The sequence below is a fragment of the Eulemur rufifrons genome, chromosome 18, assembly GCF_041146395.1.
Source record: "Eulemur rufifrons isolate Redbay chromosome 18, OSU_ERuf_1, whole genome shotgun sequence".
Taxonomy (NCBI): Eukaryota; Metazoa; Chordata; class Mammalia; order Primates; family Lemuridae; genus Eulemur; species Eulemur rufifrons.
Window position 1 is genome coordinate 48,512,290 of NC_091000.1, and position 72,089 is coordinate 48,584,378.

Below are 72,089 nucleotides of genomic sequence, written 5' to 3' on the forward strand. Positions count from 1 at the left end.
ATGGAGGAAGGTTGCCAAGAGCCAAGGAAGGCAGGTGACCACTACAAGCTGGGAAAGACAAAGAAATGGATTTCCCTGTGGGAATTCTGGAGGGAACACAGCCCTGCCAACACCTTGATTTGGGCCTAAGGAAACCCCTTTTGGACTTCTGATCTCTAGAACTGTAAGGATGAATATGTGTTGTTTTAATCCACCAAAGTTGTGGTAATTTATTACAGCAGCAATAGAAAACTAACACGGAGACCAAGTAGTCTAGTTAAGGGGTTGAGTCAGCTAAGCCTACTCCAGTAGGTCTTTGGGGAAGTATGGTGAGACTAACTAGGATGGGAAGACTCCACTAGGGAAGTTTGAAGCTGATAAAGCCAGAGAGGGCAGGCCCCCACCTCATTTTATAAGAGGCAGGAGTCAAACTAGGAAGATCCAGTAGCAACCACAGTCCAAAACTTAAGAATCACAAATAGGACACAAATGGAAGAGGCAAGAGCAATTAGAAACTCGATTAGGAAGGACACAGATAAGAAACAGATAAGATGGGTACAGGATAGCTTCACGGGAAATTGTCAGAGTAGCCACAGCTCACATGTATTAGGCTGTGGACACCAAATGCTTAAGGAAAATCTAGCCGACTTCACAAAACTCCTTAACAGAAACACCTCATTTATTGAGGATCTAATGCCAGTTAGCATATATATTTAATTTGTCCAATAACCCCATGCATGAGAATTACTATCCTTGCTTCACTAATGCAGAAACCAATTCAAAGAGGTTAAGTGACTTGTCCAAGGTCACAGAAAATACTGGGAAGTGAAGGTGGGGTTGAACCCATCTCCAATTTTAGGAGCCCCACTGTTTCTTCCACATCATGCCACCTTACTTTCAGGAAAAGGCTTGTTGATTGAATAGTTGTATGCACAGATCAAAGCAGAAAAATCGGTGACATCTTTGAGATACTCACCCTATCTATCAGTGAGAACTTGAAAATGAAGTTAAAAATTAAGCCGCAAAGCCAAACCCAGGCTTTCTGCTCTGAGAATGTAGGACCAAACTTGGTGCTGTCTGACTGCCACGTGGCTATTTATCTCTGTGAAACTCAGCAGAATTATTTAAAAAGAAAAAAAGCGATGGAAACTCCCTCTTTCTTCAAGTTAGCCTTACAGTCCAGGGCTTAAAACACCGGTTTAATGGTGAAGGTAAGTGCTTTTCTTCTTTTTGAGTAGGTGATAATTATTAAGCTATCAGAAGTCCATTAAAGGGAGGGAACAGTTTTGGGGGAAGTCAGAGAAAAAGCATTAATCACAGCCTAAAGATCTCCATCTAGGAATATTGTCTAGCTCCAAAACAAACAAACTTTCTAAAAAAGGTAACTGATTCAATCAAAACCCTAGAGCGAGACTTGAGAGGCCACTGGTGCCAATGGACGCTGGGGATGATGGTCACTTCTCTGAGGACCTTGTCAGTATTAACTGTGATGCCCTGATGAGTTGGACTGGCTTTGGTGTGGAGTGAAATATTGGATCAGAACCGACCAGGTTTGGGTTTGGGACTGTGACTATTGAGTCTTGTCAGACTTCTCTATGTATTTGAAATTGCTTCTCAAGAAAAGGAGAACATGACTGAAGTTGTAAATAAGATTGAAGGCAAGAAAAATTGTGTGCACTTGTATGGATCACCTGGCTTGTTGCCTTCATTGTACAGCTAAGAAAAGGAACCCAGAGAGATTTTGGTGAGCAGCTGTTAGTGCTATGATGGGAAGCCAGAGGGGAAAAGCCTCAGTGAAGGTGCCATCTACCAACCTATCCAGAGAAAATCCCAATTCAAAGCACAGCTGGGCACACATTGGCCTAGAAGACAAAGCCTGAGGTTCTCGGGAGCAGGGAGGAATGGTGCAGGCACCCCTGCCTATCTCCTGAAGAGCTGTGAGCCGCCTGTAGGTAGTGCTCCAATTGCACCTTAGTTTTTGCATCACCCTGTCTTCTAGAATTGCCTGCCTTTGGTACTCAGTATGCTTGTTCTTTTTTCATGATTAAATACATAAATTAATTGACAGCATGACAGAAATGATATAGTGGAACAACCAATTTTATTTCAGAACTACCAGTTTCTCAGAAAGGTAGGCAGGGGATCAAAGGGGCCTCAGTTTTACTAGCGCGGAGGGAATTGCTTCTTACCCTGTTCTCTGATGTTTGTAGCAGGATGCATCCCCTCTCCACATGGCTTGTGGATTCCAGGCCAGAAGAATGCATCTCAAAAGGAAAAGCTTAAAAACAATTTAACAATCAATCAAAAGAGCTTTTATAGAAATATATCTTACTTGCTGTAAGCCTGTACTTACTCATGGCCTGCCAATATTGTGACTTTATTATCGCTGTTGTTAATATCAATAACATTATACAATGTATAATACTTTATAATTACAAGGCATGACTCGTACCTTTGTTTTCATTCCAGATAGCCCCGAGAAGTCATATTACCCCCATTTTCCCCATGAAACAATTAAAGTCCTGGGAGGTTATGAAACTTGCTCTGGTTTACTTAGATTGAGATTGGCAGAGTAGAATTCAGTCCCTAGATACCCTGCAGGTTCATGTTCTTTGAACTACATGTAACATTTACTCTGAGTAAACTCTAGGAGACTTGGCCAACAGAGATGATGCAAGACAGGTTGGATATTAGGGGAAACCTAAGAGTAATGGAAAGACCATTATAACAAAATAATGAGTTCTAGACTAAAACGAATAGGAAAAAACTGTTTTAGCTTATGCATAAACCATAATATCTATATTACTGATTTTAACTCAGATATAACCTATAGGGTATCATACAATTATTTTTTTAAATATAAAATCCTTTAACTTAATTTCAATTCATTTTTCTGTGGCTACTTACAACTCTGACACTAGAATTCACTTTTTAGAGGCGTAACCCCTAATGGGAAGGGTTTTGGACATTGTCACATGTTCTCAATTGTTTACAAGAAGGCTACGAATTATTTCACTATCTCTAAGTGAATGTCAATCATGCCAGTGCTCAGACTCCATAATTTCTAAGCTTCTATGGCTATTTTAGAAAAATAGTTTCCAATACTATGTCACAGAAAGACCCCAGTTTAGAATGGTTTGGAATGTTAACTCAATTTTTGTCTCATGCAAAGCAAAAATGGAAATTAACTACTGAAATAAACTCCCGAGACAAAATTCTAAGTAGCATTTGAAACCATAAAAGCTAAGTAGGGATTTTCATCTCTTCTCACTAGACAGCAACACAGAATGAGAAGGAAAACTGAAATGATAGATTTGTGATATAATTCTACAAACATAAAAAGCAAGAAAAAAATACTTTTCTGTGTATTTAATATTCAAAGCTTACCTTAAAGCATTTTTCATCATCAAATTTCCTTCTGGAATAAATGATTAAAACTTGATTTAAAATTGTATACATTGCTCTTTTAGAATGCCTCAATATGAAGCTACTCTATCATGTTTTCAGCTTGTGCTTAAATTATGAAAATAAAGGAGAAGTAATATTAACAGGTAGAAAAAGCAGCAGTCTGGGCTTTAGGAGACCTGGTGCTGGCTCTGTGACCTGTGTGGCTTCAGGCAGTTTTTCAAACTTTCTGCATACCAGTTTTCTCATCAGTAAAATGAATGGTTGGGCTAGAGAGGATCTCTGAGTCTCTTTCAGCTCCAGAGTTCAGTGTTTATAAGATCCATTGGAGAGGTTGGAAGGGAAGCTTTAAGTAGAGTATAAGTACTTGCAGCTGCTTGTACAGTTAAAAAGTTGCCTTCAGCCAAGCCATAGCATCTTGTATAACAAGTGAAATCAAATAGAAAATGGTCCAAACTCTGGATTTGGACTCAGATGTCTTCAGCCAGGATCTGAATGTAGGGCAGTGAGCTGAACTCCTGATATCCAGATGTTAGCAAGACTAGGAACCCTTCCAAAGCTGAGCAACAGCCAACATCTGTCCTGGTACTGACCTGCTCTTGTTGGCAATTGGGCTTCCATTTGTGTCTACTGTAATCAAAAAAGGAAATTTCAAAACTTAGGTGAGGAGACACTATTCCCAGAGTTCTAGGGACACATTTAGCAAGCAGAAAAACTACCTTCACCATGCTGATGAAGCCAAATTATTGTTCTTTTAAATACACTTTGCTGCTTCTGGGTATATAATGAGTATCTACTAATTATTAAAATAAAATCACTTGATAATGATAAAAATCATAAAGTGATCACCCTGTTCTGTAACCTAGATATAGCAACCACTGGCACTTGTGTGAATCTGTTTCTATTTCTGTATGTGGATGTGCACAACATATCCTGCTTTGTACACTAGAGAATAAGCATTTTCCTAATGTTATTCAATATGTTTGAAAACGCTATTTTAATAGAGTCCATCGTAAAAATCTATCAAAGTTGCCTTACCAAACCCTTATTGTTAGGTTAACTTATCTCTAATATTATGCTGTCATAAGTAATACTACAAAGGAATTTTTGAACAAAATTCTTCTTCTGTATCTTTCTTTATGATCTTCCATTCCAAAGTCATAGGTTATGAACATATTTTAGGGCGTGGATAAGTCTTTTTAAATTTAGGTGCAGAAAGAGTGCAAATCCTTGCATGATGAAATATAAATATGCTACATGCATTTTTAAAGTCACGGAAACTTCAATTTAGCAATGGATGATATCCATAGGATTAGGATTGTTTCTAAAAGAAACGAATGTATTTATCTCCAAAGAGAGTTTGATTGGTGTGTAAATATCAAATTAAACATGTCATATTTGGGGTCATGAATTCTCTTTGCCTGTCAAAACAGCTGGATTTATTCATAATTGTAGTAGAAAGTCTCCATTTTGCAGGTGACTTGAAGAACTTGTCAGTCCAATAAAGTGTCCAAATTGTATGTAGCTAAGATGAGAATAAGCATTTTAAATCTTTACATGTGATACATATAAGTTATGCAAAGACACACAGAACCTTGTTGTGGTTGTACATGGTCAGAATGAAAGAAAATACTGCTCTGGAACCTTCCTTTTCAGCTCTTGAGCTTAATTTAACTGTCTTGTCTTATGATCCTCTATAATGCAAGCAACAATCCTCCTTACCTTTGCATCGTTCTCTATGGTTTGATAAAGCACTTGCAATTTTTCTCATTTAATTCTTACAGAACCACTCAGAAAAGAGCCTTACTGTTACTGAACAAATGAGGAAATGGATGATTAGAGAATTTAAATGACTGACTCTAAGTCACATCACTGGGATTTAGAGCCAGCTCTCCTTACAACAATCCAGTCCTCCAAAAACACAGCTGCAGTGTACTGCAAAATGTAAATGATACAGCTGTGTTGGGTCAAAACTTTTACTGATGCTGAGAGGAGACAACATTAACAAGAGAAAATTATTTGTACGTCATGTTTTGGATTATGTTCTCCCCATAGATAAAAAAACCGTTGTGGTAAAAGAGATTCGGGGCACAGGGAAACTCCACCGCAAAGTGTGGTACCATTTCCTAGAGAAGCTAAATGGACGAGAAGCCTACCACCAGGAAAGGTAAAGCCAGCGGTCTTGTTTGCAGGCTACATTATGGAAGTGCTGAAGCTTATTCCCAGTGTTCTTTACCCATCCCTGCCCTCCTCGCCTCCATTCTCTACCATGCTTCCCCTTTGTAGAGATTCTCCTAGGTTAACATCAGAGCCAACTCTAACCCCTGCTCCTGTTACCTGTTGCTTTTTCCTTAGGGAAACTTACAGTGTTATTTATCAGAAATTGAGCCAAATGATTGACAAATCTTGGCCTCTAAGGAATGGAATAAATTTTGGAAAAGTCATGTTAAGCAAACCCCAAACCTATGTATAAGTCTCTGCTATTATTATCCTTGCTGGTGATTGGCTGTTTCTCCTGAGTTTGGAAACTTCCAATAATATGGAAATATTAATAACTTTTTTCACAGGCAAGCAATCCTATCCCTGAGCTTATTTGACCATTAAAAATTATTTCTTTCATTATATTTTTATCTATTTCTTCATAGGTTCTCTCTTTGTTTCCATTTAGTCCTTGTTCTCCAAATATGCAATCTAATCCATTATTCATATGGGAACTCTTTCAATATTGGTTTATTGTTTCACTTTGTGGATACTTAAAAGAAAAGAAAAGCGTTGTCCTTGCAATATATTGAATACTCCTCCAGTACCATATCATCTACAGACTTAGTAAAAATGATCCTACATGTTAATTTTTTAAAGAAAATACATTGAACATATGGGAAGGCAGGGCCTAGTGACACAGCAAAAATATGTCTAAGAGGACCTTACACCGAGGAGTTAGTGGAAATGCTCATTTAAAATACTATCTCTCAGATATTTTAAAAGCAAATCCTTGGATGTGCAATAGCATAATGCAAAGGTGGCTCTCTATGTATAAACTCTCAAACTTTGTGATAAATAAATGTGCATAACAGATGGGACCACTGACTTGCAGCCCAGAGACTTGGGTTTTGTGACTGGCTCTGCCACCTTCTTCCCCATTCACTCTACTTTGGAGCAATACAACATAAATGCCTTACATTTAGATTTTTCTCTATTTATCATCTATTTCCCCACACCTCTGAAAGAAGGTCATATTTGCTTTATTTGATTATAAGATTCCATATTCATTGTTTTAAAGCCAACCAAAGAATTTGACGAGGGAAGGTTGTAGTCCTGGTTATTTCGGTATTAATAGAAAAAGTGAGACTGCATGATATCATCCAAAGTTCTTTCAGATTTAGCAGCGGGAGAAATGAAAAGAAAAGGGTCTTAGCCAGGATGCTCACTGCATACTTCTGTGTTTTCAAGGTCCAAATTTCTGTTCCTTACGCTATGGGTTGGCTCTCATCATGCACTTCTCAAACTTCACCATGATAACCCAGCGTGTGAGTCTGAGCATTGCCATCATTGCCATGGTGAACAGCACTCAGCAGCATGGTCTATCGAATGCCTCCACTGAGGGGCCTCTTGCAGACAGCCTCAGTAACCTCAGCAGATCCATCAAAGAATTTAATCCAAGAGTAAGTGTGATGGAAAGCAAGGCTCTTTGTTGAGAGGTAGAAACTCAATTTTAAAGGAAGGCTTGGATCTTGATTCTGTGAAGTAAAGAAGTATAAATTTTCAATAACAAATTAAAAATAACTAGAATTATTTTTCTTTGAGACATTGCTTACCTCTATGATAAAAATAATATTTCTTTGAGATTATTATGATTACAAGGTGGGGGAACTCTAGGGAAAAATGTGAAAAATTAAAAAATGGAATAGATCATGGGGTGTCTTCAATGAAAAACTAGATATTGTCTAGGTGCATTCTTCCATGTTACCCAATTCTATTCAGGTCTCTGCATGTTTTATTGTTTTTGAGCAATTTTACAATCCTGTAAATTCTATATAACAAAAAGAAATGCAAATGATTCTTGTCCATAACTTTGCAAAGAAATTTTGCCCAGTGGAAAATCAATTGGGACTCTCCTTTACTCACCACCCAGTTGAATCAGCCAGTTTTTATCAACTATTTAAAATCTATTTCAGCATTGCTTCCTGAGTATGTATGTGTGGTTCTTTGAATTTGCCTTTGAACCAATTGTAATGTCTTACTGATTCTCTCATTAATCAACGAGTTAAATAAAATCTTTGTCACATGTTCATTTTATATTTGTATGAGAAACATGATTATACTCTATTGTAAAAACTATCCTTTGAACTATCATTTACTGTACATTTCTAATGTCATCCCTATAATTCATAATTCATGATTTAATTGCATTGGACCCAGCTTATTTATAATGAATAAATAAAAACATTACCTCCAGTATTTCTTCCATCATCAATTCTACACATTCATACTCCTGGGATCAGGAATCCAGGACACCTTCAAGTTGCTAAACATGCTGTGCTCTCTTAACATGCTGTACACCTCTGGAATCTGGTCCTACTTCTCAGCACACTCATATCTGCTATCAGTGGCCCAGGGAAAGTCTTTACTCTGAGCCAGTCAGAGTCCCTGTTAGTTTCTCATCATTTGGTATCATTCCAAATGTTCCAAGCCCGCTTTTGTTGTTTTCTCCAATGAGAATGGATTTTCCTTTTTCTCTTTATACAAATCATAGTTGTTCTTTGAAAGATAGTTGAAATATTTCTTCCTTCCAGGCACCTTCCCAAATTGTTCTTCCCTCTTTTCAAAGTCTCTATATTATTTATGTTCATTCTCAAATTTTAATTATCACATGAATCATACACCTTGCATTACTTAGAGTGTTTTTTAAGTGGATAAAATATTTCATATTTTATATTCTTTGGCTCTCTACATTAACTTATAGCATGATGCCAAATAGCTAGGGGAATTATAACATGATGTCTAAAAGTTATTTAATTTTAGGTAAATAATTACTTAGGTAATATAATTTACACAATTATTTCGGTATTTTAGGTAGTTATCTTCAAATAACTCAATCATTTATTGAGTATGTCAGAAGAAGAACATGATCTTATTCATTTGTAATATGTGTTTTAGGAAGTCAGCTCTTCTAGGGCAGATCATAATTCTCAAACTTGATTTTTCTTCTTAATTAGGGACTGATTTTTTGGTAAGAGTTCAGAAAAGTTGTGTTTTCCTTATTCTTTGATATGCAACAACATGTTACCCTACTTTTACTAGAAACAAAATAGTTGAAGGAAACTCTTTCACAGATGAAATATCTCTCAATGGCTTTTTCCATTTAATTCTTCCTATTATTCCATTTATATAATCATTTTCTTTATCTCTTTTCTTCTTCATTTCCTCTTTTTTTTTCTCTCCCTCTAATGGAATCAAATTAGGGATATCATTAGTCATTCATTTGGAAAAGGTAGAATGTTTAAGGTAGGTAAAAAATAGAGAAAAATCCCAGCCTGAGCAAGAGTGAGACCCCGTCTCTACTAAAAATAGAAAGAAATTATATGGACAACTAAAATATATATATACAAAAAATGAGCCGGGCATGGTGGCACATGCCTGTAGTCCCAGCTACTCGGGAGGCTGAGGCAGTAGGATCGCTTAAGCCCAGGAGTTTGAGGTTGCTGTGAGCTAGACTGACGCCACGGCACTCACTCTAGCCCGGGCAACAGAGTGAGACTCTGTCTCAAAAAAAAAAAAAAAAAAAAAGATAAAAATAGAGAAAAATGAAATAGGTATTTTATAGTAGGGTCTCACCAACATTAAGCAACTCTGACTGTAAAGCAGATTTTCATAAAAGGATTTCTTAGCAAAGAGTTTTCTTTTCATTTCTTCTTTTTTCTTTTTTCTAGGACTCTGTATATCAATGGAGCCCAGAGATTCAAGGTGTCATCTTTAGCTCCATCAACTATGGGATAATACTGACTCTGATCCCAAGTGGATATTTAGCAGGAATATTTGGAGCAAAACATATGCTTGGTGCTGGTTTGCTGATCTCTTCCCTTCTCACCCTCTTTACACCATTGGCTGCTGACTTTGGAGTGACTTTGGTCATTGTGGTTCGTACGGTTCAGGGTATGGCCCAGGTATCCCGATACTTTCTCATTCTAAGTGGGATCCAGATTCATGAATTTTATAAAAGAGCAAAGATCTTAATGATTTTCATTTCAGGGAATGGCATGGACAGGTCAGTTTACAATTTGGGCAAAATGGGCTCCTCCACTTGAACGAAGCAAGCTCACCACCATTGCAGGATCAGGTAAGGATGTATACATGGGTCACGGCTTTATTATCTGTTCCATCCTCCTGTGTCTTTCCTTCTATGAACTAGATGGTTTGAGGGAGAGGGAGAAAAGTACTACTGAAAAATCCAATATAAGACAATTACATAACAAATAAGAAAGATTCATTTGTGCTATAAAGACACTGAGGCTCAAAAGCAGGAAAGACAATGGGTGAGCTAGGGCAGTCAGAAAATCCTTGTAGGAAAAAGTTTAAAGCTTTAAGAATTGCTTGAATGGAAAAAGATCAAATAAACTATATAAACATCATTTTATCAAAGATGTTGAAGTGAGAATTAAGCCTACCAGAACTCAAAGTGTTAAGGAGAGAAATCAGGCTGAAAGTGTCTGTATTATTCTAAGCTCTTTACTATTCTGAGCTAATTAATTCTCACAACTACCCTCTCATTTAAGTACTATCTTACACTCTCATTTTACAGAGAGGGGAGTTAAGGAATGTAGAGATTAAGTAAATTGCCCAAATACCAATAGCCAGCAGGTGTTGGAACTGAGATTTGAACCCAAACAGTTTGGCCCCAGAGGCACACTCAGTCACCATGTTGGACTGTCACTCCACTGGTGTGTGATCCTACTACTAAGGCCACCACAGCTTTACCATTGCTGTTTTCCCAGTCTGGAGTGCTGAGAATATATACTTGAAAAACAAAACTGAGGCTCCATCAAGCTTCTCACTGCCAGGTCCAATATCCAGCTGCATCCTGTGGACTTTTACTTCGCAGCAACCCTCCTGCTGTCTTGCTTCCTTTCATTCATCACAGTTGCTACCACCTCCTCTATTTCCATATTCTGCTAGTCTGCCTTCCCTAGCTTGGTTTGTTCCAAACTTTTCTTCCCATCAAAGGCAAGTTATTTATCTAAAGTACAGATGGGGCATTTTTACTCACTTGCTTGAGAATCTTCAATGTGTTCGTTTATGTTTACAAAGTAAAGACTGACTTCCTTATTGCATCCATATAAAGGTGCTCGGTCATCTGGCTCCATCCTGCTTTCCACACAACACCCCTCTGCAAGCAAGGCTCTAATTGTACCCGATGTGTGCTGCTCTCCACATACATGTGCACTTCACTTCCCTCTGGCTCTGCTCCCACTGGCTCATATTCCTGGAAATTTCTCTGCTCCTGTTCCTCTTGCCAAAATTCCATCTATCTTACTGCTTAGCTCATGTAAACAATTCCTAAATTTTAAAATTGATATTAACTTATCCTCATGTATACTTCCACAGCACATTGTAGTTTTATTATATTTATATTCTACATCATTTTTTTTCAAATTTTTTTTTCAAAATAAAAGAGTGAATGAATCCAGTAATTAGAGGGAATTTAAAGAACATTAGTCCCCAGAATCTTTTAACATAGAATCTTCTCTAAATAACATAGAATCTTCTTCTTCAAATCATCATTTTTTTTCAAATTGCAGGTTGGAACCCTTTAGTAGGTCATAAAATCAATTTAGTGGGTCAAAATCAACATTTAAAAAAATGAAAGTGAATAGCGTAGAAAATGTTGGAGTGTATTCCACATGGTAAAATTAAATATCGATTCACAAAACTTTTGTTTGAGGCATGCAAGCGTGGTTGTGTGTACAAGTGTTTGTATATATTTGTGTGTGTTATGTTACCATGTAAAATGCATTTCTTACTGTGGGTCTCTGTGAATTATGTTGTTTTTTTTAATGTAGACTCCAGAGTCTACATGGTATTTCATATGTGACAGTTAATTTTTTTCACATTTTTCTTTCTCCAATTGGAGCAAAAGCTTCTTGAAGACAAGGACTGTATCTTATTGATTTTTGTAAGTCTGTCCTTTCCTGCTCCCAGCCTCATATTGCATCATGCAAGAATGTAACTATAGTTATCAGGAAATACTGAGGGCTGTGATTATGGAGAGTCTCTGATAAACTAAGGGATTTAGATTTGGTCACATTGGTGTTGAGGAGCCATTGAAAAGTTACATGGATGAATTGTATAGTAGTGAAATCAAGGATATTTTATTGATTTTAATTATATCACATGACTTTATTGGGGAAAATTTGTGAGCAGAAATAAATGCTTTTATCATCCAGTAATTCTAAGTTTGTCACCTCACTGTTGGGACAACGTTCAGGGAGGCCATGAAGCCTTAGCCTTTGCTATTTTCATAAGTGTTTTTCTCCCTCTTCTCTCCAGGAGTAGCATTCGGATCCTTCATCATACTCTGTGTAGGAGGATTAATCTCACAGGCCTTGGGCTGGCCTTTTATCTTCTACATCTTTGGTAAGTCACTGTCTCTTAAATCCAAACACCTCCGTTTTCTAAGAATTCATTTGATGCCTACATCATCCACATTCTTCCCATATGACAGAAAATGTCCTTTGTTAAATGGAAGATGAAAAATGTCAGGGATTGGAATCTCTCTGAATGAAGTCATACAACTTGATTTAACACCTTCCTGGTGGTTCTGGGAAGCCACATGCGCAGGGCAGAGGAGATGACTATACACTCGGTGCCGACTTCTAAGAACTCAGGAATGCAGCCTTGCCCTTCTACCTCAAGCATCTTCTGTAGAATCTGTACCACCACATCTGAAATGCCTCGTCTAGTCACCACGTGCAGTTAAGATGTCAAAGATGGTGAAATACATTTTCAGTGTGTCTTCATATTTCATTATAATCATTATTTCTGCCCAAGATGCCCTTAACCTGTTCTTTACCAGGTGAATCTTGCAAAGCTCAATTCAAATGCCCCTTCTCCATGGAACCTTCCTGAACTTATCCCATCCAATTGAGCCATTCTCTCCTCTGTGATCCTTGCTGCCGTTTCTTCTCTAGGTTATGTGGGTGTGTAATTATTTATTTTTCCTTATCTCCTCACTAGACTGTGAAATGCGTGAGGCAAGGAATCCATTCTATAATGTTTTTTTTATCATTTTGTTACCATCATAGTACCTGACTTTAAAATAAAAGAGTGAATGAATCCAGTAATTAGAGGGAACTTAAAGAACATTAGTCCCCAGAATCTTTTAACACAGAATCTTCTTTAAATAACATAGAATCTTCTTCAAATCCCAGTAATAAGACAACTTTCTACAGATTGCTTTGCTGTTATAGCCAAATGATGTCATTGAATATGGTTCTGGCTTGGATGGCTTTCTCATTAATGATGCTAATCCCAGATCATTTTGGTTCGTACATGTTAATCAGGTATTGTCAAGAAATATTTCTTCTGGAAATTCGTAATAGATGCCTGGTTTGAATACAAATAACACTGTCTCTTGTAAATATGCCGAAAATTTTTCCTTGCCACATTGAGTTCATAGCAGGTTGTTTCATAGTATGTATGACTAGTCTTCTTCAGTCGTGACTGTTCACATCTTCCAAAACAAGACAATAATGTGTGCATTAAGAAGTTGCTGCTAAAAACACATAACAGTATAACCATGGGAGCCTTTACAGTAATTAGTCAGCTATGCAATGTCACGTTATCTCCAAAGTGCTCTGACATTGACAAATGGTGACTCTAGAAGAAGGAGGTTTGTAGACGGATTGAAAGAAGAAATGGGAAAATTTAGGTCCTTATGGCAGGATAACTATGAATGGATAAGTGTGTGGTAGGGCGAGACATGCCACTTCAGAGGCAACTCCCTTCCCCCAGTACACAGATCTACCTGAAAACTAATTTCGTCCCACTTCTAGGTAGCACTGGCTGTGTGTGTTGTCTCCTGTGGTTCACGGTGATTTATGATGACCCCATGCATCACCCGTGCATAAGTGTCAGGGAAAAGGAACACATCGTATCCTCACTGGCTCAACAGGTACAGTGCACCTCTTGTACCTGTGGACCACACAGAGACCTCCAGGGCAGGGCGTGGGTCTCCTGGGAGAGGCACCCTTTGGCCTGTGCTAACACTCATGTTGATTAGCTATTTCCTTTCAGTCCAGTTCTCCTAGACGATCTGTCCCCATAAAGGCCATGGTCAGATGCCTTCCACTTTGGGCCATTTTCACGGGTTTTTTCAGCCATTTCTGGTTATGCACCATAATCATAACATACCTACCGACATACATCAGTACTGTGCTCCATGTTAACATAAGAGATGTGAGTATACTTCCTATACTTCTATTAAAATGATGATAATGGCAATAAGGAGAAATAATTCTATGCTACCTATTACATTCTGACCATTCATTTAACCTTCACAATGACATTAAGAGATTGTAATGATTCCCATCTCATAACTGTGGAAATGGGACATGTAGAAGTGAGATAACTTGCCCCAGGTTACACAATACTAAGTGTTAGAGCTGCTACAACATCTGTGCTCTTAACCACCGTGCTACGCTTCCATGGCAGCTGATTCTAAAGTTTCTCTTAGAAATTGATATTGCTTTTATCTGCAGCCCAGTGTGACGCAGCTGCTGGCCGTCTTACCTGAGACATGTTCTTCTAATGTGAAAAAGGATGCTAATTTCCCCCAAACAACTAAGAATGTTGGCGGGGGGAGGGGGGGTGGTAATCTAATGATTTGGTCTGTGTAACTGATAAATTTTGGTGCTATATGCACCTCTGTAACTACCCTGTATAAATTTCCTTTTTTTCAGAGTGGGGTTCTGTCCTCCCTGCCTTTTATTGCTGCCTCAAGCTGTACAATTCTAGGAGGTCAGTTGGCAGATTTCCTTCTGTCCAGGAATCTTCTCAGATTGATCACTGTGCGAAAACTCTTTTCATCCCTAGGTAAGGACAGGCGTGTGGGTTTGGTTAGCCAATCCCTTTTCTGTGAGCATGGTCTGAGAAGGAGCTTGACAGCATGTCTTCATTGCCCAGGGCTCCTCCTTCCATCACTATGTGCGGTGGTCCTGCCCTTTGTGGCTTCCAGTTACATGGCAACCATTATTTTGCTGATACTTATTCCTGGGACCAGCAACCTGTGTGACTCAGGGTTTATCATCAATACCTTAGATGTTGCCCCCAGGTAAGAGTTTTACCTGTTTTTTCCCCTCCTCCAGACCTGTCAAGAGGTGTTAGACCTCAGTCGCTGCCCGCATAACTCCTTCATGTCATTGACACGCACTAACTGATGGCAGAATGACAAATAACTAGAAATGTCAGTATGTGGCCATGACCTAATATAGCATTTTTAAAACAACAGTCCACAATCGTGCCTAGTAATCATGTAAATGAAAGGCTTCCCAAGCTTTCCTACCAGAGATTGGATTATGTACTCTGGGAAAAGGCCCACACCCTGGAAAAGTTTCCAGGGTATTGCTCATACAGGCTATCACGTATGTATGCATTCACCATGAGCCAATTCTTGCGCTAAAGGCTTGTCACTTATGAACACATCTGATCCTCACAGTAACAGTAGATAGGTCCTATCATTATCCCCATTTTACGGGGGGAGAAGACTGAGGAATAAGAAGGTTAACTGGTATGACTATGGTCACTCAAGGGCCCGGGCAGTTTGGACCCAGGCAGTTTGGCTCTGGAGTCTGTGCCCTGCCCATTGCACAGACTGCCTTCCTTGCTGAGCAGCCAGAGTGGAGAAACTTGGCTCCCAGGGAGACTATATTGTTTCCTGGTTAATGACTTAGGGGCCAGGTAATTTCAGAATTGCCCCAAATATCTTTAGGTGAATGAAAGTCTACTTTAGGCAAAACTACTTTGCTGTTAGAGCTGAGTTGCTCTAATGTTGAGTTGCTGTAGAGGCTGTAGGTGGCTTTCTATATAAAATCATTTATAAAATCATCTTCTCACAGATATGCAAGTTTCCTCATGGGAATTTCAAGGGGATTTGGACTTCTCGCAGGAATTGTCTCTTCTACTGCCACTGGATTCCTTATCAGTCAGGTTGGGCCAGTTTATTGAACATCTGCAAGTGGCAGGTATTGCTTTAGGTATTGGAAATACACACTCTGCTCTTAAAGTCTCATGATGGAAACAAGCATGGATGTCAACACAATTGCTCTATTCACGGGAGTCTCTAACTCAGACTCTGTTAGGTCAGTTTTCTCAGAGGAAGAAAAATATAAGCTGAATTTCTCAAAATGAATAGACGTTAGATTGGTAAAAATGAAGACAGACAGCATGTTTGACTTCCTAGAGGTAGACAAGCATGAAATAGTTCTTAGTTATGACCAGAGTGAATGATATATGTCAAGGAATAGCAAGAGATAAAGACAGAAGGGCAGAAGAGGAAGATGATGAAGAATCTATTCAGACTAATTTCAACTTTTAAGAAAAAAGTCACAAAAGGAAACACAAAAAGTGTTCCAAGGCTAGTTTAAAAAGAAGTTAAATGGATAAAAAGAGAATGGCTGTGAGATATTGCAGGGAGTGTGGGCGGTGAGGCCTGCTCAGTATTTGAAAGTGTGGGCTGGTGAGGAAGATGACAAGGCTGAACCAGGCTGAGATGGAAGGACTGATGAGTGTCCGTGTACACAGAGAAGTTTTGTTTTGTTTTTAACATCTCTATGTGATCTATTGGTAGTTTCGGGTTAATTTTTTACCCAATTGCTAGGAATCCACTGTGATCAAAATGCTTGAAATGAGCTATGACTTATTAGGGCTTAATGAAGAGGATCACACAGGCAGACCAAATAGAACTCGTGTTACACTGAGATAGGTTGTTGTGATTGATGGCAACAGCCAAAAACAAAACGAAACAGAGAAAGCACAAACATGAGATCTAACAGATGCCATTTTAAGCCTAATTTTAAGTGAGTAATACTATATTTTCGTGAATGTTGAAATCCAAATTTCCAGAAAAACATTAGTGTAGTTTAATTTATGTTTGTTTAAAAAATTATTCATGCCAACTCAGAAGGCAATATGCATTTTAGAGTCATCTTGTTTCCAACAGTTTCATAAACTTTTTTTGGTGACTTAAGATGTTAAGTGGCTACTGCCTATTGTTCCCTATATTCTTGGTGATCCATGTTGCAATACACAACATAGAGGACTACTAGAACTGGTGGAGAAGGAGCTTGTAACACTAATAATTATTCTGAGTTTTTTTTTTTGTGGCCAGGATTCTGAGTCTGGATGGAGGAATGTCTTTTTCCTGTCTGCTGGGGTCAACGTGTTTGGCCTGGTCTTCTACCTCATGTTTGGACAAGCAGAAATCCAGGACTGGGCCAAAGAGAGGACTCTCACCCGCTTCTGAGGATATAGAGTTGCAAATGTAAATGTAGTACTGAGTGTTAATTTTTTAACATTTTTTACTTACATTCTTTTTGTTTTTATATTCTTGACCATGGACTCAGCAATTTTTAACTCTGGCTATGTTTTAGACTTCCCTAGAAAGCTTCTAAAACATACTGATGCCTCGGACCCACTCTAGAGATCCCTAATGAATTGGTCTGGGGTGGAACCCAGAAACCACTAATTTTTAGATACTCCCCCAGGGGTTTCTAATGTGCAGCCAGGGTTGACAACTGCAGGACAAACTTGAAAAGTCAATTCTTGTTGCCTTTAAATTTACTTCTTTGGAAATTTAATTCAAGGTGATTAAAAATCTATGTGAAAATAATCACTGATAAATACCTTCATGGAGGTGGTTATTGGCTATAGAGAAGATCTACTGGGAATTGTAGCCACATGTTATAGAGTTCAGCACAGAACAGAATTTTGAAGCTGTAATCTACAGAATTAACATTTTCATTGTTTTTTATACATTGTAAAACATGGATGTTTATTTATATGGTTAAATTCTATTAAAATTACATGCTAAAATTAATAGACCATTTTCCAATTATTTAGATTAGGATAATTTCCATCAGATGAAACAGATACTTTCTTATTCTAGCCATTGCAGGAGATTAACGACTGGAAAATGAGTGAGGTTATCTAGAAATCAGGGAGAGTGAAGATAGAACTGGAAAGCTTCTACTGTGAGAAGAATAGATGTGAGGGGAGGCAATGTGGACACTTCTAGAAGGAACAGAGAGATAGTTTAGAGTGAGATATAATGAAAATTGGAAGGCGATGACGGAGGCACTTTCAAGTGAAATGGCAATTAATGTGGAGGAGAAAAATACAGAAGGTATAACAAGATGAAACAGTGCATAGCAAAGCATCACATATGAGAGATGTGATGCTTTCTACCTTTTGAGGGTAGAAAAAGATCATTTGACCTTCCTCATATTTCCCTTATTTTCTCAAGATACTCAAATAGGAATCATCAACCCTAGCAGAAATTAATTCTGGCTCCTACCACTTAAAACACATCTTTTATGTTGTCTCCATAGAGCTAATTCTGGCTTTGCAACTTTTCTAGAGAAGAAGTTTTTGCCATATTTAAAATCCCAATAGAACCACTAGGTCAAGAACCTTGGGCTAATTTAGCAAGTGAAGAGAATCTCCTAATGCAAATCAACAGGTATATTTGAGCAGGTGTTTTCAGGGAAACAGTGTCAGGCCCCTGAGAGTGACACTAAGATGAGAACGCTGGTCCTGCCTTGTGGCTATTGACAATACAGAGAGGAAGGGGACTTTGTAGAAAACTAAAAGAAGGAGAAAAAAAGAGAGATGTAGTATAATAGCAAATTATATTAATAATATATACAGACAAAAGAGAACCACCTCCCAAAAAAGGGTAGACAATCCAATAGAAAAATGGGCAAATGACTTGAATAGGAACTTCATAAATAGAGAAATTTTAAGTGGCCCAGCAGCATATAAAAAGATATTCAACTTCATTAGTCATTACAGAAATGAAAATGAAAACCACAATAAGATACTACTATATACTTAACAGAATAGCTAAAATGAAAGAAGATGGAAAACAAAATGTTGGCAAGAGTGTGGAGAAACTGGAACTTTCATACACTATAAATGTGAGTGCAAATTAGAACTTTGGAAAATCGCTTGGCAATGTCTCCTAAAGGTAAATGTACAATTCCAATGACTCAGACATTTCACTTAGAAATGCACACATACATTCATAAAAACATGTAGAACAATGTTCATAGGAGCACAAGCTATAATAGCCCAAACAGGAAACAAATAAATTGCCTGGTAAGTGAAGAATGAATGAGTAAATAAAATCATGATCTATTCATATAGCAATGAGAATGGACAGACTCCAATACACAACACCACAGATGAGTCTCATGAACACAAGACAGAGTGAAACAAGACAAAGAGTACATTCTTCTAAGGTTTATATAGAGTTTTTAAAAGCAGACAAAACTATCCTGTTAAATATCAAGTTAGTGATTTCCCTTGGGTGGAGGCGGGAGCCGTGACTGGATGGGGGTACTTAAGAAGGGCTCCTGGGGTACTGGCAATATTTTGTTTCTTGACTTCGGTGGGTGTGTTTGCTTTGTGAAAACTGTACATTTATGATTGTATACTTTTATGTATGTAAAACCTAAAATATTTACTTGAAACAAATCTAAAATTTCATCCATTTCAAAGCTTCTCTTCTCTCTTTGACTTAGGTCTAAACACTGGAGCAGTTGGGAAGGGGTCTTGGTCCTCTGCTTTCGTTCTTGGTCCTCTCCCCACTCCTCTTTTGCTGGATCCTCTAGCATCAGGGTAGGAGGGAAAGGAGTGGAACAATCTATCTTGGTAACTTTGGGATCAAAGTCTAAGTTCCCAAACAGCAAAATGAATGAGCTCAGGCTTCCAAGAAACATGACCCTGGAAGCATCAGTTGCCATGGGAGGTAAGAACAACAATGGCCCAGCATGTCTAGGTTTTTGGAGTTGCTGCTCTGACTGAATTCCTGACAGAAGGCATCTGTGTATCAGAGACTTTTAGAGTATCTTTTCCTATGTGATGGTTTGAGGAAGAGTTACCATTCACATTTCCTATTGGCTTCAGAATAGATGAACTCTCTCTAACCAATATTAATGGTCATGCAATTAATTCCTTTTCTCAAATAGATTATTGTCATCTACCTAATGATAAAATGATCTGCTTTTTCTCTTTGACTGTTAAATATTATTAATTATATTAACATATTGCTTAATGATGAGCTGTATCTTCCTTGAAAATTCTTTTTATATACAATAGGATTTGATTCACTAGTAGTTTATTTAGGACTTTAGCTGCTGTGTTGATATATGAGATTGGCTCTGTATGTGTATATGGGTTTTTTGTGTCTGGATATGAGGCTTAGGCCAATTTCAAAAAAAAGAAAAGGAAACTTTCCTTATTCTCCAATACTCTGAAAAAGATGAACCAGAATGGAATTTTTATAATTGCTATTTTTCTTCAAAGCCTTGATTTGTAAAGTTATGTAGGCTTAAATCTGTTTTGAGGAGAGTTGTTTGATAACTTTCTCAGTTTCCTTCAGTTATTGGTCTAAGGGGTTCTATATTTTCTTCAATCAATTTTGACAATTTATGTTATCTTGGATGATCGCCCATTTTATACACAATTTGAAATGTATTTGCAAAATATTCAAATACTTTACCAAATTATCTTTTTATAATAAATTCGTTGTATCTATATCTGAAGTTTTAGCTTTTTGTACTTCTGACATGATGCATCTGTGCTTTCTGCTTCATGAGACCACTTAATACTTTATTTAAGAATAGCTTGTCTTTTTTTTATTTTATATTCTATTAGCTTCATCTTTTGTCAGTCTTACCTCCTATATCTCTTTGCTTTACTTCTTATAACTTTTGTTTCAGATACTTAGTTCGTTCATTTTCATTCATGTTTATTTAATTAGGAAAGAGGTTAAGGCTTAGAGGAGGATTTCCCCTCCAAGTCCACTTTTATGGACAGATTACACTTTGTTGTGTTGTGCCTCCAAATTCATTGTTTGCATAATGCTTTATTTCTCAGGTTAATAACTTACAGAGTAAAAAGTAACTGTTGATTCCCTCCTTACATACAATGGGGAAACTGGCACACTGAGACATCCTAACACCTCACCCAAGTACAACCGCCTTGATTTTATTTCTGCTTTCTAAAAATTTTATTCTAGCCATTTGCAGTCAATGTATTTAGTTTTGCATTGAGTAATTTCCATTAAAGATTTACAGCATTTGTATTCATTCTATTCGGTACCATATTGTCACTGTTATTTGGATATAATTCCAGGGCTAGAACTAGGGTGAGGCAACTTAAGTGTCGAGGGAGAAATATTTAAGGAGGCACTGTTTCTCAGCCTCGTGCTAGCACAGAAATGGCACATGAGAGTGAGTGTCTCCTTAATTTTGTGCTCCAGACACCTCTTGTGCACCTTAGCCTAGCCCTAGCCAGTGATTTTTATTATTATTATTATTTTTTTATGACCAGGCCATCCCTGACCTTTCTTCTCAAAACATTTTAATTTTTTTTTTTTTTTTTAATGGGCAGCTGCCTCCCTGTCAGGGAATCATTCTCAAAACATTTTAATGGAGATTTTTTTTTGGAACCGTACTTGGATAATTCCCTCAGTTCCAGAGTAACTGAGAATTCCTTTCTTAGAACTCTATACTATCATTATGGAGACCTAATACACTAAAATACTAACTTAGCTGGGAACAGAATTATTGTTTCATGATTTTTTTTCTTCAAGACAAGATTGACTTCCTGCTAGTCTCTTCTGGTATATAATATAATATAAGGAAGTCTAGTCAGCCAGCTAATTTTTGTAGGAGAGGTACGTTTAGGCTGGGTGCTATAATATTTTATTTACCCTGAATTTCCATACTTTTACCAAGATATCCCAAGGTATTAATCACTTTCACTTGATGTTGCCTCAAATATTGTGAGTAACTTGTTTTTCAGCTAGAGTTTTCTTCAATTTTGTTTCATTTAGTGATTCTCCTCAATTTGTTGTGTTTTCTTTACTGAGCACTCCTCGTCTATTTATCTATGTGGTAGAACCTTATTGTCCATCTTCTAGCTTCTGCTGACTTCCATCCTTGGACCTTTTGTTTTACTTTCTCCATGGACTTCTCAGTGGTGGAGGCAGACAAATACTTTCCAAGGTCTTTCTCAACTTCAATCAGATTCAGCTTATTTCTTAAAATTTGACAAGAATGTACCTATGTCCACGATATCTCTCCCCCAACTTTAAAAAAGGAAAGGCAGCCATACCTTATTTTGCTGAAATGCCTGAAGTGTCAACACTTCCTGGTTGTCAACAAAGGGATAATTCCAAATATTTGCTTGGGGGAACCTGTTAATAATTAACACATTCACCTTGGCTCTTGGTTTACCTGCCTTTCCTTGCCTCTGTGTGTGTTTCTTTTTATCATAGGAGAATATTGGCCAGAGTGGAAATGTTCTGAATTTAGAACAACTGAAGCAGGACAGGATAGGGAACTGGTTCTTTCAAATGAAGCTGGAATATTTTCCCAGAGCGCCAAGTTTCAAGTTACCCTCAATAAATTTGGCATGAATTATACAATAAGTTGTTTAAAACTTGTATTAAAATTAAATGATGCTGTGAAATATTTATTCTATTATAGTCATTTCTCATCTTATTTCATCTTTAATATGTTTAATGTTTTCTTTTATTTATAAGAAAATTTATATTTTTGATGAAATTTTAGATGTCAAGTTAAAAATGTTCAAGATGTCCCTAAAGTTTTCAAAATTCTTTTACTTTGTACACAATCAAAAGACTTTGAAGACCACTTGTGTGTACAAATTGTTTGTTTTTAAGTATTCACTCTAACATTTATTATTTCTGGTCTTTAAAATTTTGCCATAGCATTATTTGTTAATTAAAAATTTTATTTAATATTACCAGTTCCCCTTTCCTCTCAGCCATTGTCATATTTTGATTTTTATAATTTACATTGTAGAATATATGTTTGTTTTGAGTCTTTTAACAAAGTTTTGGGAATTTTAGGAATTTACTTTCTTGAGGAAATTTCTTTAAAAATATGCCAATCTTTTATAGCCCATGATATTGATTTCCTTTTTTTATATAGAATTTTTTTTTAAAGTTTGTATCCATGAGGATTTTTGTACTGTACTTACAGAAACTGGGTTGGTTAAGCCATAAGTAGATTTATTCAAAGAAATTGAGGTGAGGGTTACTCCAAGGACCAAAGGGAAACCTTAAGAAACAGGCAGACTCAAAAGGTCTTATATGCAGAAGCTTGCTTCACGATATGTCACACAAAGTGGGCAAGAGATAGTTCCCCAAAATAAAGTTGTAATGCTGGTAAGAAGGGGAAAGAACTCTTGGAAATTGGTTTATATAAAATTTATTTTTTCTTTTTTAATTACTGTGGAATAAGACCAGTTCTACCTAAGCCAGATGTTTGCCAAAATAAAGTAAGGATAGCTTTTTTAGGGGACTCCTTCTTGTTCCAAGTGCCACTACAATTCTTAGGACCTAAGCTATACCCCAGGATGTCAGTTTATATGATCAATTAGTTCATTTAAATGACTCTAGTGTGCAGACGGAGCAGAGTCCATAGGTATTCCTCGCAGGATGAATCCAATAGCTTTCGTCAACTTGAACAGCTTTCAACTGTGTTGAAACCACTTTCAGGGTCCTGCCCCTTTCAATATGTGACTCTTCAGTTCCAGAAAGTGCTCCCTGGTCTTAAAGGTGAATTATCACTAGTGGTCCAGCATTATGGACCCACATCTAACCCTATCCCCTGGGAAGACTATCAAAGAAATTGGTGCCACGGACACAAGCGGAAGGTGCAGTGAAGCAGAAAGGCTGGCATCACGAAGATCAGTGAACAGCCACCTTTCTTACAACTCTGTAATTACCCAGGAGCTTGAAAATCCAGGCCTGTTTGACATTGAGAGCTCTGATTTTTGTTGGGGTTCTTGGAACCAATCCTGAAGCATAACTGTTTAGGCATTTTAGAGTCTGGTACAGATGGCTGCTGGCACACACAGGTTGAGTGTAAATGGGTCTTTGGACTCACATATGGATATAAGGAGGCGCTAAATAAAATGTGTCAAATAGGTTGGGAATGGTGGCCTACAATATTATTTACAACTAAGCTACAGTGAAATTGAGGAACTCTGTCTTCTTATGCAGATATTATTATTCACATATTTCTTTGAAGTTTATTTTTACTATTTTTTATATTGAGTTCTTTTCAACAGTTACTTCTCAAGTTTAGTCTTTAGTCTTAAGATTAATGCTCTCCATGTCTTTCCAGAAACAAGCATGTTGCTTTTGTTATAACCTGACCTTCAGATGGGATTATTCTGTTTTGCACTTCATTTACCCATGCTTTGAGGCACTTCTGTGTGGCTGTGGGTGAGGTGCTATAGGTACAATGACAAGTGATGCCTGCGTTGTTCTTATCACAGAAGTGAATACTCTAAATGGGGACTTATACTCCTACTCCAAATATATATATCACACACCTGCCATATGCCAGGCACCACTCTAGGTGCCAGGGATACAATAGTGAACAAACAAATGCTATCTTAGCCCATGTGAAAGGGAGTAAGACAATAAATAAGTAAAGTGCATATTGTGCAGAAGAGATAAATGCTAAGAAGAAAAATTAAGCATGGAACGGGGGCTCATTGAAAGGGTGATATTTGGGTAAAGTCCTATGTATATATGTCCTTTTGGTTCTGTTTCTCTGGAGAACACTGACTAATATACAATGATTTTGAGAAAGACATAAATTGACATGTTTATGGAAGTTATTAGTTTTTTATTTGTCATACTATTGAAGGTGCTGAGAGCCTTCTTAGTGTGCATTTAGTGTTTTAAGAGAGCTTGTGGAGAAATAGCAAACAGTTAGGAGAAAATTTGTCCAAACTTAAGCCTTGCTTTAGTTCAAAGGGCTCCACTTACAAGTTAGGAGGTTAATACCTGGCATTTGAATCCAAATGAAGGCTAATAAGACTAATTAATTAAAAGCTTCCAAAAACACAGCTGTGCACTGAATAAACAGAGCTGCCATGCTCTCCAAGTATGCATGAGTGGTGTGCATAGGAGACAACATGAAGTTAACTCCCACTTATCTTGCAGGTTGCCCCATTTTTCTCCTAAAATCAATAAGACACCAGCTGAGCAGCTTTTCAAGAGTCCTAGTTAAACACAGCAGCCGCATTTGGAAGGGGTTGCTCTCAGTTGGCAGTGCCTGACTACACTGTGAGTTGAACAGGCCCTGTACCTGGATCCATCATGCCTAGTTCTCCTGCTTCCCCAGTGATCCTGATGCCTGGAAAGGAACCCCCCATATGCTAGAAATCTGGGTGGGTTCTACTGTCTGCTTTACTGCTGAAAACCTTCATTGGATCTGGGCTTTTCTCTATTTCTATTTGATTTGTTCTCTATTACATAATTTGGCACTGAATCTGTCACTGCTGCTAACTCAGCAATTCCAAGGTCATTGTCCCATTGCCTCATGGAAAGGATTTCATAGCTTGTGCCATCCTCCCTCCTTCTTTATACTTTGATTTTAGCATTGCCATTTTTCTTCTCAGTCATTGCAGCTCTCTCTCTTCTCCCCATGTCTTGTTGGCGTCCCACTAACTCCTCCTTTCCTTAGACTTGTTTCTTCCTTGCTGTCATCATCCCACGTGTCCAGAAACAACTGCCATCTTAATTCTTTGTAGGCATCAAACCTTTTCTCTAGTCATGATATGTAATCCCTGATTTCCAAGTCTGCACAGTCTTCATGTATACTTTCTATTGTGCATGCTTTCTGCTGTAGTTTGGATATGGGTTGTTTGTTCCCACCAAATCTCATGTTGAAATTTGATCCCCAATGTTAGAGGTGGGGCCTAATGGGAGGTGTTTGGGACGTGGGGGCAGATTCCTACTTAATAGATTAATGTCCTCCCTGAAGGAAGGTGAGTGAGTTCACATTCTATTAGTTCCTGTGAGAGCTGGTTGTTAAAAAGAACCTGAAACAACCTCCTCCTCTCTCTTGCTTCCTCTTGCCATGTGATCTCTGCATGTGTCAGCTCCCTTTCGCCTTCCACCATGAGTGGAAGCAGGTGGAGGCCCTCACCAGAAGCAGATGCTGGTGCCATGCTTTTTGTACAGCCTGCAGAGCCTCTTTTCTGTATGAATTGCCCAGTCTCAGATACATCTTTACATATACAAATGGACTAAGACACTTTCCCACCTGGAAAACGCATGCAAAGACTTCCTTTCCTAGGAAGCCTTTTAAAACGTTCCCAGACAGAATCAGTCATCTAAAAGTCATTTTCACATCTTATTTTAGTTAAAATTCTGTACTTTTATTTGTTCTACACGAATGTAACCTCCTAGAGTATGTTAACCATCTTTTTCTTTCAGTTTAGTTCTTAACAAATAGCCTGACACAAAATAGATGTGTTATAACAATATTTTGGTGAATAACTGAATGAGTATTTCAAGATTCCCTGGTGCTTTTAAAGTTTCATGAGACTAAAGGAAATAAAACATCTAAAATACTTGCCTCAAATTTTATTAATATCTGTTCTATGATATCAAACCAAATAAAAAATAAGTGAGGTAAAAACTGACCTGGGAAATACATATAATTGAAAATTTTTGGTGTGAAAGGATGATGAATATTGGACAATTTTTCCTGTTTCCCCAAATTTATCTTAAATAGCAAGAAAAAGAAAAATGTGTATGTATATTAATTTATTTTAGAATAGTTAGTACACTATCCTTTTTGTTAAAAAGAAAAAGAGTGTTTTTCTTTTTAAATTGTCTCTGGAAAGATGCACAGGAAACATTACTCTGGTTTTTTCCAAGAGGGAAATGAAGGACTGGAGAAGATGGCTAAGTAGTGTTTTGTTTTTGTTTTTGTTTGTCTGTCTGCTTGCTTTTTATGATTTTCTTTTGCAGATTTGAATTTTAAATGACATGAATGTGTTACATGTTCAAATAATAAATATGTTTAAATAAAACTTTTCTTTTAACATACATAATATTCAGTACTAAAGAATTCTGAATTGTAGAGCCAAAGAGTAGTTAGTAGATTACCTCATTTAAATTAATATTTATCAAAGTATAATTTATATCCAGAAAATTACACATATGAACATCTACATTTTCTCAAATTGATACACCCATATAATTAGCTCCCAGATCAAGCAGGTAGTCACTATTACAGGTTGAATACCCCTAATCTAAAAATCTGAAATTCAAAATACTGCAAAATCTGAAACTTTTTCAACACTGACATGACACTCAAAGAAAATGCTCATTAGAATATTTTGGATTTTAGATTTTCAGATTTGAGATGATCAGTATAATGAAAATATTCCAAAATCTGAAAAATATTCAAAATCTGAAGCACTTTTGGTCCCAGGCAGGTTGGATAAGATACTCAACCTGTATCAGCTAATAAGACCCTTCACAGGCTCTTCTAGTTCTTTAGCCTGCCAGGTAGCCTCTATCCTGATTTCTAATAGCATTATCTTTTTTTGTTTTAGGATAATTTTAATTCTCAGAAAGTTGCAAAAATAGTACACAGACAGTACACGAGAGTTCCTGCATATTTTTCACCTAGTTTCCTTCATTGTTGCATTTTACATTATTATGGTAATTTTGTCAAAAGTAAGAAACTGACACTGATACATTTCTATTAACTAAACTCTAGAATTTATTTGAGTTTTACTAGTTTTTTTTTATTAATGTTTTCTCTGTCCCAGGATCCAATCTAGGGTACTACACTGTATTTAGTTATTATATTTCCCCAGTCTCTTCTGGTCTATGACAGTGTCTCAGTCTTTTCTTGCTTTTCATGAACTTAAGAGTCCTGAAAATTACTTGTTTGTTTTTCTCATGATTAGACTGGAGTTGTGGGTTTTTTTTTTTTTTTATTTCATCTTATTGTTATGGGGGATACAGAATTGCAGGTTACATACGTTGCCCATGTACCGCCTTTCCCCCCAAGTCAGAGCTCCAGGCGTGTCTGTTCCCCAGATAGTGCGAGTTGCACCCATCATGTAGGTATATATCCCTCCCTTCCCCACCCCCCCTTCCCGAGTCAGCACCTTCAAGCCTTACCATTCCCCAAACGGTGCGCAATGCACTCATTGTGTAGGCATACACCCCTCCCCTCCCCCACCCCCCACCTCAGTCTGATATCCGATTGGTGTCGTTCCCAGATGTGTATTTAGGTGATGATCAGGGAAACCAATTTTCTGGTGAGTACATGTGATGCTTGTTTTTCCATTCTTGGGATACTTCACTTAATATAATGGGTTCCAACTCTCTCCAGGAGAACCATAGAGATGTCGTATCTTCATTATTTCTTATAGCTGAGTAATATTCCATGGTATACATATACCACAGCTTACTAATCCAATCATGTATTGATGGGCATTTGGGTTGTTTCCACATCTTTGCTATTGTGAATTGTGCTGCTATAAACATTCGGGTACATGTGTCTTTGTTACAGAATGACCTTTTTTCCCTTGGGTATATGCCCAATAATGGGATTGCTGGATCGAATGGCAGGTCTACTTGAATCTGTTTAAGATACCTCCATAATGCTTTCCACAGGGGTTGCACTAGTTTGCAGTCCCACCAGCAGTGTATGAGTGTTCCTGTCTCTCCACACCCACGCCAACATGTGTTTTGGTTTTTTTTGATAAAGGCCATTCTCACTGGGGTTAAGTGATATCTCATTGTGGTTTTGATTTGCATTTCTCTGATGATTAGGGATGTTGAGCATTTTTTCATATGTTTGTTAGCCATTCTTATATCTTCTTTTGAGAAGTTTCTATTCATGTCATTTGCCCACTTTTTGATAGGGTTGTTTGATTTTTTCTTGCTGATTTTCCTGAGTTCTAAATAGATTCTTGTTATCAGTCCTTTATCTGATGTGTAGTATGCAAAAATTTTTTCCCATTCTCTAGGTGGTCTGTTTATTCTCATGACTGTTTCTGTGGCTGTGCAGAAGCTTTTTAATTTAATCATGTCCCATTCATTTATTTTTGTTGCTGCTGTGATTGTCTTGGGGGTGGGTTTTTGAAATGATACCACTTGGATGTCAAGTGATTCCCAGCATTGGGAATTACTTTCCTGTGATGTGCTTATAAAAGGGCTTGGAGTAGTGAGTTTGGTCTGTTTGCTCTTCCATCTCTTCTGCCACATGGGAATGCAGTGTTCTTCCCCTTTGGAGGATGCAGCAACAAGGCACTATCTTGGAAGCAGATACCTGGACGTCACCAGACACCAAACCTGTTAGCACCTTGATCTTGGACTTCCCAGGTTCTAGAACTGAGAGAAAAAATTTTCTATTATTTATAAATTATCCAGTCTGTGGTATTTTGTTATAGAAGCATGAAATGGACTCAGAATAGCTCCCCAGTTCATCATTTTCCATGCCTCTTAGCTCCACCTTCTGGGAAATCTTTCCTTTTCCATTATTCTTCTTGGCCACATTTGAAGAGGACATTGGAGCTTTTGCCCCTCCGTAGGAATTGAGCAACTTTCACAATCCATCTTCTGCCAAAAAAAAAAAATTGGTGTTCCAAGGCAACATTTTTAGTCCCGAATAGTCACAGTTTCTTAAATCATTTCTCAATTGAGAGGAAGTTTCTTCTTCCAAACATACAAGTCTAGTTATTCTGAAACTGGTCAATTATTTTCTGGTCTCATGTATTTTTTAAGAACATTGTTAAATGCAACCAACAGTAACAAAGACACAATACTAACATTCAGTATCTCAACCACTTCACCTAAATCAAGAAGCTCACCAGATTCTTCATTTTCTCCTCTTAAGGCAACCACCCATCCTCCACATAGAATATACCCCATCAACCTAGGTCCTGAAGGGAAGAAAACGTGGAGTAGGGCTGCAGCCAATCTCAATGAACATGTAGTGTGAACAAGATATAGACTTTTATTTTTGTAAGCTGTTGAGATTTTCAGTTTATCTGTCACCTCCAGGCTGATATACCTATTTCCAGCCTTTTGGCTGTCCTCCTCATTCTTTTGTTTCATGGTCTTTGGATGCACATCCAGAGCTCACATCCACTCTCAAAGCAGAAAAATGCTTATGTGTCCTTGGCCAGAAATGTGTATCAAGACCCTATTTAGTTACAAGGGAGTCTTGAAAACTAAGTTGTTAGCTTTTAGAGTCTTTTTGTTTTAAGTAAATATAGATGAGTAAAGGAGTGGGGATCTTAAAATGGAGTTTGGCTCAGCCAACAAATAATGTGAAACATACCACATTATCCTTGCAAACTAATCTGCTGTTACTTGGTTTGTACAGTTTATACACTAACCTCATTGAAATACAGCTTATTTCTCTAACACTAGAGGTAAATGAAATAGGCAAAACAATGAAATACAGGTCATATTGCATTACCTTCATTGCCTCTATTATTTTTCCATGGAGCAATGAGAACGAAGTTATTTAATTTTTTTTGTTATAGTAGTATCCCACTTCTGGTACCAATTTCTGAATTAGGAAGAGTTAGCTAGACTATACAGTGCTAACAAATACACTACAAAATCTCAGTGGTTTAAGAAAGCAAAGGTTTATTTCTTACTGACATCACCATTCAGCGCACGTTGTTCAGTGGAGGCGTGACTTCAAGGGATGATGAGAAATGAACAGTCCAGTATCCCAGGAAGAGAAAAATGGGTTAGTCAACATATAAGACTGCCTTTTGCACAATAGATCAAATACCCAGAACAGTTCCCAGCAAGTTATCTAATAACTGTGCTCCTCAGTTTCCTCATCTGTCATGTGGGATAATAATTGCTCTGGCCCCAGAGGGTTGTTGGGAGAGTTAATGACTGAGTTAATATATGTAAAGCACTTTGAACAGAGCCTTTACCATATTAAATGCTGTATGTTTAATATTAGTGATTTTTTCTTTGCTATTAACAATGTAGCTATAAATATCCTTGCATATACTTTAGCACACAACTGTGCAAGTGTAACTGCAGATAAAAATCTCTTGAATTTATAAGTCAAAAGTATTTGTATTTTAAACGTTAATAGACACTTCCAAATTGCTCTCTACAGAAGCCTTTAACAATTTACACATCTATCAATAATTTATTTCACTGATTATTTCTTTACATTCTTACCAAAAATGTGTTTTAAATTTGGGCCAGGTGTAGCGGCTCACGCCTGTAGTCCTAGCACTCTGGGAGGCCAAGGCAGGAGGATCACTTGAGGTCAGGGGTTCAAGACCAGCCTGAGTAAGAGCAAAAATAGAAAAAAAAAATTACCTGGACATGGTGGTGCATGCCTGTAGTCCCAGCTACTGGAGGGCTGAGGCAGGATGATCACTTGAGCCCAGGAGTTTGAGGTTGCAGTGAGCTATGATGACCCTACTGCACTCTACCGAAGGCTACAAAAAATAAAAAAAACTTTCAGATTTCTGAAATCCAAATGGTGAAAATGATCTTGCCATTTTAATATACATTAAGTTAAACATCTTTCTGTGAGTTGTAAAATTTTTCACTCTTTGTCTAACTAAACATGTCTTTATTTCACTCTCACCCTTAAATTATAGTTTAGTTATACATAGAATTCTAGATTGAAAAGTTTTTTTCCTCAGCACTTTCAGGATATGATTTTATTTTTATAGTTTCTGTTGTTGCTAATGTTAAAAATTATAACTATAAGTAATGATACTAGTTAAAGGAGAAAAGAACCATATGCATCTTTGTAGTTGCTAAATAGGTAGATGCTAATATTTTAAATTTATTTTTAATTAAAGCCTGTTAGTAACATGAGAGTAATATACGTAAAATAAAGCTACATATTATATTTCAGAAATTCAAGTTCACTATTATGACTATTTCTTTTATCGTTTCCTCAGACTATTATACAATGCTTTTAGAGAAGAGATTTAACTACTGAAAGTAATACAGCAAAATAATCAAATGGTTTGTGTACACGAGTGGCTCTTCCATGGCACTTTGGCAACTTTGCAGATCTGCACATAGGCCACACAGGCTCAACTGCACTCTGATCCACCGTGGCACAATGCCCTGTGATCTTCCCAGGGACATGGAAAGAGGTAGGTTTGTGAAAAATCATCACGAGGCCATTTATCATCAGCCTCCACATCTAGATAGAAGTTACCTACACAGACAGGAAGCTGCTGTGAGGTAATTTCTCATCCACCTCCTCTCCAGTTTCAGCGAGGCATAGGACATTCTACATCTGCCCTTTGGGTACAGATGCAAGTTATAAAATTGTATAGCTGTAGTTTGGAGTTGGCTCCTCAATGACAGAACAGCCTATTTCTTGTGTCGTTTGTCATCTGGCCCTTCCAGTTCCATGACTTCCTATGGAACTAGGGAAACAGGGGTGGGATACTATGTTGATTTTGCTTTCATTATCTGTATAAATAATAAACTATGCTATGGACTGAATGTTTGTGTCTCTCCCAAATTCATATGTTGAAATCCCAACCCCAACTGTGATGGAATTAGAAGGAGGGATCTTTGGAAGGCAGTTAGGCCATGAGAATAGAGACCTCATGAATGAGATTAGTGGCCGTATAAAAAGACAAGAGAGAGTTTTCCTACCCTCTCTGCTTTCTGCCATGTGAGGATACAAGGAGAAGGTGGCCATCTGCTAATTGGGAAGTGGGGCTTCACCGGACCCTGAATCTCTTGGCACCTTGGTCTTGGATTTCTCAGCCTCCAGAACTGTGAGAAATAAATTTCTACTGTTTAAGTCTATGGTAATTTTTTATGGCCATCCAAACTAAGACAAATGGCCTAACGTTTGGACTATCTCCTTCCTAGCTAAATATATGAAAATGTGGCAAGCTAGTTTTGCAGCTGCCACTGTGCTACTGCTTAGGGACTACTTACATGCTTGAAAGCTTCTGTTTACCTGGAAAATCCTACAGGAAAACCTGGAAAACTGGAATGATAGAATTCAGCAAAGCAACCAGATACAATATTATAACACAAATATTGATAGCATTCATCCATAGAAAAGCAGTTAGAACATATAATGTAAAAATCTCTTATTATATCCACACCCAGATAAGTTAATGAACAAAAAATGCCTTAAGATAAACTCCATGAAAAAATGTATACAGCTCCACGAAGAAAACCATAAAGCTTTACAGAAGTACATAAAAAGCTTAAATACCTCAAAGCACCTGGCTCCTTTTTTTTTTTTTTTTTTTATTTCATCTTGTTATGGGGGATACAGAATTGCAGGTTACATACGTTGGTCCTGTACCGCCTTTCCCCCCAAGTCAGAGCTCCAGGCGTGTCTGTTCCCCAGGTCGTGCGCATTGCACCCATCATGTAGGTATATATCCCTCCCTTCCCCACTCCCCCCTTCCCGAGTCAGCACCTTCAAGTGTTACCACTCCCCAAACGGTGCGCAATGCACTCATTGTGTAGGCTTACCCCCATCCCCTCCCCCACCCCCCACCTCAGTCTGATGTCCAATTGGTGTCGTTCCCAGATTTGTATTTAGGTGATGATCAGGGAAACCAATTTTCTGGTGAGTACATGTGATGCTTGTTTTTCCATTCTTGGGATACTTCACTTAATATAATGGGTTCCAACTCTCTCCAGGAGAACCATAGAGATGTCGTATCTTCATCCTTCCTTATAGCTGAGTAATATTCCGTGGTATACATATACCACAGCTTACTAATCCAATCATGTATTGATGGGCATTTGGGTTGTTGCCACATCTTTGCTATTGTGAATTAGCACCTGGCTTCTTAAATGGCAAATCAAAAGTCTATAAAAATGTCTATTACTATCTATATTAATCTATAAATCCATTGCAATTCAGATAAAACTTTCTTAAGAACTTGAAAGACAAAATGTTTGTATAGCTCAACTGGAAGCAAAGATGATTCCAGAACTTTCAAAGGGAAGGTGCCCTACTGTGGCCAAAAATATGTTAAAACTAAGATATAAGATGATAGCAATGGAACCCAGAAAAAAAAATAAAATCCAACAATTATACAACATGTTTCTAACCTCAATAATTAGAGAAATTAATTCAGGCTGTTCACACTAACATCGATGAACCTTCACTAAATTATGTGAACTGAAACCACTTTTGGCCACATGGTAGGGTTTTAAAGCACAAACATACAAGCATATACTATCCCTCATTAGGAAAACCAGAAACAAAATAGGAACAGGGACAACCCAATCTTTGATTGGATGAAAAGTAAAGAAAGAATGTAAATGAGTTGATCAAAGTCAACTCTGATCGGATGGTGTTCATACTTGTTAGGAACTCCTCAGAAAGCAAAAGGCAACCATGCAGTCTAATATCTGAGTGTGGCCTATACCAAGAGTACTTTGAAAAGATTCTTCCCACCGCACCTAAATTTTATAGGTCTCAGTTTCAACTACTTGAGAGAGATTGATCTTAATCTAAGTCCACAAGAAATGATGCTGGTCCAGTTTGGGTCACATATCCACTCACCCACAATCAACTGTTGTTTGAGATTGCCTTGTTGAGCCTACTCTGGCTTGAGCAAGAATTATCTGATCTGGGAAAGAAAAGTGATCCTAGAAAAAATGGCACTTGTATTGAGACACCAATGTTTCCAGGACTGACTGAAAACTTCAGTAAACTGGAAAAATCTTAAAAAAAAAAAAAAAAAGAAAAAAGAAAAAGAAAGAAAGAAAGAAAAACAGAAGGAGTTGGACCAGCAAACTAGGAAACAGATTAAACCAAGACAACATAAGAGATTGAGAACATTATGAAGATGGTATTTAAACCCTGAAGAAAAGCTTCAAACATAGCATGAAATGACATTTAAAGCCTCTAATAAAAGTAAGGGAGTAGAGGCTATCGCTTTATAAGTGTACATTAGAGCACATGCACACAGTACTATACAATCTTGAAAACAAAAAAACACAAAGTGCCTATTTATTCATAAGGAAAAGTGTTAAAGCTGGGAGAAAATTTAAAATTTCTCTTCCTGCCCTACCTTGCCCCCAGCTGTGTTAACTTACTAGTTGATTATGTGATTCACAGTCAAGGAATTACTAGCACAACCAATAAATTAGCAAAAAAATGCATTAACTAGAACTCTAATTTTAAAAACTTAGATGGCTCTAAAAATGTCTTTGGTATATGATGTTCAAGTTTTGATAAAAGAAACTCACTGGGGCAGCTAGTATAGTTGGTAATAGCACATGGCGTGGTTAGCCACCTCCCCAGGCAATAAGAAGCATTCAGCTTTTGAACCACCTGGAGATAATGGTCCATCATTTGTTGTAATGGGGCAGGAAGGAGGCCTCACCAGTGATCCATTGCAAAAGGAATTTATGATTCACATGACCTTGGATCAGATGCTAGTATATCTGCTTCAACATCCTAAAGGTTAGTAGTTATTCACTTAGATTCTCCTGCAACTGAACTTCTGTTTCTCCCATCCTTCTTCTTGGTCTTAACGACCAAGGCTTGTTGGAAATTATCCTGATGCAATGGAGCTTCCAAGTTTGCTATGTAGAGCCAGGCGATCCATAGAACCGAAAAGCTCATAGACCAAATTAAGATAATAGATATGCACAATTGGTTAAATAAATTTAAAATCTACTGCCAGAACCAAGGGGGAAAACTGAGAACAATTTTACAAACTTAGAATAGGGAGCAAATAAGATGGAAGGACCATAGGATTGAATCTGGGATATGTAATGTTCAAACATCCTGTCTCCCTCTCTGCCACATTAACTTTCCCTGCTGATGGTGTAGTTACAAGGACTGTCATTGAGACTCCAACAAGGGAACCCACAGACAAAAGTTGACATAGGAGGGGATAATGGCACACACTTGCTTTATGGGAAATACATGCTAAACAGCTATGGGTTTTGTTTCTTTTATAAAAATTGAAATATTGTATATGTTTATGGTGTACATGATGTTTTCATGTATGTATACATTGTGGAATGGCTAAATCAAGATAATTAACATATCTATTACCTCACATATGTATCTTTTTTTCCTGGTGAAAACATTTAAAATCTACTCTCTTAGCAATTACCAAGTATATACTATATTGTTATTAATTACAGTCACCATGTTGTGCAATAGATCTCCTGAACTGAACTTATTCTTCCAACTAAAATTTTGTATGTTTTGACCAACATTTTTCCAATCTCCTACAAGCCCCCAGCCTCTGCTAATCACTGTTCTCTCTGCTTCTGTTAATTTGACTTTTTTAGATTCCACATACAAGAGTTTATGTAGCATTTGTCTTTCTGTGCCTGGCTTTTTTTACTTAGCATAATGTTCCCCAGGTTTACCTATGTTTTCACAAATGACAGTGTTTCCTTCTGTTTTAAGGCTTAATAGTATTGTGTTTCTTGAACAGAGAACACATGGTGACAGAATGAGTGTCCTTAGTAGGTGGCTGAATCAAGGCCTCAAAAATACTGGGTGCTCATATATCTTAAGTGTACCCTGGATATTTAGTGTCTGTTGTATATTTAGAATATTATAAGTATTTTCTGTCCAGGTGTCTCATGTTTACTTCAGGCCCCATGAATGTTAGGTATCTTTTGGTCCTTCCGTTTCTTAACCTACATATGATCTACTTATTAACTACCATCAATACATAAACATATCTTATGACTTTCATACATCTACATCCCATTCATTTTTTTGTCCTCTATAGAGGAAATGAATATTCTCAACTTATAAAAAAAAATACAAATTACACATGGCTTTCTTGGAGCTCTTTCCAGAGATTGTAGAACACTTCAAAACCCCAGGTATATCAAAACTCCTTTCTGGATTCCTTGAAAAGAGAAAGAGTGTCTACAAATGATAAGGGGAGTCCTGCAGATTCTTTTATTTAAGTGAAGCCTTAATAACACTAAAGTCTGATTGGATTAAACCCAATGGAAAAAGCATATGAAAGTGTCTGCCAGTTCTACTGTGCTTGGCTGAGGCACCTTCAAGAAGTCAGCCAATAAGAAAGCTAACTGCAGGCTTCTGCTAGTGTGTGTGTGTGTGTGTGTGTGTGTGTGTGTGTTTAAGGGATAGATCCCTTATTCACCTCTGATTTTCATTTTCCCTCTTGCATTAGAGGGCGCTACGTCGCAGAAGATGCCTGGTCATGGGTAGCAGAGAGGCAAGGCTCGCGCTAAAGCCAAGACTTGTTCTTCCCCAGCCGACTCCAGTTCCCCGTGGGCCGTGGGCACCGCCTTCTCTGCCAGGGCAACTACGCGGAGCGAGTCAGGGCAGGGGCGCCGCTGTACCTGGCGTCGGTGCTGGAGTACCTGACCTCTGGGATCCTGGAGCTGGCGGGCAACGCCGCCCGCGACAAGACAGACATCATCCCGCGCCACCTGCAGGTGGCCATCCGCAACAGCAAGGTGCTCAATAAGCTGCAGGGCAGAATCGCCATCACGCAGGGCAGCGTCCTGCCCCATATCAGGTAGTGCTGCTGCCCAAGACCGAAAGTCATCATAAGGCCAAAGGCAAGTGATTGCCCCTAGATAAGCCCAACAGATGGCCTGTTTTTCAGTAGAAAAAGGAAAATGAAACCAAAGGCTCTTTTATGAGCCAGCCACAAATTCAGAGAAAAGTACAGGCAGATACTGCAAAACAGAATTTCAAGAAAGTCTCTCCATTCCTTTCATTCATTACCTTGATAGTCTCCACTTTGTCTTCTTCAGTAACATTATGTAACAGTGGTTTCCTTAAAAGTGAGTTCAGCATTGGCTTTTCATACAAGTTGTAGTTTTTTGAAAGATAGTATTCTGTGGTATCCAGGAAAGCACTTTTAAAGCACTTTTGTTCATTTGGGCTGTTTTATTTACAGTGAAGTTACAATGAATCTGTCAATTGTTGATTAATTCCTTTCTTTGAGCCTAACGTATGTGTTTTAATATACCATATTTGGCATGTTAAGATTGTATTTAGTTAGCCTTTAGATATTTTAATATAGGAAGCTATGTATGTGTGAATTGGTTTAAGGTTTCACTCTGTGGGCTCAGTTTTTCCAAGAAGTCTCCTTCAAGGGTGGTCAACCGGGATGAATGTGAGAGTCACAGGCCAAAGGAAGCTCCTACATGAGCCTCTGTCTGCCTCTTCTCTGCCAAAGCCAGACTCTGCTGAGTCCAGATATGGAGAATCCTGCAAGGTCTTTAGCTTATATTTTTATGGAGGGTACCCTAATCTTTATTTTTAAATGAGGATGTGTCTAAACCATTGATTTAGATTGATTTCCTCTTGCCTTATACTAACTGTAAGGGTAACAGTATCTTGCCTCTGGAATGCTGTTGCATCTGCCAGGAATGAACATTCGGTGCAATGTGATGGTTAGATGGTTTCATAAATGTCTGTACCTGTGGCAGATGTTGGCCTAAAACTTGCTTTTATTAAACCTAACTCTAGACCACCTTAAGCTTCTTTGGCAGCTACCATTGCTTAACAAACAGAACCTTAGGTCAGTTCCCAGATTGGGAACAGAGTCTAACCTAGAGAGAGGAAGGAAGTACATAGACAAAACAAAACCTTTGACTTTGGAGTACAGAGGAGAAATGAGTGTATCTGCCTATTAAACTCATAGGGTAATGAAAAGTGAAGCAATTATGTGGTTGAGCAATTATTTTCCAGGCTGTTCTTTCTGAAACGCCAAACAAAAGCATTAAATCTAGAAAGCAGAGGCATTATTAATAGAAATAAGATTTGTAAAATGTGCAGTGAAGACCTTGGCGTATGACCTACAGTAAGAAATACACGTTTTTACAGTGTGCTTCAATAATAATATATGGGTTTATTACATATATGTATGTGTTTCAGAATCAGAAGTTTCACAAAACAATCCTTACTTTTACTAAATGGGATGCACTCTCATCAATTCCATTCTATTTTAACCTAATCCATTTTGTTTAAAAAAAAATGCTATTTAGGAGGCCCTAAATTGATTTTAAAAGAGTAGTGACCTGTAGTGTGAAAAACATCGGGATGATGGGAATTGCCAGTCAGAGACTTGACACTGAGCCCGCAAGGCCACAGTGATTGGTTCAGATGATGATGAAGTATGCTGCGCTGGGCCAGTAAGTGCCTTTCCTGGGATTTTCAGATGTGGAGTTTGAATGTAGATTCTTTTTCTTCTCTTTTATGGATATAAAGAAGGAGATACCAGAACTGCCAGCAGACATGTCTATTGCCTCTTGGAGAGGATTAAGAGAAGGGAGGGAAAGTACAAGAAGATGGCCGAAATGAGAGTTTGAAGGGTTTTGATTTGTTTTGGGGGCAAGGATATAATTCTAGTCTCTCTGGTCTCCAGAACTGTACTTGTTCCAGCTGCTCCTTCAACTTTATTTATTTTTATTTTTTATTTTTTTGAGACAGAGTCTCACTCTGTTGCCTAGGCTAGAGTGCCGTGGCGTCAGCCTAGCTCACAGCAACCTCAAACTCCTGGGCTTAAGCAATCCTCCTGCCTCAGCCTCCCGAGTAGCTGGGACTACAAGTGCCTACCACCACTCCCGGCTAATTTTTTCTATTTTTAATAGAGACAGTGTCTTGCTCTTGCTCAAGCTGGTCTCCAACTCCTGACTGTTAGGTCGAAAGCTCAGAGAGAGACACACAAAGCCTCATGTCTAGCAAAATGCTGTTTATTTTGAGCATCTGAGTGCAGATGGGTGGAAGCGAAAAAGTGTCCACAAGAGAAAAGGGGAGAGCCTTGGGTTTTAAAGAGGGTTTTCTTGGGAGGAGTAAGTAAGTGGGCCAGAACAGCTGTTTGTAATTAATTCTTTTCCAAATAACCAACTCCTGAGACCCCTGCCCCGGTCACAACTATTCTTCAGCTATGGCATCATCTTTATCAGAAGAGCTAGGGAGGGATAAACTTCGTCTCTATCAGGGAGAGACGGGAAGGAATGCTGGCTGCAGCTGTCTGTTAGATTTACAAAGTCCGGGGACTCTCCAGACTCCTGCCGCTATTGTTTTATAAGCCTAATTTTACATTAACCACATTCTGTCCTATACATACTTTTCGGATTCCCACCTGGAACAAACCTAACATTCCACCCTTTTTGTTATATACATATAAGAAAAGGAAGGGTAAGGTATGGAAAAGGGGTAAAAATTAAAAATTAGAAAGATTGAGAAGTGGGCGTTGTCTTTCTGACTTTTTGTTTTTTCTGTTCCTAAAGATTTGGTCATCACTGAAATGTAGTTAGACCCATTGCTGCGGATGTGATCTTTGCCCTTGAGATTTGATTTTGGGCAAGAAATAAAGGCCTGGAGTTCAGCCCATCCAGGAGCTTTTCAGGAACACCTTGAGGCTGTAAAACAAATTCTAAAAGCTGTGAGCTGGGGAAATGTAGAGAGAAAGATTTACATTTCTTTCCTGGGCTCTTTTAGGTGTTTGTGAAAACAGAGTCCCAGCAGGGTGCCTGCTAGTTTGGGAGAGAGATAGCAAAGAGTAGGGAGAGTTCAGAATTGATTTTTAGCTGTCATTAGAAAATTGGGAGAGTCAAGGCCATCCTAACATTCCCCTTTTGTTGTTAAAATTAAACTTTTATGTAAAATGAACTCAGAAGTTGGGAATTCTCTAGCTTCTTTGAGCTGAGGAGGGCTGTATACTTTTCGGGTTCCCACCTGGAACAAACCTAACACTGACCTCAGGAGCAATCTTCCCACCTCGGCTTCCCAGAATGTTAGGATTACAGGTGCGAGCCACCACACCTGGCCAAAAAACCTATTTTTTTAAAAGACGGGTATTACAATTTAAGTCAAGGAAATATTTCAATCTATAGTCAAATGTTTAAAACCAATCATAGAGATGAAGGAAACCTGGGCTTTTATTTTTTTCTACAAAGAGACAACTTGAGTCTATTTCTACCATGTCAAACCTGCAAGAACAAACAACTCATGAGCATTTTAAAATAAAGATAGAAATTGAATTGCAAAACCAAGTCACACTTTCTTTTTTTTTTTTTTTTTTTTGAGACAGAGTCTCACTCTGTCGCCTAGGCTAGAGTGCCGTGGCATCAGCCTAGCTCACAGCAACCTCAAACTCCTGGGCTCAAGCAATCCCTCTGCCTCAGCCTCCCAAGTAGCTGGGACTATAGGCATGTACCATCTTGTCCAGCTAATTTTTTCTATATATATATTTTTTAGCTGTCCAAATAATTTCTTTCTATTTTTAGTAGAGACGGGGGTCTCGCTCTTGCTCAGGCTGGTCTTGAACTCCTGACCTCGAGCGATCCTCCCGCCTCGGCCTCCCAGAGCGCTAGGATTATAGGCGTGAGCCACCACGCCGAGCCCCAAGTCACACTTTCTGACTTGGATAATTCAGGGTCACACATAGTTCATGTGCTTTTTTTTTTTTTGAATGAGATAGGGTATCACTCTGTCACCCAGGCTGGAGTGCAGTGGCATGATCCTAGCTCACTGTAGCCTCCAGTTAATGGGCTCAAGTGATCCTGCTGCCTTGGCTTCCCAAGTAGCTGGAACTCTAGGTGCCACCACCATGACTGGCTAAATTTTTTTTTTTTTTTTTTTGAGACAGGGTCTTGCTTTGTTGCCCAGGCTGTCATGTGATATTTGAATTCTGAAGTTGATGATTATTTATCCCAGGGTCCAGAGTCCTTCAAAAATGACTAAGGGAAAAAATCTCTTACACAAGAAGGTAAAATTTACACACACACCCTGACCATAATGGATGGACTTAGATTTTCTGTACTTAAATTCCCAAATGTAGATGGAACAAATCTGTTTTTCTTTTCCTTTATAAAGAATATAATAAAACTTACCTGAAAGAATGGTGAGGATAATATGTAAAAAATACTCAGCAAATAGTAGCTCTGACTCCCCAAGACCCAGGCTTCTCCTTCTGAATTCTCCTCAGTGCTGGATTCTGCCAGGCTCCTACTGCTCAGCCAGTGTGCTGGGAGGTAGTTTACTGTCACACAATAGTTCAAATAGGTATAAATGGTCAAATTCAAAATCTAAAGGAGAGCTCCTCAGGGCCATAAGCTAAGAAGGTACTTAAAGTCAAAGTGATGAGCAGGAGCTGAAGTCAGGAGAGCCATGGAAGTGCAGAAAGAGGTTTAATTTCCCATGGCTGATGCTAACGCTCACATAAAGAAAAGAGTCTGGGTTACAAACCCAGGGCATTCGGGAAGCTGGAAATGAACTACCTGCCTATAGCTGGGAGTCTGAAGGTATTGCCTCATCTATGTAACAAGGACAAACTGAACTATGTATAAGCTTGGAAAGCAGTGAAAATGCTTTCAACTTCCTAGGTGTTGGCAAGAGTCAACTTCGAGAAATTGAGAGTGTTTGGACTTCACTGTGACCATGTGGGTGTGCCAAATTTATGTCACTTGTTTTTCAAAGTGGTTATAGAATGGCCCATACTATGTGATTGCATGTGTGCAAATTTAGAAATAATACAAAGCATTATTTTATACAGTTTGTGAACACACATATAGGTAGTTGTGGCCAAAGAGAAGGTTCCTTTTGGCTCTTTGAAGTTTTGTGAAAAAAATCATTGACAAGATGCAGACTAATGGGAGAAAAGATATACAAATGTACTTAACATGTCTACATGGAAGCCTTCAGAATGAAGACCCAAAGATACAAGAGACATTGTCCATTTTAGGCTCAGGTTCAACAAATTATAGATAGCTATGTAGAAATACAATTGGACACAAAGGGTATGATCTAATGCTAATAGACTGAGTGGAAAAACCCAGCAAGGCCTGTCTGTCTAGCTTCTTGTCCTCTCTTGAGCATGTGTTCCTTCCTTCTGGGTATGGGGCAGGACCCTCTCTGGAATAGGGTCCTATGACCTACAGACATAAGTCATAATTTCTTTATGGCCAGTTTTTACACCAAATATTTTTAGGTTTCATGGCTGGCTCTCAAGAAAAGTTCTGGTTTTATGACCTGCCTTGGGGAAGAGGGATTCTAGTTTCTGTGGCCAGCCTCAGGGTAGAATGGGACTGGAGAACAAGATGAGGTCAGAGAAAAACTTTTGCTTCTAAAGCTGCATCTGAGGCCTTCATTTTGGGGTACTGTTTTCTGAGCCCCAACATTAGTACAAATAGAATAATATGGAGAAACAGTACTCTATGTATGTGAGGCTTTTTTTGTTTGGTTTTGTTTGGTGAGGAAAGGAGAAAGGGACCAAGGGAAAAGGAAAGACATAGAGTGAATGAAGTTCAAGTTTGTCCATAACATTATAATTTATATATTTCAAAGGAGAAAAAAATTAATAAAATTTCAAAGAAGGGAAAAAAAGAAGGAAAAAACAACAAAGACACTAAACTGTTATATTTAATTATATTTTCTCTTTCCTGTTTTAACGTTTTCAGAACAGACTAAAGGCGTTAAAGATACTACAAAGCAAAACAGTCAAATGCAAGTGTCTGAATCAGAGGATCCCTCTAAGGTTCTAAGGAGATGCCCACAAGGAGAAAGGTCGAGAAGCTCACATCAGCCAAAAAGCAGGAGGAACAGCAGAGGGGGGCAGGATTCCCCACTCGGAAGGAATGCATTTCTGAAAACTTCCCCAAAGAGCACTTCTCAAGAAGCCTTTCTCAATCAGCTTCTAGTTCTATAATCTCATTAATGATTAATGATTCAAGCCTTGGGATGGCAAATAATGCTCAGCTGTCTGCTGCAGCAAGGAGCAAAAGGAAGCACGAGTGGAGGAAACACAGAGTCGGACAGGAAGCCTTTCCTCAGACATTAAGCCGGTAAGTCACTTATTTTGGTGTTGATATCCAAGGGTTCTGTCTGTATGTAACAGCTGACAAGTTGTATATGGCCCCCCCCAAGCCCCATGTTTTCTCATATTGATAAACATGTGGGTGAAAATGTAAAAACCCATGTTAACAAGACTGACAATAAGAGGGAGAAGTAGGAAACTGAAGCTTTGTCCCTGATCATCCATACACTTTGAAACTGGCTCATGGAGACAATGCTGACTGTGGAAGGTATTTCTAAGAAATAGGAACTCTAGTGAGGTGTTTAAAAGCAAAATTTGGGGCTGGGCACAATGACTCATGGTTGTGATCCCAGCACTCTGGAAAGCTGAGACTGGAAGATCTTTTGAGGCTGGGAGTTAAAGACCAGCCTGGATAACATAGCAAGACCCTGTCTCTACAAAAAATTTAAAAATACAAAAATCAGCCTGGTGTGGTGGTACACGCCTACTTGGGAGGCTGAGGCTGGTGGGTCATTTGGACCGAGGAGTTCAGGGTTACAGTGAACTGTGATCAGGCTGCTACACTCCAGCTTGGGTGACAGAGCAAAAATGTTTCAAAATAGATAAATAAAAGCAAAATTTTGGGAGTCAAACTGGCTTGTGAACAAATACCAGCTCTTTCACTCAACTTGGTGACCCAGAGGAAGAAGATCAGTGATATGTCCATGTAGGGTTGATGTAAACTGCCTAGGACAGTAGTTTATAACAGTGGCTATAATAATTACTTCTGTATGTCAATAGCTGATGAAGCCACATGGAAGAGCTGTTGGGTAGTGGTAAGGAAACACTGCAGATAAAAAAGGCTCAGCAACCACATCTCTATCTCTTACATGAAGAATCAATCCCCCACCTCCACCCCAAAGAAGCTTGTACTGGGCTTTTTTCCTGCACAGATCTGCTGCAGCAACCTGGCTACCCCCAATGTCCTGTACTCCAGCATTTTGTAAATAAATTCATTGCCCAGATGAATCAGGGGCCAGGACTTTGAAACAAGATAGGGCCACGGTGGTTGCAGTCCGAGAAATCATCTGGAGCAATGCTTCATCAGGAACCAGTGACGGTGTGAAATTTAACCAAATGAAAAAGACTGGGGATAGAAGAGGAGACGGAGAGATGAGTCTATGAACAGTCACTAAGATCTGCAGAAGATGGTAGGTGCTGAGGGTGGTGAGGAGACAGTCAGAGAGAGTCCTGAAGACCAGAATGTGTAAGATGCAACTTTTTGATGGCACCTGGGACCTCAACGGTATATAAAAGGAGTGTGCTATTAGTAAGATATTCCCTGCCTTTACCCCTAACCATCTCTGCCAGAAGCTGATCCTCAGTGTGATTCCCTGGGAACACTCCTTTAGACCAGAAACTTCTCAGAGTGCCGTATAGTTTCTGACCCTGGCAACAGTGTTTTCTGGTGGCAAATAAAGGGGGGGCTGTTAAAACAGGAAGGAGTCACTCAGAGTAAGGCCAAGGGGTAGAAAGGCTACCAGTCTTTGAAAGGGCGCATTTAAGAGAAAATGATGGGACTGCATTTCCTACGTTGTGCTATTTGAGCCAGTTCTTAGCTCTGCAATAGGTGCTCTGAAATTTCCCTCTGGATGATTACTTGTTAGGGTGTGAGTTTGCACGGGGGCTTGAGAAAGAATTCATAACACAAAGATTAGGATATAAAGAAGTAAAAAGTTTATTTTGTTTTCTCAGAGAGAGAGAAACAGAGAGGGAGAGAAAAGGAAAACAGAGAGAGGGAGAGAAAGAGAAAGAGAGAAGGAAGATGGCGCGGCACCCGAAAGAAAGAGAGGGAAGTGCCAGCACTGAGCAGAAGCACCTCCGGATTTTTATGGGGACAAAGAGAAAAGAGGGAAAAAGTAGTTATGGCTGTCAGCTGGTAAGAGAAGCAGCTGTGGAGTAACTAGCAGGAGGCAGCTGTAAGAAGTCAGGGTGTCTGTCTCTCCTGTTTTTTTCTGCTCCTGGAGACACACTTAGTGGTTCTGGCAAAACTGGTCCGGTGAATATAAAGAAGTATTTATACTTTCTTTTTGTTTGCTTAGCTCTTTTCAAACTCTGTGAAAACATCTCCACAGGAGGTTAGTTAGTCTTAAAAGACAGGTGATTAATCTTAAAAATATTAGGTAAAGGGTAAGGTCCCCTGCAATCAATCTTGGAGATAGCGAGTTGGTTATTTTCTCTGTTAGATAGTTCATTAACAAAGCTGCCCTTTCATTACCTCTCTCTGGGGAGGGCTTGAATCAGTCAGTGAAATGTTTTGAGGCTAGTGTGGCAGTAGGTGTCTGTCATGATGATGTGGGTGGGCCAGACCTGCCGGCAGGATGAGGTGAAGCAACCTGGTTCGCTTGGAGCATCAGGAAATATGGTGTTTGGAAAATCTATTTGCATGTAGTAGACTGTCATATGAAGGCTTAGATAACTTTGAAAAGTATCTTCAAGGAGAAAAGCTGTTAATGGAACAACATATTCCTACTCAGCATTGCCAGGTTGCACAGGACAATGCAGGTGGCCTAATCTTTGTGATTTGGTAAAATATTTCCCAAAAGATCTTTGAGTGTACAGTCTGGGCAACTTCCCTAGAAACGAAAGGCCTATTTAAAAATGGCCTGGCCACATCATGGAATTAGAATGTCCAATGCTAAGATTTGAAGAGACATTTCCCTAAAGAAGATATATTATTGATGGCAAATAAGTCCATGAAAAGATGCTCAACTTCATTAGAGAAATGCAGACTAAAACCTTGATGAAATATTATTACATGCCTTCAAAAATGTCTAAAATTTAAAAGACTTATCATACTAAATTGGTGAATAAATAGAGGATCTGGAACTCTCAGTGGAAATGTAAAATGGTACAACCATTCTGAAAACAGTTGGTCATTTTCTAAAAAAGGTAGTCATACACTTAGCATATGATCCAGATATTCCATTTCTAAGTATCTATATAAAAGAAATGAATGCATATATCTATATATTTGGTTTATTAGTGGTATATGCTGTTATATATTTGAAACTTTTTCTTTAAGAGATTCATAAATTTAATAAATTTAGCACACTCAGTACCACATACTCCTTTGAGCATTAAAGAACCTAATATTGTACAATAGTAATGATTTTTTTTTTTAGTTCTCTTATATGCAGAAAGATCAGGACCTCCATGTTAGTTATTTTTAGACCTCTGTGGATACATCATCAACCTATAGACAGTAATAATATGGGCTTTGAATATTATCATCTCGTTATGCAAATTTGGCCCCCAATTATTAGTGACACACATATCAGCAACATTCACAGTGGGTCAAATGAGGAAGCAATATAGGAATTGTAAAGGGTACCAGAAGCCAGGTCTCAGGTGCAGAGAGAGGATTCCAGAGGAGCATAGCTCTGAAGTGACACACATCTGTGGGAGCTCCAGCAATCATGACAATAATACAGTATTATGTATGTAGATGGCATTATACAGCTACCACTTAGAGTGCCTGGCACTGTGTTTGGCATGTGCAATCTATTTAAACCTTACAATAACTTTTTTGATGAAGATGCTGTTGTTATTAAAAACAGATGGGGAAACTGAATTATACAAATTCACTCCTGGTGGCACTTGGCACAGTGGGTAAATTACCAGCCTGAATTTCAACTTGGGAATGCCTCGCTCCAAAGCCAGCACTTGTAGACTGGCACATGTGAACACTCTAGATCCTAAAGAGTAAACAGTTCCAAGCCTTAGGTGCAGTATGCCTGTCATGTTGAGCCAAGAGCGGGTAATGAGCCTCCCTGTACCCCAACCAGATGGAATGGGCCTGCTTTTGTTTTCTTGGTGCCCCCTGTTTAAATGTTTCAAAGGAGTCCCTTTCTCTTGACTGACACATACGGATTACATATTATCCTGATAGGTGAAAACCATTCACCAAGAGAGGAGAAATGTAATGGCCACCATGACAGAGTTGAATCCCATAGAAGGCGAGAATAAGTACTCCCAAGATATGCAAGTGGATAAGAAATTCATTCCCAGCAAAGGTAAATTTGACCTCAACTGCTTGGTTTTAGACTTTTTCAGTGGATTCTTTTCTGCAAAGAATTAATATAAGGAAATAAATTTACAACTTTTAAGCTAATTCTTTTTAAAAATACAATAACATTTTGCAACTATGAAAGAAATAAATACTGCTATTCTGAAAAAGATCTTTTATTTTTGACAGTTACCTATTAATCTTTATCCATATTCACTTACATTCTTTTTATTTTTATTTTTTTATTTTTTTTTTTTTTTTGAGACAGAGTCTCACTTTGTTGCCCAGGCTAGAGTGAGTGCCGTGGCATCAGCCTAGCTCACAGCAACCTCAAACTCCTGAGCTCAAGCGATCCTCCTGTCTCAGCCTCCCGAGTAGCTGGGACTACAGGCATGCGCCACCATGCCCGGCTAATTTTTTCTATATATATTTTTAGCTGTCCATATAATTTCTTTCTATTTTTTAGTAGAGGTGGGGTCTCGCTCTTGCTCAGGCTGGTCTCGAACTCCTGAGCTCAAACGATCCGCCCACCTCGGCCTCCCAGAGTGCTAGGATTACAGGCGTGAGCCACCGCGCCCGGCCCACTTACATTCTTAATAATTGCAATCAAATTGTTTACTCGTCATGTGTGTTTTCTGCTTGTGATTGCATGTAATATTTTAAACATAATTGTATTGCTTAAGTAAAGTAAGAAAAGCTAATTATAGAAACTTCAAAAATCAAGAAATGAAAAGATTTTCATAAGCTTAAATTAACCACTATAATTTGTTTTTATTGCCTTCATTTTATATGCATGTTTGCATAGTTCTATACTGCATATATTATGTTATTTTTTTTAACTTGGCAACATACTTTTCCATATTGCTTTATAATATTCACAAATGTTATTCTTAAAGGATATGTATTATATTCCAACATGTCTAATAGGCAAAGTATGATTTACTTGAAAAATCTTCTTGTGATTGGATATTTAAGTTGTGAGGTTTTCTTTTGTTACTTGGCTGTCATATGTATATATGAATTACATATGTTACTTGGCTAATATATGTATATGAACTATATATGACAGCTATTATATATATGATATATGAACATTCTTTAACATAACACTTGTCCACATTTGGAATTATTTCCTCTGGGTTTATTCCCAAGAAATGAAAATTGTGAGGCAAAGATTTTACATGTTCCATTTCCATTGATCACTATAGAGACCTTTAGTTTTTTTATCTGAACAAAAATGAAATCACATGGAGGATTTTGAGCAGAAGAAGTGGTTTTATTTCTGATATAACTAGAGGACTCCAACTTCTGTACTGAGAATAGATTGGAAGCAAGGAATCAAGCTGAATTACACAAATGTGAGAAGACTATGAGGTGGGAATTACTGGGAGTCCCCTTAGGGTTTCTCTGTCACATCAAGTTAAAAAACAAGCATCTGGGATTCTGATTAAAGTAGTACTGAATTCATCAACATAACCTCCCAGTTTGAATAGTCCATGATTTCATCATGTCAATGCCCTCTTTCAGTGGTTAAATACTATGCCCTCAGATATTTATGAATTCACACTTTCTCATACACATACAAACTCACACATTCTCATATAGCTAGGAATGATCACTGAAAACATTTAACAGACAGCATAGTACTGGCACCAATCTATTAGAGTAAACACAACTAGTACAATTCATTCAGAATAGACACAGGATACAAATAACTTTTAGGGACACAAACAGTACTCTGTAGGGAATACTTAACATCTAGCAAGCACCAGGCTAAGCCTTTTAAATACATTCTCTAGTTAATCTTTCAGCAATTTCATGAGGCAGGTGTTCAATCTCCTCATTTGTAAACCATCAGTCTCTTGGTTTGCTAATACCCTTTTGGGTAGACTTTAACGTCTAGAATCCCAAGGCAACTTGGGGAAATTATAGACCACAAGAACTTACAAATTATTAGTTGATTTGATTGATATAGGCAGTCACCACCTAGCCCTGAATCAGAAAGAAAAACCTTTACAAAGATATATTTGAGTTCCTCACTCTGATTCAGTATATTTTCCAGTTTCCTCCAAATTTCTTCTTCTGCCCCCATTCACTACAAAGACTTGTACTCCACAAAGAGATGACAGCATAGCCTTGAGGGGAAGCCTCTTTGATTAATCTCAAGTTACTTCCTTCCTTGAAGTTTTAAGGACTTCTTGAAGACACAGGGAGTGCCCTCTTCTCCCACATCATATAGCCACATAAACCCTACAGATGGTTGCACTTGGGCTGTAGCAAAGGTATTCTCATGGAATCATCTGGGAAAAATAAAGCCACTGTATACATGTGATACAGTGGTTAAAAGATAGGCACCAGAGCTACATCATGAAGTAGCCTCTCTGTGCCTTTGTTTCTTCATCTGTAAAGTTGGGATAGCCATAGTAGCTGCCTCACAGTGTTATTGTGAGGATTTAAGGAGTCAATTCTCAGGCATCATGTTATGTGACCCAACAGGAACATCTGACACACTGACTGATTCCCTTATTCCTGAAACCCTTGTCCTCTGCTTCCAGGACACTATAATCTCCTGGTTCTCTTCCCATCTTACTGACTACTCCTTTTCACTTTCTTTTGTTGGCTCCTCCCCCATTTATTCACCCCTCTAAACAGTGGAGAGCCCCAGAGTTAGTCTTTGGTTCTCTTCTCTATTTATTTCCATTTCCCAATTCTCATGGCTTTAAGTATCCTCTGTATATTATTAACTCCTAATGTTATGTCTCAACTCCTCCCTCTTCTATAACTCTAGAGTTGTATATCCAACAGTATTCTCAACACCTTCTCTTGGGTACCTAAGAGGCATCTCTGTTTTAACATGTTCAATAACAGGCTCTTGATCACCCCACCTTCCAAACCTGCTCCTTCCACAGAACTCTCTTCCTAATGAAGCACAAGTCTTCTTCCAGTTGTTTAGAATAAAAACATCTCCAATTCCCCTCCTCCTTGACCTCCACCCATCTGTAAAATTGAACCTCTTATTTGGTGTTTTCTCCATGCTGGGATTTGCCTAGGATCTGATCACTTCTTAGCTATTGCCACCAGCCCAGTGCAAGCTAGCTTCACTTCTCTCCTGGATTATCGCAAAAGCTTCCGCATTGCATGTCCTCCCTATCAATTTGTTCTCAATTCTGAAGCCAAAGAAATCCCCTCAAAATGTAAGTCATATCATGTCCCACTTCTGCTTAAAACCCTCCGGCAGCCGCCATCCCATTCAAAGTAAAAGCCAAAGTACCTGCAATGGCCCACGTGGCCTTGAAGGATTCACGCTCCATTCTCTCTTTCCTCATGTCTGCTCTTCTACTCTGGGCTCACTCCACTCTGTCATATTCACCTCCTTTTGGTTCTTTGAACACACCAGACACTCTCCATGTAGCCTCAGGGCTGTTTCCTCTACGTAGTGTGCACTTTCACCAGACATCTGCATGACCAACTCTCTGGTATGTCATTAGGACTTTGCCCTTTCTTGCTTTATTTTCTCCACAGCACTTTTCATGTTCTAATACATTATATGATTTACTGTTTTGTGTTCCATATTTTGTGCTTCTTCCTGAAATGTGAGGTCCATAAACACAGACCCATATGTCTACTTTGTTTGCTGCCACACCTCTGTGGCCTGATATTGGGGGTGATCAATATTTTGTTCAATGATTGATTGAAGATATAAAATCTGTACTGGTAGACATGGCTTTGAAGAGTCATCTGTCCAGCTCCCTGCTATTTTTCCTGAATTGAACAGAATTACCTATCCAGGCATGGGGTGAACTGGACAAGCCCAGGCTTGCTCTGCTAAAGTATTAATAGCTGCATGGTAGGAGAGTAGACAGCTTCCAGGAAGGCTGGAAAGGATGCTGAGCTATACATATTCAATTTATTTACCTAAACTCCTTGATTTAAGTCCCCTTTCTTCCCATGGGGAAAAAAGTGAAGGCAGTGGAGAGAGTTCCAAAAGCCTCATCTGCCTGAAATTTTTTAAAAGAAATCTGAGATCAGGTAAATACAGCTTCCTGCCTCACACATTTTATTTGTTCTTCAGATTAGACTGTTAGCTATGTTTTGCCAGGATATCTTCTACTCACTTACTATAATGCCACAAAACTTTTGAAGAAGCTGAGTTAGAGAGCTAACCTTTGACGTTTTTGTACCATTTGATCTCATCTAATTGATTTTTTTCACATTTCAACTTCTGAACAATTCTATCCTTTAATTTCCATCACAAAAGCTAATTTCACCATGTTTTACATTTTTTGGACAATGCAGCCAGGATCTAAGAAAGCAAGAATGAGATTTCTGCTTTTAAGTTGCCATCTTTCCTTGATGTACAAATTCAGATTATTTGAATGCTGTGCTCATTTCTTTTTCGAAGTTTGTGGCTGCCAATTTCTCTAATGAGAAAATCTTTAAAGGGGTTTAATCTCTAAATTTATATGAAAGTTTGTCCTTAATGCCTGAAGATTTGAGTGGAATAGTCATCTACACCAATGAAGAACTCCCTCAAAATTTAAATTACATTTTATTTATGTGTACAAAATTTATATATATCATATTTAATATTTGTAATGTGATATATATTACATACATGTATATGTAATTATACATGCAGATTATCTGTAATATATTATAAATTATATAGTCATTTAAATAGGTATATGTATTTATATGTATATATTTACTTTTAATATACTTGTGTGTATATATACACACAGATTTATATATGTATAAATTTCCTTGTGAGTAATTTCATCAACTATAAAACATGATGACCTAGGAATGGGAGAGACAAAAATCACAGGAAGGACAGATGCCCTCCTCTATAAAGCTGTGGTATAAAAAGCCCTTTGGCTCATCTCAATGATCTCTTCGTTTTGTAGCTTCCTTTCCTAAAGCTAATATAAGTGTCATTTAAATCATCAGCTGATGATCTGCAATATCTTTTTGTATTATATCTTGTGAACAACTAATGTTGACTCAATAAAAAAGCACTAATGTGATGTCATAATATTTCAGTTCCAGGCTTATGTTCCAGTCGCTATGGGTTAGCCTTTATCCTACATTTCTGCAACTTGTCACTGGTAACACAAAATATTGTCATGTACATCACCATGGTAGCCATGGTCAATAGCACAGACCATCAATCCCAGCTCAACAGCTCCACCGAGGGGCTGCCTATTGATTCATTTGGTGGCCCAAATAATACTCCAAAGAGTCTTCCTGCAAGGGTAAGCAATGCAAAATTTAAATTTGTGCATTTGTTTTTGCTGTTTGTCTGGATATTTATTTTTCTAGAGTTTATATGTTCAAAAATTTTAATTGAGAAAATAGTAATTTGAAAGCAAGTCAAATATCTAAAGACGCTTCTTAGAGAATATAAGAATATGTATATGGTTTATTACAGCATTCTCTGTTTCTCTAAGGCTCCTGTGTATGACTGGAGCCCCCAGGTGCAAGGCATCATCTTCAGCTCTCTCAGCTATGGCATGATTCTGACACTGGGTCTCAGTGGATACCTGGCTGGAAGAATAGGAACAAAGCGAGTGTTTGGTTTCTCTTTATTTGTATCTTCGCTTCTCACCCTTTGCACCCCTCTGGCCATTGAGTTTGGATTAACGTCCCTCATTGTAACCCGAGTAGTCCACGGCCTAAGCCAGGTACTCAATACTTTATAAATCGGAGCTGGATATGAATTTCTACATGGCACCACATATCAAAAACCCTAATCATTTTTTATTTCAGGGCTCAGGATTTGGGGGTCAGTTTGCAGTTTGGGAAAAATGGAGTCTTCCACATGAACGAAGCAGACTCTGCACCATTGCTTTATCAGGTAAAAACATACAATCTAAATGGGTACACCATCCAACATTCTTCCATGGGTTTCCTTGACAATTTTTCTATCGCATAGTTCTCCATCTTATGTTCAATGTCAATAAAGTATGCATAAATTAAGGAGACTGATCCTTTGCCTGTAACATGACTTTCAGTTATTTTCCCTAGGTTGTCATTTGTGGCATGACTTTGCTTATAGTATGATTTTTGTCATTTAAAAGTAATATTTTTATGTAATCAAATTGATAATTCTTATGGCATCTAGATTTTGAGTCATAGAAAGGTTATAAAAACATCCACCCATGTTTTCTTTTTAAATCTGTAGGGTTTTGTTTTTATATATTCATTCCTGACATATTGGATTTTATACTAGTTTTCAGTGTAAGGTATAGATCCAACTTAATCTTCTTTAGAATCATTCTCAGTTGTCCTGAGAACTTCTCTCTGATAATGATCTGACTGGACAATGTGCCCAGAGTGAATATTCTGGAGGAAGAAACCAAAGTTATGCCTAGGAAGAATGTAAAATGGACACTATATGGTTAAAAAACAGGAGATTGCCAAAGTGGGTGCCGGGTCAAGAAGGGTAACTTCAGGTAATTTATGAGTACAAAGAAGGCCAGGGACTCTTAGAGTCCAGAAAATAAGCTACATACTCACCCTCCCTGACAGCACACCCCTCTAAAGCCCTTCACAACCCTGAAGAGCTTGTATTCACTGATAGGGGAATGGAGGGTACAATTTGAACTAAGGAAATTCACTTTAGTTATCACACTGAGGGATTACCCCAGAATACTGCATAAGAAAATCAGGAGATGGAATGTATAAAAGTTAAAAGACTTGGAATGAAGACAGTGGAATGAAGACAGAGACCTTATAGAAAGTGCCAACTTCCTTTCCTTTCACTTCCTACTATATAGAGACTGAACAACCAGAATAGGTCAGCTGACAGTATCTAGAAGAATATTAGAAGCCTACAAGGCTGCAAGTTCCAAGGGCTTTCTTGTCTTTAGCATTGGGGGACTGTTTGAGAGGCTCCAGGGAAGTGATCCTTTCTGGCCTCCAGAACCTTGTTCAGAAAGCAGAGCCCATGGCTATCTGAAGGCACCTAACAAAAAGCCACTGCAGAAACACATTGGCAGGTGAAGTGGGCTGAACTTACCCTCTTGCCTCCGTATGTCTTATAGAAACTGCCATTTCCAGTGATGCTGGGGCCCCTCAGTAGGCTACACTGGTGGATTGGACTACTCAGGCCATAAGGTTGGAGGAAGACTCCCCAGAAAGGCATCTGCCTTCAGTAGAAGGACTCAAGTACTGCCAGCCTTTAGGACAAAGTGTACTGTATCTTCCTCTTTCCATCTTTTTCTATCTATGATCAAAGGCAAACATGCTATTCTCAGTAAAGTCCTTACATTTCATTAACATAGCTTATGAATCCTGTTTATCTATATCTCACAAGTTATTGACTTAATCATAATCCATACCTAACACATCTTATAGTATTTGACTAATGTCTTACAAGGTGAATTTATTTATTTGCTATGGTAGAAATAAATATTCTTATATAATATGGCAAACACATTACAATATCCTAGAAGATAACATCCAGGATGATACATTAATAATTTCAGTAATGCTCAAAACATAACAAAACAAATACACTTTAAATATTCACATATATATGACACAGCTCTCATACACATACATAGGTAGATAAAAAGATAGAGATAGATGTGTGTGCATGTATATATTAATATATGCATATTTGAGCATTAAATGAGCCAATGTATGTATGTAAATCAAGTACTAGCTATCAACTATTAGGCATCTGAGTGAAGATTGATTGGTTAACAGTCTGGAATTCAGTAGAGATATAAGAAACAACAAGACATACTGAAGTTCCTCAGTGTATAGACAGTATTTAAAGCCCTGGTGCTGAACCGGACTATCTAGAGAAAGAACGTAGATAGAGGAAAGAAGAAATGAAAGAAATAGCCCTGAGGCCCTGCAGTATTCAGACCTTGGACAGAAGAGAATGACAGGCTGGCAAAGGACTGAGAAGCTTCCCATGAGGCAGTGGGAAGACAAGGAGAGTACGAGTGACAGGTGCCATGAGACAACAGTCAGTCAGAGGTGAGGGGTCAGTTGTACCACATGCTTCTGGGGTTGAGCAAGTGGCCCTGGGATTAACAAGATGGCTGTCAAAAGAGCCTTGACAAGAGCCATGTCAGTGTTGTGGGAGTTGGCTGAGGAGGGAATAAGAAAGAGGTGTAAGCAGTAAGCACAGCCTTTTGGGAAGTTTTGCCTTAAAGAGAAGCAGAGAAATGGCAAAGTGCTTGGAGGGAGTTCTGAAGAGGTGGGAATCGTTTTTGTTTTGTTTCTAACACGGGCCATATAAAGATATGTTTGCATGTGGATGGGAAAGATTCAAGAGTTAAGGAAAGAAGTGAAGATGCAGTGAGAATTCATACTTTAAGGAGACCACACCTGGTGTAGATTGGAGGAGACCAGAGTTCAAAAGCGACCCCCAACTTTTTGGCACCAGGGACTGGTTTCATGGAAGACAAGACAATTTTTCCACAGACGTGAGGGCGTAGGGGACATGGGTATGGGGGCGTGATGTGAGTGATGGGGACCAGCTGTAAATACAGATGAAGCTTTGCTGGCTAGCCCGCTGCTCACATCCTGCTGTGTGGCCAGGTTCCTAGGTTTCACAGAAGACAATTTTTCCAGAGATGGGGCTGGGGCGGGTGGGGAGGTGGAGCTCAGGTAGTGCTGTGCTGCCTGATTCCTAACAGGCCACAGATGGTACCAGGCCTCGGCCTGGGGATTAGGGACTGTAGGTCCAGAGGACAAGAAGAGACTTCGCCTTGGATGGATGCAGGAACCTGTCTCCTCTCACAGTCAAGCAAAGGCAGAGAGTTCAAGAAAAAAATGCAGATTTGGTGGACTTAGTGGTGTTTTCCATCTTCATCTATTTGTGCCCTGGTGTCAGGTGGCCTCATTTCAAATGCTGCCTTCCCCTGTTATTAACAGTGTGACCTTTGGCAAGTTATTTAACTTTTCCACATCACTGTTTCAATTTGGCCACTAAATAAATTTGATTAGTGGTACTTAAATGAGATAACACAAGTAATATATTTAAATAGAATATGTCTAAAAGAGAAAGAAAACATTATGTGAGTTTTTTGCTTTTTTTTTTTTTTACATTATGGGGTGGGGAAAGACCTTCTAAGCAAAATAGTAAATGCAGAGGTCATTACAAAGGAGAATCAAAACACAACATAAAGTTAAAGATGGGAGAGTTGCAGCCAGCATGCCAGACAGAAGGATCATTCACAATACATAAAGATTCTGTAAATTAACAAAAAGTTAAACAAGCAAAAGAAACAAGCAAAAAAGATTATGAACAGTTCATAGAAGAAATAAAAATGATAGTTAAACATATAAAAAATGTGCAACCTCACTATAAAAAGGGAAATTAAAATGAGATACTCTTTTTTATTCATATTGAAAAAAAATTTTTTTAAACTTTGAGGATATTAAATGGTGTCAAGGAGATAAGGGGAAAAAATTTGTTGGCAGTTTAATTTGGTGTGGCCTTCTAATAAGGTATAGGTTGGTGCAAAAGTAATTGCCTTTTTGGACCTGTGAATTTTAAATCATTATATCTAGGTTCAAACACATCTTTATTAATCAAAATAGGAACCATTATAATCAACACATTTTTGCCAATGAGAAATAAGTTTGTTTATTCCTGTAGCATACAAATTCGTGCTTTGGGACTCCATGAACTCTTAGAAAGCATTTTCTGCATCCTGCTGGTTGTGGAAGTGTTTTCCCTGCAAAAAGTTGTCGAGATACTTGAAGAAGTGGTAGTAGGTTGGCAAGAGGTCCGGTGAATATCGCAGATGAGGCAGAACTTCATAGCCCAATTCATTCAACTTTTGGAGCACTGGTTGTGCAACATGCAGTTAGACATTGTCATGGAGAAGAATCGGGCCCTTTCTTTGACCAATGCTGGCTGTAGGCATTGTAGTTTTCGGTGCATCTCATCAATTTGCTGAGCAGACTTAGATGGAATGGTTTCGCCGGGATTAAGAAAGCTGTAGTGGATCAGACCAGGAGCAGACCACCAAACAGGGACCATGACCTTTTTTCGGTGCAAGTTTGGCTTTGGGAAGTGCTTTGGAGCTTCTTCTCAGTCCAACCACTGAGCTGGTCATCTCCAGTTGTATATAATCCACTTTTTGTCGCATATCACAATCTGATCCAGAAATGGTTCATTGTTTTTGCGTATAAGAAGAGAAGACCAACTGATCAACACTAAGGTACTCGCATGGAAGTAATATTCATCGGGTGCTGGTCAGGTGGGAGGGTGGTGGTGGAGATGGGTAAAGTCACAACTAATGGGTGCAGAGTGCACTGCATGGGAGAAGGGCAAGCTTGTAGCCCTGGCTTGGGCGAGGCAAAGGCATTATATGTAACCAAAATGTTTGTACCCCCATAATATTCTGAAATTAAAAAAACAAAAAACTTTTTCTGAGAAGGGGAATGACAGCATGCAAGCAGTGATTAAGGAAGACTAATTTGATTAAATTATGCAAGTTGAGTAGGAGGAGTGAAGATAACAGATTCAATTATTCTTTCTTAAATTGACTATCAATACTGCTCAGAAAAAAGTACAATAACTGTCATAGCTACCTTGGAACAAGTTTCATTAGTTTATGGCTAAAACTCAAATTTTAACCATATGCACTATATAAGGAATTCAGGAAATCATGTAACATAATTAAAAATGAAATGCATTATGAAAAAAAAGAAGAAAAGACACTTCAAAATGACGATATTTTGGATTTTCAGTCAGCTCATGAGGCACCCACTTACTGAGCTTTTTCACCTTTCCAAGTTGCTTCAAATGTGGAACGATGATAGATGATCAACATTGAGTTCTTTGGCAACTTCTCCTGTAGTTGTGAGAGGATCAGCTTCAACGATTGCTCTCGATTGGTCGTTGTCAACTTCCGACGGCCAGCCACTGTGCTCATCTTCTAGGCTATTGTCTCCTTTGCAAAACTTCTTGAACCACCCAGCACTGTATGTTCGTTTGTTAGCAGTTCCTGGGCCAAATGTGTTGATGTTGCGAGTTGTCTCCGCTGCTTTACAATCCATTTTGAACTTGAATAAGAAAATCATTCAAATTTGCTTTTTGTCTAACATAATTTCCATAGTCTAAAATAAATATAAAATAAATAGCAATTAATAAGTCATTAGCAAAAAAAACATAAAGCCAGAAATGTACATTAAAATCATGTATAACATAACCACATTTATTTAAGAATGTATTCCAATATCAAACAGCAAATTTCCACAATGCTAAAACCACAATTACTTTTGCACCAACCTAATACTTTGGTAGTATTTACCAAAATTTAAAATGCACATAGCCTTTATTCTGGTAAGTCTATTTCTGATATTCTATTGCACAGAAATAAATTATGTTTATGTTCAGAAATTAGTAATTATGTCTGTTCAGAACTAACTTGGTAGAATCCACAGTGACACGGAAATACTTACAAGACCAATTGTTAAATGAAAAATGAAGTCACAAAACAATAGAAACATTATGATCTTGCTTATTTAAAAATAATAATTCCTATATACATACAATTTGGCAAGTTGATGTTAATGTTCCTCTGGAAAATAAAAATTACAATAGCCTAGAAATATCTGAAAAATTTGTAAAAAGGGAACATGCCCTACCATATTAAAATACTCTATAAAGCTATGGAAATTAAAACAGTTATTAGCACACTTATAGAAAAAATGTAGCTTTCTGTCTACATATTACATAAATGCATTTACAAAGAAGATGATTGTATGTGTAGATATATGTTATATATGTGTGTGCAAAAATGAAAAGGTATGCAATTATATATTGTATAACCAATTGTTACTAATGGTTAACTTTAGAGAGAAGAGTGAAATTGAATTGGGAAGGCATGTGATAGAAACTTTGACTCTTTGCGATAGTTTACTTTTACAATAAGTATATATGACTTATGTAATTAAAAATTAAAGCAGTATGAAAGGAAATATGACTGTCAGCTGCCATGTTACTAGGGAACTGCCAGAAAAATGTGTTCTCAGGAGAACCTATGAACTAAATCATAAATCTGAAGTTCATATATTCTAATATGCTTCTCTCTTTACGGTTTGGAGTCACTACTCTCTAACATGTCATCCATCAGTCTGTATGTGTTTGTTGGGTGGGAGTCCAGAGTCCCACAGATTACTTTTGTCTCTTTGCAGGAATGGCACTGGGATCCTTCACTGCCCTCCTCACTGCTGGTTTCATTACTCAAGCCATTGGGTGGCCTTTTGCCTTCTACGTCTTTGGTAAGCTACTGTCTCCAAATTCCCAGGTTTTCGTATTCAGGAAGATTCTTCTGAGTATGTACCTTTGTATGTAATTTTTCGAAGGAAATGAGTTAAAATAAAAAAAAAATCCTCAAAAAACAAAATATCTTAGTATAATATAAGGGAACAATTAACACATGTGGCCCTCCAGGTCCCCAAGTATGGCCCCTCAACTGAATCCAAACTTCACAGAATAAATCCTACAGAAAAAGGATTTGTTCTGTAAAATTTGGATTCAGTCAAAAGGCCATACTCAAGGATCCAGAAGGCCACATTGTGGCCCCAAGGCTTCAGGTTCTCCACCTCTGACCTATGCCATCAAAAAATTTGGAAGTCCTCCTGCCTATTATAAAGTGTTATTAACCTACCACAATGCATTATTATCACAATGTGATCAGGCATACTCTGCTGCCATTGTAGGTAGTACATGATAGGCTTATAGAGCAATAGTTTTTAAGAGACGGAAGAAAGAAATCCAGAAAGATAGGTATTGCTGTGGGTTTTGTCTCAGATTAAGCATAGCAATGAGGCATCCTGGGTAAGGCTCCAGTTTCTTAAAGAAGAGAAAACACTAAACACCAAGAGGATGAATTCTGCCAACCTCAGCATTTGCTCCAGAGCCTTCCATTAACTATTAGAAATCAAGAAACAACTGCTCCCTTCACAGTTTCCACTTCAGTAGCTTTTACATTTTACTTTCAAAATTCTCATCAGCTTACATTTATTTGTTTACACGTTCATTTCCCCTTTTAGTCAGTGTGTTCCTTTAGGGCAGAGATAGAATCTTATTGGTTTTCAGAACCCTGCAGAGTCCAGGGAACAAAGATGTACCATGGAAATATTAATCAAGAGAAAACTAGGTGGATACAATAATATCAGAGAAGAATGGCTTCAGAACAAGGAATATTATCAATTCATCAAGAAGACATAACAATCTGAAATGTATTTGCACCTAAAAATGGAGCTTCAAAATACATAAAGCAAAAACTGATAGAACAGTAAGGAGAAAAAGACATCGAAAATTAGAGATGGAGACCTCAAAATTCTTCTGTCAATAATCAATAGAAGAAAACAGACGAAGTATACTTCATTCAACAATAGTACAATACTGTTTTTAAGTGTGCTTCAAACATTCACCAGGATAGACAATCTATGGCCCATAAAAACAAGCTTTAACAAATTTAAATGAGTTGAAAATTATAAAAAGTATAATTATGTTCTTTGAACATAATAGGATTAAATTAAAAATAAATAACAGAAAGTTTTCTGGAAATGCCCCAAATATTTAAAAAGTAAGCAATATACTTCCAATGAGCTAAAGAAAAAAACAGAAGGAAAACTTTAAAATTGAATTGAATGAAAATGAAAATCACTATATTAAAATTTGTTGGTTGTAATTAAAGCAGTGTGCTTAGAAACTTTTAACATTAAATGCTTATATTAGAAAAGAAGGTCTCAAGTTAATGATCTAAGCTTATGCCTTAAGACCTAGAAAAATAAGAGCTAATTAAAGCCAAATTGAACAGAAGGAAGTAACAAAAATAAGAGCAGAAATTAATGGATTTAAACAAAAAAAAAAGAGATTCAATAAAACTAAAAATTGGTTCTTTGAAAAGATCAATAGCATCAACAAATCTTCGGCCAGATGGACAGAGAGAAAGAGATGAAGAGAGAAAGAGAAAGAGAGAGAGAGGAGACACAAATAACCAATACCAAGAATGAAAAAGGAATCTAAATATAGGCCCTACAAACATTAAAATCATAATAAGGGGATATTACAAAACACCCTATGCTCACAAATTTAATCATTTGGATAAAGTGAACAAACTAATTGAAAGACACAGAGTAACAAAGTTCACAGAAGAAGGAAGAGATAAACTGAATATTTCATGTACATTAAGGAATCAGTTTTTTAGTTTAAAGCTTTCCAACAACAACTACAACAACAGAAAGCCCAGACCCAAATGGTTACACTGCCAAATTTTACCAAATAGGTAAGAAATGATATCAATTCTACACAAAGTCTTCCTGAAAATAGAAGAAGAGAAAATACTTCATGACTCAAGTTTTAAAGCCAGAATTACCTTAATACCAAAACCACACGTAGATATTACAAAACAGGAAAACTACAGACCAACATCTCTCATGAACCTAAACACAAATATCCTGAAAAAAATATTAACAAGTTGAACCCATCGATATATAAAAAGCATAGTGCATCATGACTAGGAAAATTTATATTTGGAATGTAAGTCAGCCTCAACATTCAAAATTCATTGTAATTCAGGGACATAATGAGGCCGGTAGCAAATATAAAACTGTATTGAGTGTCCACATTTGCCTAACATATAGTAAGAAGCACTAGATATACCTTCTGGTGTGAAACAGTTGAAAAGAAAAAGAAAATCAGACACAATATATGAAAGAGTGACTGTCAAGACACTGGACCTCAGAGGAAAAACAATGACCTGTGAGAGATGAGCTCTAGGGCATGGTACAGGAAGGGGGAATTTAGGCAAAGTTCAGCAGAACCTCTGAGTTGAGGAGGCAGAGCTAAAATCTGGAAAGCATACGACAGGCAGAGTTCATAGGATAGATTATCTAAGAGGAGACAGTTGCACGTACAGAAAACCCCAGTTATCTGCAGAGTCCCCTTTGAGTACTCAGAAGAGTACTGATCGGATTATGTGTGTGGGGGGTGGGTGGGGATCACTGGTAAATATTAGAGAACAGTACTCAGGACTCACAGAGAATCAGGGATAGTGCCTCTGCACATAAAACAGACTGAAAAGTTCATAATTCATGGGTCATTGGGTAGAATTCTCTAAAATGTCTTTCCTCAACAGTGGGAAATTATTAGCCATAGAGTGAGCACTGCTGTGGATTTTTCTAATCAATGATGATGGCAAGACCTAAAAGGATCAAACTATTAATATTTCCACATGATTTGATCATATCAATTGTATCCTAGAACAAAGCTCAATAATATTTATAGGAATACAAAACTATGGAAAGTAGTGTGGAGATATCTCAAAGTACTAAAAATAGACTTACTATTTGATCCAGCAATCCCACTACTGGGTATTTACCCAAAGGAAACAAAGACATTTTATAAAAATTGCATTCAAATGTTTACAGCAGCACAATTCACAATCGCAAAGATGAGGAAATAACCCAAGTGCCCATCAATGCATGAGTGGATTAATAAAACGTGGTATATGTATACCATGGAGTATTACTCAGCCATAAAAAATGGTAAAATAATACCTTTTGTAACAACCTGGATGGAACTGGAGACCATCCTTCTAAGTGAGGCAACTCAAGAATGCAAAAACTAACCCCACGATGTACTCACTATTAAAATGGAACTAAATGATCAACATTCATATGTACATATGAGTAGTAAATTGAATGGAAATCAAGCAGGTGGGAGGATGGGGGAGGGAATGGTTAAATTCACACCTAATGGGTACAGTGCACAATATCTGGGGAATTGACACACTTATAACTTTGACTCAAAAGCAATTCATATAACCAAAACGTTTGTACCCCCGTAATATTCTGGGAGGAAAAAAAAAAACCTATTTTTTTTTTTTTTTTTTTTTTTGAGACAGAGTCTCACTCTGTTGCCCAGGCTAGAGTGAGTGCCGTGGCGTCAGCCTAGCTCACAGCAACCTCAAACTCCTGGGCTTAAGCGATCCTACTGCCTCAGCCTCCCGAGTAGCTGGGACTACAGGCATGCGCCACCATGCCCGGCTAATTTTTTCTATATATATTTTTAGTTGGCCAGATAATTTCTTTCTATTTTTAGTAGAGACGAGGTCTCGCTCTTGCTCATGCTGGTCTCGAACTCCTGACCTTGAGCGATCCACCCGCCTCGGCCTCCCAGAGTGCTAGGATTACAGGCGTGAGCCACCGCGCCCGGCCAAAAAAACCTATTTGGCATCCAGAAAGATATAATTAGTAAAGCCTGGCTACCAGACATGAAGAAAAGCAGAAAACTACAATCTATAATGAGGCAAATAATAAATCAATCAAAACTGACCCAGAGCTGACAGAAATTTTAGAATTAGCAGACAAAGGCATTAAAAATAGTATAATTACAATATAACGTAATTCTATATGTTCAAAAAGTTATGTGGAAACATAGTAAATATTAATATAAGAAGACCCAAGTCAAACTTCTGGAGATGAAAAGTACAATATCTGAGATGAAAAATACACTGCATGGAATTAATGATAGTTTAGATACAACAGAAGAAAAAATTCATGAACTTAAAAACAGCAGTAGAAACCATCCAGAATGAGCCACACAGAAAAATATAAAAATAAAATGAGAACATCAGTAAGCAGTGGAATGCCCAAAGTAAAGGAGTAGGATGAGGAAACAAAAACAACAAAAATATTTGAAGAAATGATGTCCAAAAGCTTTCCAAATTTGATGAAAACTATAAACTCACAGATCCCAAAAGGTCAATGAACTTCAAGTAGAAGTAACTACAACAAATTACATCATAATCAAATGCATCAAAACCAGTAATAAAGAGAAAATCTGAAAGCAGCCAAAGCTAAAAGACATGTTTTATACAGAGGAACAAAGATAATGATAAATGCAGCATTCCTTTCAGAAGGAGTGCAAGAGAGAAGGCAGTGGAACAACATCTTTAAAATAGTGAAAGAAAAAAAAAAAAAAAACACTGCCAACCTAGAATTACAGATCAAGTGAAAAAACTGTTTCAAAAACAAAGGCAAAATAAAGATATTTTCAAACATACAAAAGCTGAAAGAATTAGAAATTTAAATTAAAGACAACAGTACCATTTTCAATCACATCAAAAACTACACAACACAGGGATAAATCTGACAGAAGACATGAAAGAGCTATGCACTGAAAACTAAATTCTTATGAAAATGCAAAGATTCTAGAGTAGCCAAATAACTTTGAAAATAAATTACAAAGTTATAAGGCTAACACTACCTGATGTCAAGAAATATTATGAAGTTACAGTCATTGAGATGGTATGATATTCACTTAAAAATAGACAAATAAATAGCTCAATGAAACAGAATAGTTAGTCATAAATAGACATAATATAAACTTATCTTTGACAAAAGTGCAATCATTAGAAAAAGGATAGTCTTTTTAATAGATGGTGCTCAAAAATTAGATATTCATATGCAAAAAAATGAAATTTGATCCATAGCTTGTATCATATACAAAAACTAACTCAAAATGAATCCTAGACCTAAATATAAAATCTAAAAAATATATAAAAATATTTCTAGAAAAAAATACCTTTGTTCTTTTGTTAGGTAAAGATTCCCTAAATGACACCAAAAGCATGATCCATAAAATAAGAAATTGATAAATTGGATTTCATCAAAGTTAAAAATGTCTCCTCTTCAAAAGGCATTGTTAGGATATTAAAAAGGCAAGCTGATACAAGGAGTAAATACTTGCAAAACCCACGTATAATGACTTTTATCCAGAATGTATAAATAATTCACAAAATTCAGTAATTAAAAAAATGTTTTAAATGGGCATAGTCACTTCACCAAACAAGATATAGAAAGGGAAAATAGGCATGTGAAAAGACGCTCAATTCTGCATCCTTAGTCATTAAGAAAATGCAAATAGAAACCAGAGTGAGTGGTTTTTATACATCTTTTAGAATGGCTCATATTAAAAAGATTGAGATACCAAGTGTGGTACCATTCCTAGGGTCTGTGATTTCCACACACAAATAAACAAGAAATGTAAAGAAATGAGTGCTTTCTAGCTGTGATATTCATGTGAATTGTTTGAGAAATGGAAAGGGAATATAATGAATAAGATCTTTTCCCAGAACTTATACTAGAAAATGTCCCATCTAAAAGAAATTCACACAAAAGGCAGAATTCAGCTCAGTTACCAAGTTTACCCTGTGCTTGCAGGAGGCATTGGCTGTGTTTTTTGCCTTCTGTGGTTTGTTCTGGTTTATGATGACCCTGCCTCTCACCCATGGATAAGCACCTCCGAAAAAGAATACATCATATCCTCCTTGGACCAACAGGTAAGCATAAGGACTCTAACCCTTTCCAGGGACCTTGTGTCACCATGTGGCTTTCTAAGGGTAACTAAGAGTGTGTGAGTATCTCTCAGATCTTACTGTTTTGACTAAGTAAATTTGTTTTCAGGTCAGTTCTTTTAAGGAGCCTCTTCCCATCAAGGCTATATCCAGATCTCTACCCTTTTGGTCCATCTGTATTTGCAGTTTCGGCCATAACTGGTTACTTATCACAATAGTTGTATACACACCAACTTACATCAGTTCTGTGCACAATGTTAACATCAGAGATGTGAGTATATTTCCCTCCATCCCCTTCTCCTGTTTGAATGACTCACTGTTACTGTCTTCACAAGTCAATCCATCTAGAGAAATGCATCTCTTATTACCAAAAATAACCTAATATTTAATGGTCATGCAAGGGGCTTTTCTGGGGATATAATTTAAGAGGTTACTGATTTTCCTAAGAAAGTATGATCTCAGAATGTCAGCATGATTATTGGTGACTTATCAATAAGAGTTGGGATCTCACTGCCTTTATTATGACTTACTTAATCTTTTCCCCTCAGAATGGAATCCTATCAGCCTTTCCTTTTCTTTGTGCCTGGGCCATTGGTATCATGGGAGGCTGGCTGGCAGATTTCCTTCTGAGCAAGAATTTTAGGCTCATCACTGTGAGGAAAATTGCCACAGTTCTAGGTAAGAACAGGGCCTGAGAGTTGAATAATTCATAAGGCATGCAACAGCCAAAGGATGCATCTCACTGTTTAACTTGTCTGTTCCTCATTCCCTAGGAAATCTACCCGCTTCAGCATTTGTTGTGGCCCTGCCATACGTCAATTCCAACTATATCACTACAGTTACCTTTCTGACGCTTTCGTGTGTACTAAGCCAATTTTGCCAATCAGGGGTCTATATCAATTCCTTAGATATTGCTCCAAGGTAGGACTCTTTTCTCCACTATTAGTTTCACATTTTCTGAAAAATATTTAGACCACAGCTTTCTCGGAGCCCCAAATTTTGGAAAAGGATAAATCATAGGCAAGGACCACAGAGGGATCTATGGCCATTTTTTTTCAGGTATTTTGTGGGGGAGGGGGTGGGTATTGATTTGTCTTAGTGCTTTTCTTTGAAATACACAGTACAAGTCTTTTTGATATAATTATCAAATTATAATTATGTAACTATAATTAATTATATATAATTGTACAAATATAATTGAATTATGGATTCATACATGGAGCAGGGCTGAAGGATACTATGAAACATCTCTGGATCTAGCCTGGAACATTCCTGTCCCCCACAGGTATTCCAGTTTCCTCATAGGAATCTCGAGGCAACTTTCATACATAGCATCTATCCTGGTCCCCATGGTCACTGGATATTTTCTCAGTCAGGTAGAGTTTTCTTGTTAAGAAGAACTCTTAAAATGTTCTGCCAAATCCGTTAATAAAGGTGACAGCATAAACATTGTATTCAAAGATTGGAAAATAAAATTAAATTTGTCATGAAGATGAACCTGGTAAAGAATGATTTCTTTGGTGACCTCAATCTTGGTTCATTCTGGAGTCAAAGAATGAACTAGTGAACCACTGGTAATTGCCATCTTTGAAACTGAAATCATACAGCCACATAGGTGTTTTGGGGTGATGATTCCAAGCATAGATGCCAACCTGCCATGTCCTCTGTAATACTGAAATTTTCGTTTGCATAACCATGAAAAAGTTAAGGAATAATGAAAACAAACATTTTTAAGTGTCTGATGCATGCAGGCATTAACATAGGTACTTCATATTCAGTAAACTCATTTAATTATTGATTCTCACACCAATTGTGAAAATTGAATATTATCCTCATTTCCTAATGATTCAACTAAAAATCTGATATAATAAGTCTTTCCACCACGAGGATGTACAATTAGAATTCTTCTAACTTAAGCTTTTCTAGCTCAAAAGCCCATAATTTTTTCACTACACCATCACAACATAGGAAGAAACTTGAACACTTACGTAAATAAGATTCATGCACAAGAGAAAATGTATGGCACTTTGATAAACAGGGTCAAATGCAGGTCTGTAGGTTAATCATGAAGGTTCCTAAATCCCTTTTATTAAGAACATTTTTAATGTATTTTGAAATCCTTTCTAACCATCAACCATGTTTAGGAAATGAATTTCTATATGGAAACCTACTAGTGAATGTTGTCATCTGAATTATTAATATGATGTTTCATAGGAAAAAGATGAAAAGGATAATATTAACTTGGGGTTTTGTGTCCCCAGGACCCTGAGTTTGGGTGGAAGAATACTTTCTTCTTGCTGTTTGGCATTAACCTATTTGGACTGATCTTCTACATCATATTTGGAAAAGCAGATATCCAAGATTGGGCTAAAGAGAGGAAACTCACTCGTTTATGAAGGTAAAGAATAATGATTACATCCATGGTTATAACCATAGAGACACTATTTGGAGTTTTTAATTCCATGTCATTTTCCTTTTTTAGTTATTCTACCATGGATGGAAAAGTCATAAGGCACTTTATTCAATAAATAAGACGACTCGGGTGATGGAAATACCAGTGAAAAGAATTTCGTTTTCTGTGGCTCTTTTCAAATATGAGATCATATTGAGATCAAATATGAAATCTTTCTTTTATTTAGACTTCTTTTTGAGGAAATTTTAGATGAATAAAAATTCAAATAAAGTAATAACCCAGAACAAAGTTGTCATCTTCATAGAATTAACAATGAGTTAAGAGGAGTTGCACAGTGGGAGCCAATATGTTAAGTTCTGTTTCTGGGTGCAAGAAACAATATTTTAAAACTCCTAAACCCAGGTGGCAACCTCATTAGGGCCATGATTTTTCCTATTTGGGAAAATAATATTAATTTATATTCACTGGCTTGGGTGTTATCCATGTGGGACTCCCTGTGTGTGCTCCACTCCTTTCCATCCTCCTCAGGCCCCAAGAGGCTGACCATCATGGATTGCATCCCACACTCTCTTGTCCACTGCCTTCTACTAGATTTTCAATGGAGACAGGAAAATGAAGACAGGGAATCTCTTTGATGGTCTCTCCTGTGGGGTCTGAAAGTGGTTGATCTTTCCACTACCGTTCACAGCTCCTGGCAGGCAGCCCTCTTCACATGTTCTGGTAACTTCTCTCTTTCCTTGTCCCTTCAGGCCCTTTTTGCCTTTATTTTGCTAGCTCTGGGGTGCTACAGAATCCCTTGTGGTTTCCCTACCACCTGCCCAAATCTGTGAAAATTGTCCTTTTTAACACTGTCCCCAAATTACCCAGTGTAAGTCTGTCATCTTTCTTCTTCTAGGATCCAGGTAATTCAGTGGGTTAATCATATATAAAGCTCAAAACATGAAATTAATTAGTATTTTTGTAAAATGATCATTTGTAGATGTCAGTGGGTCAGAGCATGATCAGAGCGTTCAGGACCATGTTCTGAGTTGACCCCTATGCTGATTTCTACTATGGAATAGGGATTAGAGCCGTTGAGTCATTTCATATACAGGCAATGTGATAGATAATAGTTATGAGTGAAAAATCAGGGCAAAGATATAGAGAAACAAGCTTGAGTAAACGCAACAATTACTGAGATACTGTTACAGTCTAGAGTCTGGGCTCTTGGGACACTGGAGTAAATGAGACACAGTTACTGTTTTCCATTCTAATGTGGAGAATAGACACAGTAACAGATAGCAGTATACTGTGGTATAATAGCAGAGGAACATGCAGGTCATTATGAGACACCAGATGGTGGAGAGGGCTCCCATCCCAAGTTGACGGGCACAGGGGGCATCTCCTCCAGCAAGTAATTCCTGAGCTAAACGTTTAACAAGGAATAAATTTCCCACACTTGTGCAAAAGCATGAAAACAAGAAATAGGATGGATTCTGAAGTGAATCACCTGCCTGAATAATCAGTTAGGAAAGGACAGATGAGTTTAGGGAGGTGTGCGCCACCAGAATATAGAGGGCTTGTTTACCTATCAGGGAAATTGAGGTATATCTTATAAGCAATAAGGTAGTCATCAAAGCAATATTGACATGGGCAGATTTCCTCATTAGATAAAACACTGTGGCCTAATTCAAGAATAAGGAAGACTAGTTAAAGGACCATCTGTGCAGTGGTCTACATAGCAGTGATGAAGACTGAACTAGGGCAAGGAGAGATGACAAATTATAAGGTAGAATTGGAAAATCATGGTATTTGATTAGATGGATGCAAGCAAAGAGAGAAGGAATCAAGGAGTCCTGGATCTCTAACCTGAGAGACTAGATAGAGAGTTGTCTGAACAACTAAGGCAGACAATGCAGGAAAATGGGCCCTTTTCAGGGGGAAGGTAATAATTTGACTTTGGGAAATTTGAATTGGTGATGACAGTGGGATAATCAAGTGGGCATGTGTATTAGTTCCTGGAGCTGCCCTAACACAGTACCACAAACTGGGTAGTCTAAACAACAGTAATCTATCATCTTAACAGTTCTAGAAGTCTGAAATTAAGGTGCTGGTAGGGTTGTTTCTTTCTTTCTAAGGGCTGGGAGGAAGAATCTGTTCTATGCCTCTCTTTTAGCTTCTGGAAACTAAAAGCTGTTCCTTGGTTTGAAAATGGACTTCACCCTGAGTCTTCACATTATCTGTATGACAGTACTTTAGGATTTCATAGGCCCATGTCATAGTATACCAAGGGTTGGTCAATCCTTTTGGTACGACAAAGGGTGGTAGGAGGCCCCCGGAGAAGCTTACCGATGGGTTTGTAGGTCTAGATGACAATATATTTGGATGTTTCCTTGTGCATAGGACAGGACACTAGGCTTTAAAAAGTTAAGGTTTTTACATCCATGTAACCTTCTGTATTGCCTTTAAAGTCTTTTGATTATCACTTTTGGTTAAATGAATTGCTATTATTTTACAATGACCTGTGATTGTTTCGATCAAATGTTTTGAGCCTTTTAACATCTTTGCCTAAATTAAGTCTCTGACTTAGTTCTCTCCCTCTGAGGGCAGTGCTAAAAAAATTGTGGTTATGGTCTTTCCCTTCCATACCTGCCAGGGTGCCCAATTTGGCTCCTCCATTCCCATCAGGGCTATTTCTTTTGAGGCAGGTCCCCATTGGGGGATTAAAAGAAAATGGACAACCTGCCAGACTAATGTGGGTTTATAGCCCATTCACCACTTCTTATTCACATAATTGGGAACAAAATAACCCTGCCTACAGGGATGACCCAAGATAGATAACATATCTCTGAGTCTATTTTTACCACAAATCATCCCACCTGGGTGGATGTGCAAAGATTCTGAAGAATGTTGTATTGTTTTGGAAAATCCCAAGAGAAGACCGACTGGCTACATACAGAAGACCTACATAAGCAGCTAAGGACCAGAACTAATCTGTCAATCCCTACTCATGACCCCAGCTGGAATCTGAATGACAGAGATAAAGGTAAGATCCAACACTTTTGGGGCTACATTTTAGTTGGACTCAGGAAAGGAGTCCCTAAGATCAAAAGCCTAAACAAAGTTCAGGAAATAAGACAGGAAGCAGATGAGAATCCATCAACCTTTTTAAAAAGAATTTTAGAAGTATATCAAAAGTATACAGATGTAGACTTGGAGAACCCTGAAAACTCAAATCTGATCAACATGAACTTTATTGGGCAAAGCATGCCTAAAATCCACCAAAGTACAAAAATTGGAAGGTGCCTTAACCTTGCCAATATTTCACCTGGTTGAAGTAGCCTATAAAGTTTTTATAAATCATGACAGTCTAAAGAACAACAAATGAAAACAATTGCAAGAAATAGTAGGCTAAATTTTTGGCAGCAGCCTTGACAAGGACTTCTAAGGGTCCCAGTGAAAACGACTTGAAACCCCAAGGAGAGGGAAAAAGAATTCGCCAAAGGCTGCCATACCCCATGAAAAAATCAATGTGCTTGTTGTAAAGTAGAAGAAGGGCTTCATTGGAAGAAGGGTTGCCCCAAGCTAAAGAAGAAGGGTAGGGAGCTTGCCCTGCAATTGCCTGGGCTACATGGAGAACGTGGAGATTGATGGTGCCCAAAGCCTTATGGAATTACAGCCCATAACTAACATCTTCCACCAGGAGTCCAGGGTAACAATTAAGGTGGGTGATAGCCTGGTTGATTTTTTTTTTAAATTGATGCAATGTACTCAGTTCTAAATCTCAAGTTGGCTCACTAAAGACTCAATGTGGGTAACTGGGGTGTCTAGAGAACCCTCTCGAATGTATTTTCCCCCAGCCATTAGATTGTGCTACTGGAAATTCTTCATACACAGTTTCCTTTACATGTGAGTGTTCTCTCCCATCGTTGTGTTGAGGTCTTCTAAGTTGCAGGCTCAAGTGACCTTTCAGAACAAACGAGTACATATCAGAGTTCCTCCAGAATATAACTGTGCTTTGCAAGCAGCAAACTCTGCCCACTGAAGTTCTCAATCAATTCAA

At 38.0% G+C, this 72,089-nt stretch overlaps 2 protein-coding genes, 1 long non-coding RNA gene and 1 pseudogene across 10 annotated transcripts in view; 3 read left to right on the top strand and 1 right to left on the bottom strand.

The window, feature by feature from the left end:
- Window positions 1–1,052: 1,052 nt before the first annotated feature.
- Window positions 1,053–16,917, top strand: SLC17A2 (solute carrier family 17 member 2). 7 transcript variants are annotated; one of them, XM_069493770.1, is made up of 12 exons: window positions 1,053–1,190; window positions 5,440–5,551; window positions 6,835–7,046; window positions 9,315–9,548; window positions 9,634–9,721; window positions 11,929–12,015; window positions 13,434–13,552; window positions 13,675–13,836; window positions 14,340–14,472; window positions 14,563–14,710; window positions 15,495–15,632; window positions 16,766–16,917. In XM_069493770.1, exons 2-11 carry the CDS (start codon window positions 5,524–5,526, stop codon window positions 15,601–15,603), a joined length of 1,320 nt encoding a protein of 439 aa, XP_069349871.1. In that variant the 5' UTR covers window positions 1,053–1,190; window positions 5,440–5,523; the 3' UTR covers window positions 15,604–15,632; window positions 16,766–16,917. The 7 variants fall into 7 exon arrangements, with proteins under 7 accessions (XP_069349871.1, XP_069349870.1, XP_069349867.1 ...); XM_069493769.1 differs by having other exon boundaries at window positions 15,495–15,620; XM_069493766.1 differs by having other exon boundaries at window positions 15,495–15,585.
- A 19,583-nt stretch (window positions 16,918–36,500) lies between these two features.
- Window positions 36,501–37,035, top strand: LOC138399175 (histone H2A type 1-E-like; annotated as a pseudogene).
- Window positions 37,036–43,215: 6,180 nt separating this feature from the next.
- On the top strand, window positions 43,216–71,828 carry SLC17A3 (solute carrier family 17 member 3). Of its 2 annotated transcripts, none has more exons than XM_069493762.1 (13): window positions 43,216–43,267; window positions 47,171–47,294; window positions 52,331–52,542; window positions 52,738–52,971; window positions 53,057–53,144; window positions 59,459–59,545; window positions 65,501–65,619; window positions 65,744–65,905; window positions 66,183–66,312; window positions 66,408–66,555; window positions 66,920–67,010; window positions 67,896–68,032; window positions 68,117–71,828. In XM_069493762.1, the coding sequence occupies exons 2-12, from the start codon at window positions 47,204–47,206 to the stop codon at window positions 68,028–68,030; spliced, it is 1,497 nt and encodes a 498-aa protein (XP_069349863.1). In that variant the 5' UTR covers window positions 43,216–43,267; window positions 47,171–47,203; the 3' UTR covers window positions 68,031–68,032; window positions 68,117–71,828. The 2 variants fall into 2 exon arrangements, with proteins under 2 accessions (XP_069349863.1, XP_069349862.1); XM_069493761.1 differs by lacking the exon at window positions 43,216–43,267 and adding an exon at window positions 44,256–44,429.
- Window positions 56,686–72,089, bottom strand: part of LOC138399176 (uncharacterized) — a 71,702-nt gene continuing 56,298 nt past the window's right edge. The window contains exon 4 of the long non-coding RNA XR_011236084.1: window positions 56,686–58,378. This is a non-coding gene — a long non-coding RNA (uncharacterized lncRNA). The remainder of the gene's footprint in view (window positions 58,379–72,089) is intronic.

What these genes read in the sequence shown, in the direction of transcription:
- SLC17A2 (XM_069493766.1), top strand. Translation starts at nt 5,524, where the DNA reads ATGGACGAGAAGCCTACCACCAGGAAAG. An exon ending in TCCATGTTAACATAAGAGAT is followed by an intron (nt 13,837 to 14,339) that starts GTGAGTATACTT and finishes CCTTTTTTTCAG; the next exon opens with AGTGGGGTTCTGTCCTCCCT. An exon ending in CTGGATTCCTTATCAGTCAG is followed by an intron (nt 15,586 to 16,765) that starts GTTGGGCCAGTT and finishes TTTTGTGGCCAG; the next exon opens with GATTCTGAGTCTGGATGGAG.
- SLC17A3 (XM_069493761.1), top strand. An exon ending in TATCCTCCTTGGACCAACAG is followed by an intron (nt 65,620 to 65,743) that starts GTAAGCATAAGG and finishes ATTTGTTTTCAG; the next exon opens with GTCAGTTCTTTTAAGGAGCC. An exon ending in GAAAATTGCCACAGTTCTAG is followed by an intron (nt 66,313 to 66,407) that starts GTAAGAACAGGG and finishes CTCATTCCCTAG; the next exon opens with GAAATCTACCCGCTTCAGCA.